The 72,089-nt window shown below is 37.7% G+C and overlaps 1 long non-coding RNA gene across 2 annotated transcripts; it reads right to left on the reverse strand.

Annotated features, from left to right (window-relative positions):
• Positions 1-46,493: 46,493 nt before the first annotated feature.
• Positions 46,494-60,137, reverse strand: LOC149137707 (uncharacterized). Of its 2 annotated transcripts, none has more exons than XR_016243009.1 (3): positions 60,081-60,137; positions 54,316-54,408; positions 46,494-50,092 (listed from the first exon to the last, which is right to left on the reverse strand). It is a non-coding gene; the product is annotated as an uncharacterized LOC149137707 (long non-coding RNA). The 2 variants fall into 2 exon arrangements; XR_016243010.1 differs by lacking the exon at positions 60,081-60,137 and adding an exon at positions 59,941-60,073.
• Between the last annotated feature and the right edge of the window lie 11,952 nt (positions 60,138-72,089).

Below are 72,089 nucleotides of genomic sequence, written 5' to 3' on the forward strand. Positions count from 1 at the left end.
GAATCTTTTGCTTGCGCTTGAGATTATGACGCTCCCTTATTTTAGAGTTTGCAACCTATATTGGCACAGATTATCTTGCTTTAGTTTGTCTCTGGAACTTGTCAGTAGAGTGAAGAGGATCTGCGAGGTGTTGTGCAAGCCTAGGGCCTAAAATTTTAGGTTGCGCAGTCAAATGCGAGGGAACTTTCTAGTGTCAGGTCGAGTAGGAGGACCCGAAGCAAACATGAAAGCCGTGGCATGATCCAGGAATGGAACTGAGCGCAGTTGCAATAATCTTATGCAAAGGCATTGATAACATTTTGCAAGGGAAATGGTCAGTGATGGTCTTCTTCAGTCACGACAGACAGATAGATATAAACATCACGTCTCATCCTTTTCGTCCATTTATGCTTGGTAGGGTCGAGGGGTCAGAGTCATCAAGCATGCCTTTCATCGGATCCTCTCAGAAGCAACCGTCTCCGATTATCTTGCTGACGTTCTAAGAATTTAGAAACTTCGAGAGAACAAGGTATAATTATTGTTTGAAACGGTGAAATTTGAAGCAGATAAAGCTATAAATAAGTGCGTGTCAGTATCAATTTTAAAAAGCCGTTTGGATACAAAAGCCCCAAGACTGTAACACACGCGCGCGTGCTCATTCACATACAAACATATACATACACATGTATACATAAACATACAGGTGTGTAAAAATATAAACATATACATATATATATATATATATATATATATGTATATATATATATGTGTGTATGTATGTATATATGTATGTATGTATGTATGTATGTATGTATGTATGTATGTATGTATAAGCATATATATAAATACATATTTATATAGAGATATTATTTCTAAATCTCTGAAAGAGAAACATTCAGTAACAGTACTTTAAAGAAAACGGCTATTTACCAACATAATATGGCTGTCCTGGAAGGGACAACGTGACTGTTGTTTTAGCCCCAAGAAACATCGCTTCTATCTGACTATAAGACACAATATCTGTGTCCTTATATTTTCGAACAGGGAGTTCAGCAACATTTATGGAATAGTTTCTGGCTTATTGCTCTTTATCAACACAGAGTAGCTGCTTCGCCAGATGAATATTTTATTACGATAATAAATATCACATAAAGATTGGACAATACAGGACGATACACACAAATGTTGTTATAATGAGTTCGAGTATGACTTATGGTTTAAAAATTTTGATGATATGTATATAATATATTTTACATTACTTTTTACTTTGGAGGATTATACCCAGTTGCCTGAAAGGCCCAGCAGCTATCCCTTTCCTTTTCCCAATGACGATTAAGTAGGGTTACTTACACCCACCTTTCTTATCACAGCCTTCCATCTTTTCTCAAACACGCTTCGCGACAGAATCCTCCTCTCCAGCCCTATCTTGCACTTCAGATGGTATCTGAAGTATAGTAACAGACCAGGGCCGGAGATGAAGGATCCCATCACAGGTCCTTGCATTCTAGTCCTCCATACACACTCTTTCATCACTGCAACTGTACAGAGAAAACATGCCTCATCTTCCTTTGTGAGTCTGGTTGGCGTTACAATCTCTATTATAGATTCAGCCGATAGCTGTGCTCCACCCAGAGGCGACAATACGTGTTCCACGTAAATTATCAAGCCTGACAGCTTCCGACAGTGTACAAGAGCGTGCAGGACGGTTTCCTCGTCCAACCCACATCTTGTACATGTTGATGGCACTGACATTCCGTGCCTGGGTTACTTCTCGCGAACAGGTAAAGCGTTCCTATAACACTACCAGGTCAGGGATTTTGGTAATTATCCAAATATCCTTGCCTGAAAGTTTTTGAAACAAGTTGTTAAGTTGGTTCTCATCGAACACCAGTGCCCCTCCTAGGACGTCATCACTCTAGCTGCAGAGCCAGATTCCATAGCCTCGTCTAAATTCTTAACTAGTTCCCTTTCTAATCTAGATCTATCTAAACTTAGCTGATTGATAAATCTAATAGACTCTAAACGAATGGCTCTCTTGAGGGCGTGCCACCATCTATTATTAATGATAGCGTCACATAGTGCCCTCTGTACTAAATCCTTAATCTGAGCACAGAAAGTTTCACAAGTCAAAATAGACTTGTTCATTTTCCAGTACCCGGGTCCCTGTCTATGACATTTACCTATATCTACCTCACACACCGCAAATTTGTGATCCATGTAAGGTACAATACAAAATTGTGGACAATTAAAAGTATCCCTATCTCTTTCTCTAACGAATACCCTGTCTATAATAGATGTGTGAGCCGTCGTTATTACTCCACGTCCACTGTGGAACACTCGGCTCATCCAGTCTGTAACAGTCTACTAGATTATAGCTCTCTAGTAGACCCTTGAGGCCAGGATTTCCCCTCCTATCAGTCGTGCATCGAGGATAGTGATAAAGTCTCCATACAGAACTACTGTTTTTCTCGTCACTAGAAAGTGCTCTAGGTCTCGATAAAAACCAGACTGCCTACACTCCTTAGGAGCATAGACAGCTACCAACCTGAAGGATTGTTTACTCTCGTAGGTCACATCTAGGACGACCAGCCTACCTTCTGGGTCCAGAAAGACTGTACTTACCTCTAAGTCCAAGGTCTTCCTGAGTAGGACCACCAAGCCCCCTCCTCCTCGTCGGCCAGAAGAAATATATTTCTCATAGCCATCCAGAAGAGGCGAGTTGCAATTGCTACATCTATATCTTGTGATCTGAGATCGTTCAGGAAACAATCTTGTTTCCATTTCGACCCCAGCCCACGCACATTTATGCACCCTTGCTTAATCGACATGTTGAAAATTTTATGAAAAGGGTTACTTACATTTTCAATTTGGGGAGGGGCTGCACAAATTCGCCTACCTCCCCATCCTTTTCTTTATTTGGTGTAGCCGCTGGGCTTTTCCTTGGAGTGCCCACCGGGCTTACAGTCAGTTTATCCTCCGCCACTTCAGCGCTGACATCTCTTATATCTTCCGGGTATCTTGCTTTCATATCTGAAAATAACTTTTCGTCTATTTTCGCGAATCTTATGTATGTCTATGCGTCTTTTATTAGTTTGTATACTCGTGCCTTATGGTGTGATCTGTTAATCCTCGTCATCACCTGACTTGGACAGTATGTACTTGATCATCATACATTAGTCTAATCCTCATACAGAAATTATCACCCACGGCTGAACGGAATGTCAATAAAATTAATCTACAACGTGTATGAATGTGTTAAAGCCTGCGTGAACACTCAATATGTCAATATTAGATCAAAATATATTGGGAAAATATTACATAATACCTTTAAGAAAAACGTTTTTAGATCAGTGAATAATTTACACTTACTTGATGAGCAGTCTATCAGCGTTATGAAGAAGTATATTGTTTGGCAAGTATATTGTTTGCCAATGTAGTCAACAAGGCCAGCAATTTTGGGAGTAGTAAGTCGATAATATCGACCCCAGCGCTCAGCTGGTACCCCTAATTTATACATTTCTCTATGTATGTACATGTGTGTGTGTATATATATATATATATATATATATACATATATATATATATACATAACATACATGCATGCATACATACATACATGCATACATACATACATACATACATACATTCTACCCCAAAAGAATGAATGACAAAGTCGACCTTGGCGGAATTTGAACTCAACGTAAAGTCAGACAAAATGCCACTAAGATTTCCAGATAACTTATACAGGACTGTATTATCCATTTTGTTCGTTTTTGAGATGGCAAGATATAATTGGGAGAGAATTTAATTGCTATTTCTAGCAAATGTACCGATTGCATAAAGAACTCTTGCTTGGCTCGCTGGGGCTTCTTCTGTGTTCCTTGTAATTAAGCTTGTTGAGAATCTCATCGATAAGATATGAAAGAACCAACCCAGAGACTGTAAATAATATTACTTTACCACAATTACCGGGTTATATCTGTCTCCGAAGCATTTTCTAAGTCAGAATATTTCTGAAAAGCTCAGCTTATCTAGAATTAAATAGACGCCTTAAGATGTTCATAGTTCATTAATTGAGGTGTTGACAGTATTTTAACATTAACGGGAGTTTCGTTAATTGAAATGTTGTGTTACTTTCCACAAGTGAAGCAGGAAGAAAGCAAATGAAAACTACCATATAGTTTCACATCAGCTATCACTGGCTGATTTTAGAGAAATAAGTCTGTAGGGTACCGTGTTTTAATAAATCTACGTAGGTAATTATCATGAAACATTGTTGATTCAGAAATGTTGTTTTCATGCTTATTTTCATCAATGATTTATTCAGAATAAACGAAGACAGTCTACTTCTCTTATAAAATGTTATTTAAAAACAATACATTCCGATTTTTTAAATCCAATTGAAGAAAATTTAGAAAGAAAGTATTCAGTATTGAATCAAAGGCAAGTTACATTTTTGTAATCTATGTCCTAAAACAAAAATGCACAACTTTTTTCATATTGCCTTATCGACAAGCAAAAGCAGATGAAACACATACAGTTACAACAGAGAATCTTAATAAAGATTTGGTGGAAAGTATGGTAGATAAAAAAAATTATAATAAAAATATTTATAACGTACAACTATCTAATGAGTTTTAGGATATTCATTAAGTGTCAAATTTTCGCAAATTTCATATAATAAAATGGATTAAAATAAACTCAACATTCTCTGTTCACCTTGACCAGTCAGCAAACTTTGCTTGTGTTTGTACGCCATTTTTATGAAATTTGCATGAGAAAATGCTGATTGATCTGCCAGCCTTTAGCAAATCATACTTCAAAGGAAGCAATATATATAAATTCAGTTAATTCATTTATGCAGAAAATAAATTTCCATGAATTTGACTCAAGCATTTTCACTGATGGAGCTTCGGCTATGGCAGGGAAATTTCCTGATTTTGATGCAAGAATGAAAAAGGAAACTCAGAATGTTGAAAGTGTGCCTCGTTGTCTTCAATGTCAAACACAAGAAGTGATACACAAACACGTATAGTTCGAGATCTGAATTTAGTAGAAAAAGGTATTCTAAAACTGGTCGATTTTATTAAATCAAGATCATTAAACTCAATAATATTCTGTTTTATTATGTGAAATTCTGGGTAGTCTATATACAACTTGAATACTACATACTGAAGTGCACTAGTTATTACGCGATAAAGGTGTATATGCACTTCTTTTTCATAATTGTGTAGATTATTTCTACCTGAATAACCTTTTTTAAATTCAGCCAAACTAACAGTTTACATTATTATCGAAAGAAAATGGCACTTCCTTCTGATATATTCATTTACTTGAATGGGTTTAATCATACAATGTAGGGTACCAATATAACATATTTCGAAGTCCAATATGAAATTATTTTGTAAACAAAAAGTCAGGGGTGACTATGTAGCTAAGGATGATGTCGAGTGCTTCAGAAAGCTTAATAGCATTTTTTTACTCTCAAACCATACTTCCCAAATCCAAAAAAATTCAATTTTCAAATATTTATTTCTTTATTGCCCACAGGGGCTAAACATAGAAGGGACAAACAAGGGGGTTAAGTCGATTACATCGACCCCAGTGCGTAACGCGATGAAAGGCAAAGTCGACCTCGGCGGAATTTGAACTCAGAACGTAAAGATAGACGAAATACTGCTAAGCGTTTTGCCCGGAATTCTAACGTTTCTGCCAGCTCGCCACCTTGCAATTTTCAAATATTGAATGATATTCAATAATGTGTGTGAATCAAGAAAAGCAATTTTTCGACGAAAATTCAAAGTCAACTTTCGGTTGAAAACCCATTTGTAGAGTTTATAAGCTTAAGCAATCTTACAATCTTTCACGGGATGAGAGAAACAGCAAATAGATACCAAATGAAAAAATCCCTGTTCGAAATCAGGAGTTAGAGAAAACCATGCTGTTAGTGATAAAAATAAAGATTACAAGTAATTAATCCAAGGGCGAATTAGTATCAGAATAAAAATAGTAAGCAAAACTAAAATGAATAAATTAATAACTGAGCTTACTTGCTATAAGGGAGGGGGAGTTGTAATCGTGGAAGAAAATGGAAGAAATTAAGAAGAAAGGATGGGAACAGAAAAAAAGACAGAAGAGGAAAAGAAAGACAAACAAGGAGAAGAAAATGGATAATGAAATGAGAGATGAGAACTAGGTCAAAAGAACTAATAGTAACAACTGACAAGTTGTATCTAATATGGATATCCATAAGTAAAAAGGAGTGGTGGAAGTGATTAGAAACCCTTTGGTACAGAAATTAGAGACAGAGAGTGAAATGTATTGTTAATACTGAATGGAACGGCAATAAAACATGGCAATCAATCAGATAACTGGGTAACAAAAATATAATACTTGTATTTACCATGATATTTAGTCTGTGTACAAGATTTATACGTTTCGTATGTGACTGATGTAAATCTGATTTCAGAGAAATATTACCGGTAGGTACACCATCTTTGACGGGAGTAATAATAATTAAATGTTACATTACAGCAGTTTATTGAATATACACTTACAGGCATGGTACCTGTAACAATTAAAACAAATATTGCTTGAAATTATTTTATTAATGATAGACACCTTGACACTAAAATAGCGTACTCTAATTTCAAAACATTAACACATACATGTTTTCTAAATCTATATTCCAAGACTAACAAAGCTTAGAAATTATTATTTTACTATAAATAAGAGCATTTATTACACTTTAAAATATTTTAAAATGTTTCTTCAAATAATGTTTATTATCTTATATAAAGAGGTTTGCATATGAAGTTGAATCATTGGAAGTTCTCATTTCATCTTTGAAATCTTCACTCTCCCTTACCTCGAGACTTCTTTGCTTCAAAAACATCTTCTTCTCCTTCAATTATACTGTAAATGCCACATTTAAAAAAAAGATTTTACCAGTTTTTACATAAGCATCTTTCCAAGATTTATCACAAAATCTCACGACACATCCGATGACGGGCCATTTATAGTACCATTCTTTGAAGATGTTTTTTCTCCATCCACTCCAAAAGAATAGTGTCTTTAAAGGGTTTATTTACGCTGGTATTGAGAGGGTGTAACACATACATTAATCCATTAATCCCTTCTTGAATTATTGGATTCACAGTTACATTATTCTTTAATCTTGGATGTTTCTTTACATTACTTGTTAAGTGAGATCTGAAAAAGCTCCACATTAACTAGCTCCGTTCTTTTGGGAAACCCTCTAGACACTTCTTCCAAGTATTATCAATCCACACATCCACAGTTTCATTCACCCAACTATTCTTGTGAACGTGAGCAAAACCACCTGGAGGGAAACTTATACTGGACATCGTTTTCCGTTTTAAATACAACCATTGATTTCAATTTAGTTCAGTTTGAAGGCAGCTTAATACAACAGTGAATTTAGGTTTTTCATAATCTGTACATTTTGTCAGAATATTTTTCTTACCTTTGGTTTCAACAGTTTTATTATGCACTTTATCGAAGATAAAAGGAATTTCATCCATATTACCAATTCGATTCTGTGGATAATTGTGTTGCTTCCTCAGTCCAATGACGCATGTGTGAGAATTTCTAATATTTTCTTCCAGGTCTGCATAGAATTTCTGTGTTATACAATTTTAGCCTTCTACCGCGACACCAAGTCTTTTTCTCTTCGTAAAGCGAGGAGACCAGCTATAAAATCTTTGCTTTTATCTGAACATGTTTTTTTTACCCAATTAAGTACTATATGCCAGTTCTGGTAACTATATAGTTATGTTGACAGTTTTCGTTGACCCAACTTCTAAGGAATTTTCCAATTCATTTCAATAACAGATGCTGTCTCTAACTGCACGAGTCAGTCTTCTTAAATGAAACCTTCAGGGAGGTTTCATTTTCCTTCCAGTCGCAGACCAGTTTTTCATTTACTTCATATTTTTTTACTGCAGCAATTCTATTTGAAGAGATCGCAAATGCTACAACTTTGAACATTATTTCATGTTTGTGCAGGCGGAGTCATGGGGATAAATATTTTCAGATACGAAATATTTTAGTTATTAAAAAACAAAATTAGAAATTCAATATCGTGGGTGTTATTCAATTACAACTGGAAAAGAAACTTAGTTCCACTTATAATGTTGCTAGGTTTGCTGTGGGTAACATGTGAATGATGAGTTGATGCCGATTCCAGTGGTAAACAGCCCCGTTGACCTGTTGAGGGTATAGGGTCTCATGAAGAAGACGACCGTCTAACATGAGATTCGACGGTGTAATGAACCGCTGTGTTACAGTTAGTCGCCTAGGCTTGGTGACGCCACTGGCTGTTTGTTTACATCATTGACGCAAATGTTACAGTTGTACTACAGTGTTTTACTATAATGTGCTATGGTGTGTATTCTATTAATAATATATTAGAGATATTGATATATTGATATAAGTAGCGCTTAGGAAAAATATTGTTGGCACGCGTATGCACTGCAGTTTTATTTTTATATTTTGTTTATATATTATCTCCTCACCCACTAGACAGATATAAAAAAAACAGAGAGAGTGAGAGAGAGAGACAGACAGACAGAGATAGATAGATAGATAGATAGATAGATAGATAGATAGATAGATAGATAGATAGATAGACTGACAGACAGACAGACAAACAGACAGACCGATAGATAGATAGATAGATAGATAGATAGATAGATAGATAGATAGATAGATAGATAGATAGATAGATAGATAGATAGATAGATAGATAAAATAGTATTCATTGCTATCTTGTATGGCTACAAATAAATTGTTTCAAGGTGGCGGGATAATTTAAGATAGCAATAAAAATAAAGAATATAATATATTCAAAATTCCCACTGGTACATGAAATAATCGTTCAGAAAATTATCAGCTATTTGGATTCGCGCTCTCATAAATGTCACTCCCCACTGTTCTAGGTTAACAGTATCCCATCGGTAAATGTTATAAGTTGCTAGACTTTATGCATTACCCAAATAGAGAAAAGTATTACAGTTAATGCCTCGAGGCAAGTGGTATGGCCTTATGATGTTTTTTCCACATGTTACTGTAGGCTGCCCTCAATTAAGGCTAAGTTTTGGCAGACCAGTAGCCTACTGTATATTTGGTGGCCAACCTATAAGGTAGATATTTTCTTAACTCAGAATTTTTAGTTAAAAATCTTGGTGTCGACTTATACGCCAGGTCCATTTATAAGTATGTCGCAACTTGCAGTAATCCTGCACAACCTGTTTTGTGGTCAGGTGGTCAGCGATTAAATCACTTAACCTAGTGTGTGGACTGCCGGAGAATTAAAATCAACGCATGACAAAGGGTTGGAAGTTACTCACAAAGTAACCAATGGCCTTATAATACATGGTAATCTACTTTTTGAAGTACATATTGCTGTGTATCACAGTTTTAAATGGATGGACCGGTGGAGGGATACATATATAATATACATACATGCATAGATACATGGTGGACTATCTTGTCGAAGATGACATATGAGCGTTCAGCTTTTGTCGAACGACCTGTATAAATGATTTGTTTATAGTGATCATATGTATGTGTTGTACATTAGCTCACTCTCTCCATCAAATCAGCGTTTCCTGAACAGGTGCATCGTGTTATATATGTCAGGTGTCGAAGTGATCGCAGAACAACGTGAGAAGTATTTTGCTCAAGAACACAACGCACCACCCGGTCTAGGAATTGAAACCACGACCCCAAGATCGTGAGTGCAACACACTAACCACTAGGCCATATGCATAGATACATACGTGTATAATATTCATAAATGCATACGATCGATTAGTGATTCAATATTCCAAAGATTCCAAAGATTTCGTTTAAGTTTCCTATTATGTGTGTATGCCAATATGGGTATTGGGCATACACACATAATAAGCAGTCACTTTCGTGAACTTAAGAGGCCAGATAATCCCAATACTTAAGTGAAAGTATACCCACACTTATACATACACATTAACATAAGGAATAACTCGTCCATAAATGCCTTGAAGTGACTTCACTCAAACGAAGATGCCTTGTCACTTTCTTAGTAACCGGGTTTGAATTCTAAAACGCACTTGAATATATCTTACGCTTAAACTCAAACACACAAGCATGCACACACGCATGCACACACGCATGCGCGCACACACACACACGCACACACACACACACACACACAATAACACACTCACATCCATATACATGTCCATTCATCCATCTATGCATATATACAAACATCCATCCATACATACATACATACATACATACATACATATATACATACACACATGCATACATACATTATAGACAACTGGCAAAGTCGTTGAGGTGTTGGAGAAAATGAGTAGTGTCATGTCTGAAGCTACTGCTATCTAGCATCTTCGGGTGATCTCTACTCAACCGCTACACAACTGCTACTTGACTGCTACTCAACTTCTACTCAACTCCCCTACCACGACCAGACTACCTCTATATGTCTTGGGAGATCCTACTTCTTTGCCTGGAGGCGTCCACACAACAAGTAGATATATTTCTTTCGGCTCCCTGAGCTTACGTTTTATTCTTTCCTGGTCAATGATAAAGTTCCACTCCAGTGCAAGGCTTGGTTCTCTTCTCTTTCTCTGTGAAAGGAATAAGCTGTGTACAAACCTTGAGAAAGAAATGTACCCAAGAAACACCTTGTGTCATAACAACGCCCCTAGTGACTCTACTGAATATCTTCCCGAGGAAAAAAGGAACCTATATACATACATATATACACTCATACATACACGCATACATAATACATACATACATACATACATACATACATACATGCATGCATACGTATCTAATATGCACACATACATTGCATTGATCGGAGAGACTGCGAAAGACATGGACGTGATCCTTTCTGCAGATAAAGCCATAAACTGAAAAATCTACCTTCATTACAATTCAAACTTTCGATACTTATATTCTTTATTGGGCGTTTTAGATCTGGCATAGTTCTTCCGACTATTGAACGAGAATTATAGCTTTCAATCTTAAACATCTGAAAAATATTTCTATCACTTTATGATATTGCTATACTCTTTACTCTTTTACTCTTTTACTTGTTTCAGTCATTTGACTGTGGCAATGCTGGAGTACCGCCTTTAGTGGAACAAATCGACCCCAGGACTTATTCTTTGGAAGCCTAGTACTTATTCTATCGGTTCTTTTGCCGAACCGCTAAGTTACGGAACGTAAACACACCAGTATCGGTTGTCAAGCGATGTTGGAGGGGGGGACAAACACAGACACACAAGCGTATACACACACACATACGATGGGCTTCTTTCAGTTTCCGTCTACCAAATCTGCTCATAAGGCTTTGGTCGGCCCTAGGCTATAGTAGAAGACACTTGCCCAAGGTACCATGCAGTGGGACTGAACCCGGAACCATGTGGTTCGTAAGCAAACTACTTACCACACAGCCACTCCTACGCCTATAATGACATTTTATATTAAACTTTACTTAAAACATCTCTACATCAAATGAGTTCAAGTTAATTATCTCGCTGTTGGTTGCCGATGGGTTTTTGCCCTAGTTTTCGCCTAATTTATTATGATCTATCTACATGTACAAGATCACTCCTCTGGCAATCATACAGCTTGAGATTTTTCACAGGAAGTGTACTACATTTGAAATTCGAGTAACCATATTTAAAATAACTTTTTTTTACCATACTAAATGAATTGCATAATGTTTTTATCAAAATGTTAACGGTGACCGATCGCGGGTGAAAGGAGAACTGAAATTAGAATATAAACCAACAAAGTCTTTTCTAAAAGTACATTATGCTCGAAAAACTTTTGAGCTTATGCAGTTTAATGAGACCTTTTTTTCAATTTACTGGTTATTTATATTCGAAGCTTTCGATGAATGTTATACGCTGAAATTTACCTTTGAAAAGATGTTATAGGACTGAGATGTTTTATTAGATATGGAGGGCGTGGCTGTGTGGTAAGAAGCTTGCTTCCCAACCACATGGTTCCGGGTTCAGTTCCAATACGTGGCACCTTGAGCAAGTGTCGTCTGCTATAGCCTTAGGTTGAATAAAGTTTTGTGGGTGGATTTAGTCAATGGAAACTGAAAGAAGCTCATCGTATATATACATATATATATATGTGTATGTATGTATGTGTGTGTGTGTGTGTGTGTTTGTTTGTTCTCCACCACTGTTTGACAACCAGTGCTGGTATGTTTACATTAGACATAACCGACCAACATATTCTGAATAGTTAAAATTATTCTATCATTAAATGGCTTGGTGCATAATGTGTACGTAGAGTCGTTATAACTGTGTATTTCAGACTTTCATTTTGTAACTTGCAAGTCATCCTATTGCCTGGCACCTTGAATGGGCATCTTGTGTAGTCTAGGATTGACCAATGCCTTGTGAGACTGAAATTGTGTGACGGAATTTCTGCAAAAGTACATCGTTCGTATATAAACATATATGTGGGGGTCGTGTGTGTGTTTTCATGTAAATACGTGTGTGTATGTAAATACGTATACACACATACACACACACACACACACACACATACAGATAGATAGATAGATAGATAGATAGATGTAACTTTTTAAAATCTAAAAACGCTTTACTGGACCTAATACTTCTGAATAAGCTAACACCTAAAATATAATAATAAATCCCTTTGCTGTTCTTCACTAAGGTTACAATAACGAAATTCAATGCCTCATTAACTAAAATAGCTATTAGTACATTTCTACCTCCTGCAATAAGCATACTCTCACAGCGAACCTTAAGCAACTTACGGTTTTATCAGCCTCTATTTCCTTATGTTAAGAAATAATGCAAGCATTGGATAAATGTTAATTGATAAATAAGAGCAAATCGAAATAAGTACTAGGGTCGACATTAACGACTAAAATCACTGAGGGTGATTCCCTAACATTAAAAGAGTGTAAGAGATTTGTGAGTTCTACCGACAGCAAACATTAAATAATAGTTCTGGACAAGAGTGTCTCTTCTTCATGTACATGTTTTACTCGACCTACTTATAAGAGCAGTGAAATTAGCCTCAAATCATACTTTCTTGAAATTTTTTTTTAAATGAGGTTATGTAGTTCATCAATAGTTTTAGATATACTACATACGAAAATCAGACGGGGTAGTTATGGTTAGAATAATTTTGTTCATAATTCTGCTCAGTCAGAGTCAAATTGAATTAAACAACATCAACATATTTTAGTTCATCTGACTGCACAAAATAAATACCGGCTTCTGTGAGTGTTATTTTTAATAAACTAACTAACTCTTAACAGAGGAGATTCACTATTCATCTCTCAAGCATCAAGGACACATCCTTTGAGAACTCATTCATTTTACTTATACACGGCAAACATAATAGATAGAGTGACTGACATCAATTTTCCTAATTAGATGCATCTGCAACTTGGCGGGTGGTAAGAATAACCATGCTCTTGCTGTCGCAATGTAATATACGATTCCAAAATATATGAATCACATAATGTTTTGTAAAACTATCTTCAAGGACAATAATTCTTACGACTGCATTGCTGTATTACTTAGTTATTATCTGTATTATTAAGTAAGCAAATGTAATCCAATATTTTACAGAAGATAACGCTAGCTTATCTCCTAACGTTTCTATCAAAATGTAAATGTCTTGAAAGTTGCTTATATAAGATAAGTGAGGTTAACATTAAGAAAGAGAGAGTTCTTATAGCAGATAGATTAAGCTATGTTGACAATATTACATAATGTAAGTTGTCAACAATGTATTTCATACTAGTTGAGAAAGTCTATATAATAGGAGAAAGTTCAAAAGTCGTTTTCAGATAGTAACATTCGAATAACATTGTAAGGCTGCGAATAAGAAAATTGGATTGTTTGGATTGTTTTCTTTCTTACGTAATGTAACATTTTGCGTATTTCATTTGGTTTCTTGCCACCGACACTTGGCTGCAGTGGTTTGGTCTAAGCCGGGCGGTGTGGTTTCTCAATTGTATCTGTTAGTGCATTTCTACTTCGTCCTTAAGATGTCAATTTATGATTGCCCCTTTTTTCCCGATATATTCGCTTTTAACGTACACCCTTGGCTTTGTCTACATCGTCACTTTGGTCACATTTAGGATGACATCATACAAGAGCACGTCTTCAACTTGATTTGGACTGTTGGTGAAGAAGCCGGTGTTACTTGCATTGTTGGTGAATAATCGTTCATTGGACGTCATTTTTACTGTGCATCCAAATGGATGATTATAACACCATACCTTCCTTGTATGCATGCAAACGTTGCAGTCACGTCTTGCTATATATCCATGTACGAGTAAGTAGAGCTCCTAACTGCTGAAACATTGAGTACGTTTTTCATTCTGAACAATGAGTTACAGGTTAGTATTGCAAGAAAACGAAACGCTCGGCAATTATAAATATACACCACATTTCCTCATAAATTCATGTTTTCCCATTGGTTACTTCGACCCAATAAGAGAGCACTTACGAATTGCCTAAAAATGCTAGTAACAGCAGCCAAATTCTTCCAACACACACTATACCGTCCAAAAAAATGAACACATTGTACAATATAATATACCTTCCCTTCGCCTTACGACCGAGTTCCGTTCCGACTGACAGGTCGTAAGTCGATCTGGTCGTATGTCGGATTTATATCTTTCAGCACTATTTTCATTCAAACTGGTTATAAAAATATAAAGCACAAAAATTTAATCCATAATTATAGTACATTATATAAAAGTTACGTACGTATTCTATTGTACTGTAAACAAAAATACAATCTAAAATTGAAGTAAAAATTAATACAAATAAAATTCCGCATACATACAATAAAAAAAATTGTTCCTGTGAAAGATGCGCAATTGAAAATAAATTTTTAATCTTCACAGTCTTGTTCTTGGGTTGAGGTAGATGGTTTTTCGAGGAACATAGTGAGCATTGTTTGAATAATTTGTTCTTTTTTTTTTTTTCTTTTTTCGGCATATATCTTACGGTTACAACGCACAGCATTTTGAATGGTATGTTCAAAGCTTCCATTTTACAGTCTAAATCAATAAGCTTTGACTACTTAGCTGGTGCATCTGAAGATGAAAGCATTTCCCTTTTACCAGTCATTTTAGGGTTATTTCAAATACAACTGTTACAAGTCCACACGCAACTGATGCCTGAAAGCGACTGAGTGAGAGAAAGTGGCAGGCCGTGGATGCCAAGATCTGAGGGAGGCCTGCGTTGCCAAATGCTGCCATAGTTATTGTAACGCGCAACTGCCCAACGTCCGAAAACCGTTTTTTTTTTGAGGTCATAAGTCCTATAGGTCGTAATTCGAGGAGACGGTGTACAAACTATTCCAAAAGACAGGATGATTAAAGCTGAAACGTTCTTAATTAAAGGTTTTCTCGATATGGGATGACCAGGAGCTTGACAATATCATTAAAAGAAAAGAAAATACACGAAGGACAGTGTAGAAATAAATATACAAAATATGAGATAGTCAAAGAGGAAACATTATTTTTCATAAATTTGCTCTATTAGACCTGGGTCTAAACGACATCTATACTTCTTTTTCAGCTTACTGCAGTTTTCACTAACTCTGCATTGTATAGTTAGCAGGTACAGTGAGGGCTGTTGTGCTTCGGTCGTAAAATAAACACAGGGTTATTAGCAGAATGAGGGCTGTCGACTTATTGTCTAGGCAAAGTACGTCATTTTGTTGAGATGGTACATATTGCTTCCTACCTCTTGGCTTTAGGCCACACATTCTTTGAGGGATGGGGCATAGTTTATTAATCCTACTCCAGAACTTAACTGCTATTATCATTTTGTTCATCTGGAGAGATGAAAGACGAAGAATTTGAAAAGCAAGATTTGAACACGCATCATAAAACGTAAAATAGTGCAAGTGATTTAAAATAATAGTATCCTCAGCAACATAGTTTTCCAAACGCCAAAGCAGTTTAGCTTCAAATCTTTGTTAAACTGATCCGTTAATTGCATGCACAAAAATATAAATTTCAGTAAACTGCATGTTAGTTTATTCACCTGATTTTCAATTTAAAATAAAAAGAAAAAATATACCATAAAATTGAAAAGCTATTTGATTTGGTAGAAACACGAGGAAACTATGGTGCTGTGAAAGCTTCCGTTTTCATGATGAGTTAAAATGACAGGAGTCAGTACGTCATGTTTACAAACAACTGATGTCAAAAGGGTTAAAGGTATTAAAGTTATTCTCACCATTTTATAATTATGCCTGATGGAAGAAATGTTATTGAAGAATTGTCATTTAATTATGATTTCTTGAAATTCTTAAAAGTATGAATGCTCTAATTTTTAAGAGACACACCTGGCTTTTTGTGAGAGACACCCGGCTATCATTTCTAACATCTATAATATATTTGGCTGGTTTGGGAGGGTATGCTTGTTTGGTGTACACCTGTTTCTGTTTGATGCTTATTATAGCACATGAGAGTATGTACCCGTCCGTCTTTATGCGAATGCCTTCATAACCATGTGTGTCGGCCTTCCTCCTTCTTCTTCTTTCTTGTATTATATTGGTTTCAAACTTTGGCACAAGACCAACAAGTTCAGGAGAGTGGATAAGTTGATTACATCGACCCCCAGCACTCAATTGGTACTTATTTTATCGACCCCGAAAGGATGAAAAGCAAAGTCGACCTCGGCATAATTTCAACTCAGAACGTAAAGACGGAAAACATGCTACTAAGCATTTTTCCCAGCGTCCTAATGATTTGCCAGCTCACCGCCTTATCTTTCACGTATTATTTTATCAATCAAAAAATTATTGTTCCTAACTCCGTTTGTTAGATCTCAAGTTAATTATAAAAGTAAAATAATAGCCTTTCTCAATTCATATGTCTTTGTACTACATTTCTGTGCATATATGCGGCATCTTCTTCGGGGCAGTCATGAGACTAACAAAGCTAAGAGTAAGATAGGAGTGACGATCGGTGTGTTTATAGAAGTCAGTGGTAGTGAGAATGTGGTGTAAGATAGCAAAGAAATTAAAGGAGGTTTCCATGAGGCTAGAGATGAATTCGAGAAAAGAGTGAAAGGAATTAGCAAATGGTATAAAAGCGTTCCTTCAATTATTCGTGAGAGACGGATGGTACACTGGTACAATCATCTACATCAGGTTTCGGTCTGATGAATTATAAGATTTGGCTTCCAACGCAGGCAAAGAACAGATTGGCATATTCGGGATCCCTTATACCTATATCTATCTATGTTGTGTGTGTGTGTACACCTATGAGTAGACAAACAAAAGAAAAGGGCACTCAACACATTCAGTAGGTGCAACATGTATCATTTGAAACAGTTTGTTTCAGTTCTATACGATTTAAAGTTTCGCAGGCGCCTCTAACAGAAACACGTCTCTTTCAGGCTTTAGATTCCCGATTCGGTCATTTAAAACCTGAAGGAGGCGGGTGTCTGCTAGAGGCCTGCGAAACTTTAAGTATATATATATATATATATATATATATATATATATATATATATATATATATATATATATATATATATATATATATATATATATATACTTAAAGTTTCATATATATATATATATATATATATTCAAACAGATACATGTATATATGTATGTGTGTATAAACATATGTTGATATACGCATGCATATATGAGAAAAGTGTTTGCAACCCATCTGTTATCTATCAGCCCTTATCTAGCAGCTCCATGATGAAATACAAGCCAGTCGTGGCTGTCTAGACTTTTTCTTATGTGCAATGAACTTATGAACCTAAGGCAACATTATTCAGTGTGATCTGAAATAGATTTGACTGCTATCCAATCTTATTGGCTCGTAACGTATTTGCTATGGTGTTTAAATATATATTACAGTTGTTGCTATTACTGCTGCTTCTACTTCTCAGATCTTTCTGTAATTTCAGTAATTGACTTTCAGAGAAACTCGCCTCCGTATTTATAACATACATTTAGTCTTAAGATGGAATCCATTAACGTTGTTATGTATCATGCAACAACACACGGGACTGCTCTATATTATTCGATGAATTTGGTCGCTTTCAAATTGAATTTTCTTATTCTCGCTTGTTTTCATTTGTTCCTCCTTCTCCTCAACGCCGCCACTTGCTTACAATCTATTTCGTTCCTTTCATTTTTTTAATATATATTTTCCTTGTGGTTTTTGTCGTTTACTCATTATTTCTATATTAAGTTTTCTCCATACATGCGTGTGCTCCGGTATTCATTTGTGTGCACATTCACTCTTTTGTTTGCTTGCTTGTTTGTTTAGTTTGTTGGAGCTATTTGCTTGTTTACCTGTTTGTTTGTTAATGTTGCCGTAATAATTGTTTCAGGCGTCTTATTGCTCACTTGGAATGGAATGTGGCGAACACTTTGGAAAAATCAGTACTAAGTTTTCAATGAACGTATTCTTACTTTCGATTACCTCTTTCACTTCCTGGTTTTAACTATTTCACTTTGCTTACGACATTAATGTTTTTGAGAGAGACATAAATCTTCACAATTTTTTCATTTCGTTTCACCTATAAACATAGGCTTTGTGCTTGTCTGAGAAATCATTGATTGTTTTTTCGATTTTTTTTCTAACAAGTTCTTTATGAAATTAATGGAACTTCACACTACTTTACTCTCATATGGAGGTGGTGGTGGTGGTGGCAGTATATTGGCGGTAAATTCTGTAAGTCTTAATGGGCACTATCGAAAACTTAGTCTTCATGCAGCGTTCCAAGAGTACGCCAACCCGGTGAATTCCATTCTCTCCAAGATCTACCCACGTGGAGTGTGAGTATTAAGCACAGCTCGCAAGATATCGACTTCACAGTGACTCCACACGATACAGCATGGGATGTTCCTGCTGCGTGCCTTGATTGATTGAGCAGTTAAGCTTCCTGACCAAATCAATACCGATAACAGGATCAGCTATCCAATACCCATAACAAGGATGATGCACATAAAGAGGCACAATTTGTTCGCTCTATTTTTACATAACATTATCCATGTTTACTGACATTGTCCAGTTTGTTTATTCTTTGATTCTGCTTAACCACCTTCCTTTCGGTATTCCAATGCTTCTTGATTCGGATGTTTTGTCCCTACATGAGCGTTAGAGACAACCAAGGATTCTCAACCAGGGGTTCCTCAACAATCTTTTTCTCTATGGACCCCTTTGATTACTATTTTATTCTGGTGGACCCTACAGCCATTCGATGGTTAAAAACTGGTTTTTTGAGAAATTTCTTTCAAAATTGTTTTCATTTTTTAACTTGTGTAGGTCGAACTATGCAAAATGTTGCAGAAAGAAACCTAGCGTAGACCTCAAAAATCTTATATGGACCCTCAAGGGCCATATAGACCCCTGTTGAGAACCACTGCTTTAAACGATGTCATTTTACATGATCAAACCTTTTCATTCCTCACTTTTAGCAGAAGGGTTTCTTGATTCACAATTTTCATAGCCTTAATGGCACAATGCTCATAGGACTGTATTACTAAGCAAGAATTCATTAGTGATAGACACCGTATTTTCCGGCATACAAGTCGGGTTTTTTGGTTCAAAATTTACACCTCAAAAATTGATAGGTAAACTTATACACTAAGATGTCTTTGGACGACCAAAGATTTCGTGTGAAATACAACAGGATTTGCTAAGACGATGTTTGAATGTTTACACATGTTTACAACATATACTACATCGAATTGTAACTGGATAATAAAGTATACAAATTTCATCAACTACTTGGGTGAGGACCCAAGTTGTTACCCTTCTAGCTTTTTGCATGCTATGTGGGTTTGCAGTGGATGATATGATAGAATTAGACATATACGAGCAAGCTCAATAAGAAACGAACGCTAGTATTCCTTTTTAATCTAGCAGAAGATGGTGAAAAGTTAAGGTAAGGAAACCAGCAATCAGTTCGTTGTTTTCTTTCATTTATCATCTCATTATTTATATGGTTTTTGTTTGATTAATCATTAATCTTTCTTTCTTTTTGGTCTTGTTTTACAAGCTTGGTGATCGTAAAGAATTATCTCAATAGTTTCTGCGTAAAATTCGCAGCTAGTTGAGCTGATTAAGTAGCGCTATTCATTCAATTAACGCTTAATTGCACACAAATACGATAAATTGTATTAAACCTGAAATGTATACACTTTCAATATACTGTTTTCATAAGCTGTTAGATATATATATCTAGAGGAAATCATTGTTAATGAAGTTAAGTGTTAGGAGGAAGGTCGGATTTGTGATATTCATCTAAAGGAATCGATATTTATGCTTTTCTCCAATACCTACCGACATGCGCAGCTGTTTCATCAATAAGGTGCTGTATTAACGGGGAAAAACATTCAGTTGTTTATATCTTAACATCGGGGTATGCTGTGTTCTTACCAAAACATTTAACTCTGACACGATTCACTTGGATGCAAATAGAAAGTAGACTGTGATTGTGATTGCTATATCCCTTGGTTTGCATACAGGTATATAATATATCTATATACATATATATATATATATATATATATATATATATATATATATATATATATATATATATATATATATATATATATATATATATATATATATATAAGCAATAATAAATCTCTGAAAGAGGTATAAACAGTAGCTGCACGACATCGTGAAGTATATTTACCACTTAAATGTGGCTGACCCCAAAGGGTGGATGTTACTGTTGCTTTTAGCCCCAGGAGGACACCTCCTCCAGCTGGCTATTGACACACTTTCTGTGCCCTATCAGTATTTGCAAAGGGAAGCCATCCTTCCCATCTTCAACCTGACGTGATACACACGGACCCGAGTTTCTGGATATTGGCCCGTCATCAGCGTGTGACAATCACCGGTTGTCGCCTAAACGAAATCATTAGACAGACAGACAGACAGATAGATAGATAGATAGATAGATAGATAGATAGATAGATAGATAGATAGATAGATAGATAGATAGATAGATATGTTTCTTTATTAACCACACAGGGCTCAACATAGAAGGGACAAAATACAAATGTAGAGTTTTTCTTTTCGAGGGGGAGGGCGAAAAACAAAGCAGAAAAAAAACAAACAAAAGTGGGGACAACGATGGAAAAAGAACATCGCAAAATGTTTGGGGTATTTACAAAAAATATGAAATAATACAGAAAATTCCCAATAAATGGGGAGGTTATCCGTGGAAAGAAAAACCTACGAAAAGACCACGGAAACCTCGGTCCTTAGTGTCACAGTTTGTTAAATAAAATTCCTTTTATTTATGCAAGAAACGTAAGTAACTCTCTGTTTACAAAATTTTTTAATGTTTTATAGAATCATGGTCAAGGTGGCTTCGTCATTTATACGTGCCATTCTTGCTACATGTATCCATCTTTTTTCGAAACATTTGCTAGACAACACTTGCCTCTCTACTCTCACCTTCCTTTTCAAATGATACTTGAAAAAGTTGATGAGAGATTGACCAGAGAGGAAAGTATTTGTCTCTAATCCTTTCAGACGCGTCCACCAGATGCATTCTTTGGCCATAGCCACAAGTACGATAAATACAGCTCTTCCTTCCCGTTTAAAGGAAGGAGGCGTGACGATATTGACGATAGACTCGGTTGATAAACCGACTCGTCCCACACGCGACAGCAGTCGTTCGACATAAGCCCACAGCTCCGAAATGGTTGGACACTGCACGAGTGCGTGCAGAACGGTTTCATCGCTCTGACCGCATCTCGGACAGGTCGGTCCCGCATTTCGCGAGACGTGTCTATAGAGCTTATCCCGAACGGGTAGCGCCTCTCCGTAACACTGCCAGGCTAGGGATCTCTGGAAGTTGTCCATAGATCCCGGCCCGAAAGTCGTCCTGAACAGGCGGGTCAGGTATTCCTCGTCGACGCCCAGGTTCGCCCCGAGATCATCGTCGTACCTGCCCTCCACTAATCCCCTATAGAATGACTTCGTTTTGATGAAGCCGCTCAAGGTCGACCCGGGACGGCAAAGTTGTTGCAGAGCAACGCGACACTCACGGTGCCATTCGCCATTCCTCGGTCTCTTTTTGATCCACGACTGCAGCTCGGTCATGGAGACGAGCTGCGGGAAAGCGCGTCGCACAAACGGCGACCACACCTGCTCACCGTCGTCTACGTAGAGCCGGAGATGTCGCAGTCTCAGCGCATGTCTGCGCATCATCAACCACGGCATGCCCAGCCCTCCTTTCAGCGGGTGTTGGCAACAAACGGATCGCCTCACCATCGGAACGCTTCCTTTCCACAAAAAGCGGAAGAGGATGCGCTCCATTTCGGTGAGGGCGCGATCGGGACAAGGCACGACGGTCAGGCGGTATTCGATGACGGACGCGATGTACGCGTTCGCCACCTCCGCCCGACTTTTTAGGGACAGCTTCCTCTCGGACCATTGCCGGCAGAGAGTGGCCACCCTACTCGTTATCGCGTCCCAGTTCTTCTCCGTTTGCAGGTCCGGACCGAACCAGACTCCGAGCAACTTGACCGGACCGTCCGTCCAGCGTCCCACTACTGAGGCGCTGCCGGACGGTATGGGCTTGCTTCTCCAGGTGCCGAGCAGCAAACCCACCAACTTATCCCGGTTGATTTTCTCTCCCGTCACCGCTTCGTAGTCTTTCAGCGTCTCGCCGACAAGCTCGATGTGCTCGTGGCTAGACGCTATGACGGTGACGTCGTCCGCGTATGCCGACACGCTCGTCCCGCACCCCAGTTCTCGCGGGATGCCCCTCAGCGTCGCCAGCTTCCGCAGTAGTGGCTCGAGAGTCAATACGTACAGGAGCGGCGACAGGGGGCATCCCTGACGAACCGAACGTGCAATGTCGAAGGGTCCCGATAGACGTCCATTGACGCGAACAACCGAACGGATGCCTGTGTACAAGGCAGCCATCCAGCCGCGGAAAACGGGACCGAAGCCGGCCGCTTCGAGGACGGCCTCCAAGTATCGATGGTCTACCCTATCGAAAGCTTTGGATTGATCCAAATTGATCAGGGCCCCACCCATGCCAGGTTCCTTAACTACCCTCTCTATGATGTAGCGCATCAGATGGAGGTTGTCATGGATGCTCCGGCCCGGCACGGTGCACGTCTGCTCCGTGCCGACCAGTTTCTCGATGACAAGCGCCAACCGCTTGGCTAACACCTTGGCCAAAATTTTCATGTCTGCATTGAGCAGAGTGATGGGCCTAAAGTTATCTATGGCGTCCCCCTTGTTTGGATCTTTCTTCAGCAGCGTTACCGCTCCTCGGCTCACAAAACCGGGAATGCTCCCGTTCTGCTGCCAGTTGCAGTACACGGCCGCCAAGACTTCTCCAAACAAGTCTGGCATACAGTTGTAAAGCTCGTGGGGCAGACCATCCACACCCGGAGATTTGTCCGTCGAGCAACCCGCCATCGCGTCCCTCACCTCCTCCGCCGTGATGACCCCTTCGCAGCACTCCGCCTCTCTTGCCGAGAGCCGTGGCAAGCTGTGCAGGTAGGCACTAAAGTCCACCCTGCCTTCTCGCTCGCCACTCCTCCCGAACAGTCGGGCAAAATGCCGCTGAAACGCCTCGCACATCTTGCTCGGCTCGAGCAATTCGCGCCCCTGTTCGTCTACCAGAGACCGGATGGTGGCTCTGTTACCCCGCTGCGCCTCCGCCACCCGGGCCTCTCGTGCGGCTCCAACACCTTCATTCCTCAGAGCACGCATCCTTGCCCTGACAGCACACCCTTCGTGTTTAGCATTGAAGTGTTGGTCGAGGGCCAACCTCGCCGCTAAAACGTCAGATGCGATGCCACTTCGCAATGCCTCTTCTAACTTTATCACTAGCTCCCCCTCTACTCTGTTCCTCTCTACAGCTAGTGCCCTGCTATACCTTATTGCTTCCGCCCTTACTGCTCTCTTGAGGGCAAACCACCATTTGTTGTTGACGATGGCTCCCGTCAAAGCCCTCTTTACTAACGTGCTAATCCGGTCTCTGAAAACCTGTCTCGACGGGAAAGACGCGTTTAGTTTCCAGTAACCGGGACCCTGCCTATGTGCCTTATCTAAGTCTAGCGTACACGTCACAAGTTTGTGATCCGTGTAGCTGACTATGTGGAACTGTGGACATCCTAAACTATCTCTATCTCTTGTCCTACACACTATCCTATCTAGATACGATCTCGACGACCCAATGCGGTTGCTCCAAGTCCACGTTGGCACATTTGGGTGGTCGAGTCGGTACCTGTCAGACAACTGGAAGCGTCTGAGCAGGTTTATGAGGCCTTTGCATCCCCTTCTAGTTTTGTCACTCCCCACGTAGTCTAGATGCGTGTCCAAGGTAGCATTCCAATCCCCCACTAAAAGTAAGGGACGAGACGTTCCCAGGAATACTTCTAGACGTCGAAAGAAGTCTGACCGACCTGTTAAAGGAGGCACATAAACTGCCAGCAACCGAAAAGCGCCTCCATCGCTGCCGTCCACATCTAGGACAACCAGTCTACCCTCCGGGTCCGTAAATATCGTCTTTACTTGGAGATCCAGACTCTTGCGAAAAAGAACCGCCGTGCCACTACCGCCCATCCTCGGCAGACAGGGAGAAAAATAAATGTTAAACTGTCCGCCAAACATGGACTTTAGGGCCCGCGGTTCATGGAGTCTGGTCTCACTAATGGCTATGATATCCAAATTGTGTGACTTGATGTCATTTAAGAGGTACCCTTGTTTCCAAGGGGACCCTAAGCCACGCACATTCACACAACCAATCTTCACCATGATTCTATTTATACGTTTGCTTTAAAGCACAAAACAAAAGAACAGAAAGTTACTTACCGTTAGAAAGTTTTGTTTCCTCCTTGGATTTTTCACCAAGGAGGCTATTGTACAATTTCTTGCACAAATATTTCTGGAATCCCCCTACCGAGTTGGGGTAGAGGGATTTTATTGTGTTGTGTAATGCTGGTGTTACATGAATAATTTTAATGTGTTTTGGCGGTGTTGTACGTGGGTGGTTGTTGGTTTTGATATCGTTATTTGTGATGTTTGTTTTAGAGTTGATGTAATTCATCAACTCTGTGTTTGTACTGTCTATTGCTGTTAGCATTGTTTTTTTTATATTACTATTGGTGTTAGTAGTATTTTCGGGAGATGTGAATCTCCCTGCTTTGTTTGTGTTTGCATTTTGTTTTGTTTTCTTCTTACTGCGCTTCCTCTTTCCTTTCGTAGCTATTTTCCACTCCTCCCCACTCTCTTCATCGGATGATGGGAGATCTGAGGAGTCAGAAAGAGGTAACGGCAAATTTTGTGCGTCTGTGTGTGTTTCTGTGAATGTTTGTGTTGCTGTTTTTATTGATGTTGGCTGCTTGTTATTTGTGTGTGGTGTATGTGATATGGGGGAGGGAGAGGCAGTCTTGGAATTTTCTTTTTTTTCTTCTGTTTTTGCAGTTTCTGTTGTCTTTTCTGTTGTGGTTATTGCTGATATTTCTGTTGTTGTTTTTTGTGTTGCTGGTGGTGTTGGTAGTAAGGTTTTTCTGTTGGGGGTATTTGGTAGTTGCTTCTGTTGTTGTTGTTGTTGTTGTTGTTGTTGTTGTTGTTGTTGTTTTTGTTTAGCGGCCAGAGGGCAGTCCTTTTTCAGATGTGCTTCGCTGTTGCATAGGTAACAGCGAGGTCGCCTGCCCTCTACCACCACATACAGCTTGTGGTCCTCTGCCAATCTAATGTTTGGAGGAATTTTCTGTGAAGCCTCCTCCGTGATGTGGAGAAGGATTTCCAGATTTTTCCCTCCCCAGTTCTTTTCCTCTCCGACCGTAATCTCCAAAATATTTGCCTCCTCCATTTCCAGGCACACGGCCGATATCAGCCATTGGGTGTCCACCTCCGATGGCACATTTTTTATCATAACTTTGGTCACTCTCTGTCCTAGATAACTCGGTATCATTACCAAGTCATCTGTGCGGAGAGAGAGTGTCGAAAATTGTTTAGCTAAATTTTCATCCAGAAATCTCACTTGCACCGTTCCAAATTTTCTTCCCCAGGTGACATGATTCTGATAAGGCCAAATTTTTCTAAGACAAACTTCAATTTTATCTGTGCTAACATTTTCTACACGTCTGGTTTTTGTGTTTACCAGTTTATAAATGATGCACTTTTTGTTTTTCATTTCTATAATATCTTTTGGTATGTTTATTCTGACATGATCTCCTTCTTTCGTAAGAAGGGATTTTGTGTCTTTTATTTGTTTTTGTGTGAATGTCACTATTGTTCTTTTTTCCTTTAGAGCATTTGCGAAATTTGTTTTTGTTGTGCTGGCGGACATGTTCTTCTGGATATTTTTGTTTATGTTGGTGTATGTACTGCCTGGTTCAAAGGTGGTGGTAGTGGCAGCAGAGTTTGTTGAACAGGTGATGGTGTCATTGCTGACGGCCGATAACTTTACTTCCTTGTTGTTGCTGTTGTTGTTGTTGTTGTCGTTGTTGCTGTTGTTGTTGTTGTTGTTGTTGTTGTCGTTGGTGGTGGTGATGATGGCGTCAGCAGCAGTGGTGCTTACGTCAGAGACATTTGTGACGGTTTTCACGCATGGTTTTGTAACCTTGGTTACAGTTTTGTTTTTGTTGTTGGTGTTGGTGGTGGTGGTGGTGGTGGTGAGAGGGCTGTTAGTAGCTGTACTCACAGTCTTTGTGACGTTTATAGCAACTGCGTTCGTGTCACTGCATGAGCACGCGCTATTCTGTTCTTTTTTCTCTTCTGGCATCTGAAGCCTCGGGAAATGCTTGTCAAAAGAACAAGACAAGCGTTCCAAAATTATGTTTCTCGACATTTTTCAAATGTCAAGAAGGAAATTTTTGTATTTTGCTAGGGCCGAAACTGCCCCTGGGGGTCAATTCCTGCCCTTGAAAATACACACAAATGAAGCCTAGGTGCTTCGCAACAAAATTATTTAAAAATTCCAACAAAATGTGGACAGTAAAAGGTCAAATAAACGTTTACCTTCGCAGCCGATGTGACAGCACGTCCGTGAGAAGAGATAGATAGATAGATAGATAGATAGATAGATAGATAGATAGATAGATAGACAGATAGATAGATAGATAGATAGATAGATAGATAGGTTTCTTTATTAGCCACACAGGGCTCAACACAGAGGGGACAAAATACAAATGTAGAGTTTTTCTTTTCGAGGGGGTCGAAAACAAAGCAGAAAAAAAACAAAAGTGGGGACAACGATGAAAAAAAAAAAAAAAAAAAAAACATCGCAAAACGTTTGGGGTATTTACAAAAAATACGAAAAATACAAAAAATTCCCAATAAATGGGGAGGTTATCCGTGGAAAGAAAAACCTACGAAAAGACCACGGTAACCTCGGTCTTTAGCGTCACAGTTTGTTAAATAAAATTTCTCTGTTTACAAAATTTTAAAACGTTTTATAGAATCATGGTCAAGGTGGCTTCGTCATTTATACGTGCCATTCTTGCTACATGTATCCATCTTTTTTCGAAACATTTGCTAGACAACACTTGCCTCTCTACTCTCACCTTCCTTTTCAAGTGATACTTGAAAAAGTTGATGAGAGATTGACCAGAGAGGAAAGTATTTGTCTCTAATCCTTTCAGACGCGTCCACCAGATGCATTCTTTGGCCATAGCCACAAGTACGATAAATACAGCTCTTCCTTCCCGTTTAAAGGAAGGAGGCGTGACGATATTGACGATAGACTCGGTTGATAAACCGACTCGTCCCACACGCGACAGCAGTCGTTCGACATAAGCCCACAGCCCCGAAATGGTTGGACACCGCACGAGTGCGTGCAGAACGGTTTCATCGCTCTGACCGCATCTCGGGCAGGTCGGCCCCACATTTCGCGAGCCGTGTCTATAGAGCTTATCCCGAACGGGTAGCGCCTCTCGGTAACACTGCCAGGCCAGGGATCTCTGGAAGTTGTCCATAGGTCCCGGCCCGAAAGTCGTCCTGAACAGGCGGGTCAGGTATTCCTCGTCGACGCCCAGGTTCGCCCCGAGATCGTCGTCGTACCTGCCCTCCACTAATCCCCTATAGAATGACTTCGTTGTGATGCAGCCGCTCAAGGTCGACCCGGGACGGCAAAGTTGTTGCAGAGCAACGCGACACTCACGGTGCCATTCGCCATTCCTCGGCCTCTTTTTGATCCACGACTGCAGCTCGGTCATGGAGACGAGCTGCGGGAAAGCGTGTCGCACAAACGGCGACCACACCTGCTCACCGTCGTCTACGTAGAGCCGGAGATGTCGCAGTCTCAGCGCATGTCTGCGCATCATCAACCACGGCATGCCCAGCCCTCCTTTCAGCGGGTGTTGGCAACAAACGGATCGCCTCACCATCGGAACGCTTCCTTTCCACAAAAAGCGGAAGAGGATGCGCTCCATTTCGGTGATGGCGCGATCGGGACAAGGCACGACGGTCAGGCGGTATTCGATGACGGACGCGATGTACGCGTTCGCCACCTCCGCCCGACCTTTTAGGGACAGCTTCCTCTCGGACCATTGCCGGCAGAGAGTGGCCACCCTACTCGTTATCTCGTCCCAGTTCTTCTCCGTTTGCAGGTCCGGACCGAACCAGACTCCGAGCAACTTGACCGGACCGTCCGTCCAGCGTCCCACTACTGAGGCGCTGCCGGACGGTATGGGCTTGCTTCTCCAGGTGCCGAGCAGCAAACCCACCGACTTATCCCGGTTGATTTTCGCTCCCGTCACCGCTTCGTAGTCTTTCAGCGTCTCGCCGACAAGCTCGATTTGCTCGTGGCTAGACGCTATGACGGTGACGTCGTCCGCGTATGCCGACACGCTCGTCCCGCACCCCAGTTCTCGCGGGATGCCCCTCAGCGTCGCCAGCTTCCGCAGTAGTGGCTCGAGAGTCAATACGTACAGGAGCGGCGACAGGGGGCATCCCTGACGAACCGAACGTGCAATGTCGAAGGGTCCCGATAGACGTCCATTGACGCGAACAACCGAACGGATGCCTGTGTACAAGGCAGCCATCCAGCCGCGGAAAACGGGACCGAAGCCGGCCGCTTCGAGGACGGCCTCCAAGTATCGATGGTCTACCCTATCGAAAGCTTTCGATTGATCCAAATTGATCAGGGCCCCACCCATGCCAGGTTCCTTAACTACCCTCTCTATGATGTAGCGCATCAGATGGAGGTTGTCATGGATGCTCCGGCCCGGCACGGCGCACGTCTGCTCCGTGCCGACCAGTTTCTCGATGACAAACGCCAACCGCTTGGCTAACACCTTGGCCAAAATTTTCATGTCTGCATTGAGCAGAGTGATGGGCCTAAAGTTATCTATGGCGTCCCCCTTGTTTGGATCTTTCTTCAGCAGCGTTACCGCTCCTCGGCTCACAAAACCGGGAATGCTCCCGTTCTGCTGCCAGTTGCAGTACACGACCGCCAAGACTTCTCCAAACAAGTCTGGCATACAGTTGTAAAGCTCGTAGGGCAGACCATCCAAACCCGGAGATTTGTCCGTCGAGCAACCCGCCATCGCGTCCCTCACCTCCTCCGCCGTGATGACCCCTTCGCAGCACTCCGCCTCTCTTGCCGAGAGTCGTGGCAAGCTGTGCAGGTAGGCACTAAAGTCCACCCTGCCTTCTCGCTCGCCACTCCTCCCGAACAGTCGGGCAAAATGCCGCTGAAACGCCTCGCACATCTTGCTCGGCTCGAGCAATTCGCGCCCCTGTTCGTCTACCAGAGACCGGATGGTGGCTCTGTTACCCCGCTGCGCCTCCGCCACCCGGGCCTCTCGTGCGGCTCCAACACCTTCATTCCTCAGAGCACGCATCCTTGCCCTGACAGCACACCCTTCGTGTTTAGCATTGAAGTGTTGGTCGAGGGCCAACCTCGCCGCTAAAACGTCGGATGCGATGCCACTTCGCAATGCCTCTTCTAACTTTATCACTAGCTCCCCCTCTTCTCTGTTCCTCTCTACAGCTAGTGCCCTGCTATACCTTATTGCTTCCGCCCTCACTGCTCTCTTGAGGGCAAACCACCATTTGTTGTTGACGATGGCTCCCGTCAAAGCCCTCTTTACTAACGTGCTAATCCGGTCTCTGAAAACCTGTCTCGACGGGAAAGACGCGTTTAGTTTCCAGTAACCGGGACCCTGCCTATGTGCCTTATCTAAGTCTAGCGTACACGTCACAAGTTTGTGATCCGTGTAGCTGACTATGTGGAACTGTGGACATCCTAAACTATCTCTATCTCTTGTCCTACACACTATCCTATCTAGATACGATCTCGACGACCCAATGCGGTTGCTCCAAGTCCACGTTGGCACATTTGGGTGGTCGAGTCGGTACCTGTCAGACAACTGGAAGCGTCTGAGCAGGTCTATGAGGCCTTTGCATCCCCTTCTACTTTTGTCACTCCCCACGTAGTCTAGATGCGTGTCCAAGGTAGCATTCCAATCCCCCACTAAAAGTAAGGGACGAGACGTTCCCAGGAATACTTCTAGACGTCGAAAGAAGTCTGACCGACCTGTTAAAGGAGGCACATAAACTGCCAGCAACCGAAAAGCGCCTCCATCGCTGCCGTCCACATCTAGGACAACCAGTCTACCCTCCGGGTCCGTAAATATCGTCTTTACTTGGAGATCCAGACTCTTGCGAAAAAGAACCGCCGTGCCACTACCGCCCATCCTCGTCAGACAGGGAGAAAAATAAATGTTAAACTGTCCGCCAAACATGGACTTTAGGGCCCGCGGTTCATGGAGTCTGGTCTCACTAATGGCTATGATATCCAAATTGTGTGACTTGATGTCATTTAAGAGGTACCCTTGTTTCCAAGGGGACCCTAAGCCACGCACATTCACACAACCAATCTTCACCATGATTCTATTTATACGTGTGCTTTAAAGCACAAAACAAAAGAACAGAGTGTTACTTGCCGTTAGAAAGTTTTGTTTCCTCCTTGGATTTTTCACCAAGGAGGCTATTGTACAATTTCTTGCACAAATATTTCTGGAATCCCCCTACCGAGTTGGGGTAGAGGGATTTTATTGTGTTGTGTAATGCTGGTGTTACATGAATAATTTTAATGTGTTTTGGCGGTGTTGTACGTGGGTGGTTGTTGGTTTTGATATAGTTATTTGTGATGTTTGTTTTAGAGTTGATGTAATTCATCAACTCTGTGTTTGTACTGTCTATTGCTGTTAGCATTGTTTTTTTTATATTACTATTGGTGTTAGTAGTATTTTCGGGAGATGTGAATCTCCCTGCTTTGTTTGTGTTTGCATTTTGTTTTGTTTTCTTCTTACTGCGCTTCCTCTTTCCTTTCGTAGCTATTTTCCACTCCTCCCCACTCTCTTCATCGGATGATGGGAGATCTGAGGAGTCAGAAAGAGGTAACGGCAAATTTTGTGCGTCTGTGTGTGTTTCTGTGAATGTTTGTGTTGCTGTTTTTATTGATGTTGGCTCCTTGTTATTTATGTGTGGTGTATGTGATATGGGGGAGGGAGAGGCAGTCTTGGAATTTTCTTTTTTTTCTTCTGTTTTTGCAGTTTCTGTTGTCTTTTCTGTTGTGGTTATTGCTGATATTTCTGTTGTTGTTTTTTGCGTTGCTGGTGGTGTTGGTAGTAAGGTTTTTCTGTTGGGGGTATTTGGTAGTTGCTTCTGTTGTTGTTGTTGTTGTTGTTGTTGTTGTTGTTTTTGTTTAGCGGCCAGAGGGCAGTCCTTTTTCAGATGTGCTTCGCTGTTGCATAGGTAACAGCGAGGTCGCCTGCCCTCTACCACCACATACAGCTTGTGGTCCTCTGCCAATCTAATGTTTGGAGGAATTTTCTGTGAAGCCTCCTCCGTGATGTGGAGAAGGATTTCCAGATTTTTCCCTCCCCAGTTCTTTTCCTCTCCGACCGTAATCTCCAAAATATTTGCCTCCTCCATTTCCAGGCACACGGCCGATATCAGCCATTGGGTGTCCACCTCCGATGGCACATTTTTTATCATAACTTTGGTCACTCTCTGTCCTAGATAACTCGGTATCATTACCAAGTCATCTGTGCGGAGAGAGAGTGTCGAAAATTGTTTAGCTAAATTTTCATCCAGAAACCTTACTTGCACCGTTCCGAATTTCCTTCCCCAGGTGACATGATTCTGATAAGGCCAAATTTTTCTAAGACAAACTTCAATTTTATCTGTGCTAACATTTTCTACACGTCTGGTTTTTGTGTTTACCAGTTTATAAATGATGCACTTTTTGTTTTTCATTTCTATAATATCTTTTGGGATGTTAATTCTGACATCATCTCCTTCTTTCGTAAGAAGGGATTTTGTGTCTTTTATTTGTTTTTGTGTGAATGTCACTGTTGTTCTTTTTTCCTTTAGAGCATTTGCGAAATTTGTTTTTGTTGTGCTGGCGGACATGTTCTTCTGGATATTTTTGTTTATGTTGGTGTATGTACTGCCTGGTTCAAAGGTGGTGGTAGTGGCAGCAGAGTTTGTTGAACAGGTGATGGTGTCATTGCTGACGGTCGATAACTTTACGTCCTTGTTGTTGCTGTTGTTGTTGTTGTTGTCGTTGTTGTTGTTGTTGTTGTTGTTGTCGTTGTTGTTGGTGGTGGTGATGATGGCGTCAGCAGCAATGGTGCTTACGTCAGACACATTTGTGACGGTTTTTACGCATGGTTTTGTAACCTTGGTTACAGTTTTGTTTTTGTTGTTGGTGTTGGTGGTGGTGATGGTGGTGGTGGTGGTGAGAGGGCTGTTAGTAGCTGTACTCACAGTCTTTGTGACGTTTACAGCAACTGCGTTCCTGTCACTGTATGAGCACGCGCTATTCTGTTCTTTTTTCTCTTCTGGCATCTGAAGCCTCGGGAAATGCTTGTCAAAAGAACAAGACAAGCGTTCCAAAATTATGTTTCTCGACATTTTTCAAATGTCAAGAAGGACATTTTTGTATTTTGCTAGGGCCGAAACTGCCCCTGGGGGTCAATTCCTGCCCTTGAAAATACACACAAATGAAGCCTAGGTGCTTCGCAACAAAATTATTTAAAAATTCCAACAAAATGTGGACAGTAAAAGGTCAAATAAACGTTTACCTTCGCAGCCGATGTGACAGCACGTCCGTGAGAAGAGATAGATAGATAGATAGATAGATAGATAGATAGATAGACAGATAGATAGATAGATAGATAGATAGATAGATAGATAGATAGATAGATAGATAGATAGATAGATAGATATGCACTTTTTTTACGTGATGGGTATGGAGAATGGTGTTAGGCTCATGGTGTCTTCAGACACTCTGGGAATGGTGAGATAAGTACAGTCAGTGTTTTGTTAACGTTTATGTTTTGTTGAAAACTATTGTAGGTCAACGCCTGCAGGAAAGGCAAGTATATACATACGTGCATGCGTGTGTATGTGTTTGTTTGGTTGGTTGGTTTTTGTGAATTTGCGTATGCGTGTGTGCGAGCGATAGCTAGAGAGCTAAATAGATAGATAGATAGATAGATAGATAGATAGATAGATAGATAGATAGATAGATAACATACGTGTGGGTGGGGATAGTTGCGTGTGTATGTGTAGTTGTGAATGTGTCAGTTGTTTTAAAATTTACTTTGAATTACATTTATATGCTTGTATTTTGTTTTCTCACTGTTACTGTTGACGCCTTCATTACCGTAGTCATCAACGTCGTCGTTGGTGGTGGTGGTATTGTTGTTGATGTGATTGCTTTTGGTGTTGTTTGCTTTTTTTTTTTAATAGTGTACTGTTGATATAATTCAAGTTGACATTATAACTCAATATTACCTCAATACACAATAAAACTGAGTGCCTCTTTCGTTTGTCAAATTTCTGGAACGTTCTCTCAACGTACTACTTTAAATTACAGAACTGAAATCTTGATATTAAACTCGACTGAAGAAAAATCCATTAATGTCACAAAGAACTAAAAGAAAAAGTAGTCATAGAAGAAGAATATGAAAAAGAAGTAAATAAAAATGAATTGTGGAAAGCAGAAAAGAGAGACGATGAGAAGTAAAGAAGTGAATAAGCTGTCAGCTTTGGAAATTGCTGGATGGAAACAAAATATTAAGATTGCGTTGAATTTAACACTTTTCATTCCAAAAATTTGTAAATTCTCACGCAATGATAGCACACAGTAGTTTACTTATATTTTTGGTTTCGTTTGACTTTTAAAAATTGTATTTTTTTATTTTTTACATATATTTTAAAGTTCGATACGGTGAGTGCTTGTGACGTTCATGGCTTTCTTACAGAGAAGTCATCGTATCGAACAGTAACTGAAATCGGAATATAGTCACGTCTGACTTGTTTCGTAAGACTCGCTGTCTACCTTACACGTTTCAATCATCGCCAAAAAACCACACGCTTATATAGTGGGGATAGGTATAAGTAAATAAGCACCAATGTTTGGTTAGTACTTTATTTATGGTTCCTGGAAGATGAAGCACTGAGTGACCTTGATTAAAAGATTGCGTTCAAATTTTGGCACAAGGCCAGTAGTTTCTCAGGGGATCGACCCTAGTACTTGACAAGTATTTAATTTATCGATCCCGAAATGATTCGCAAAGTCGACCTCGGGGGAATTTGAACTCAAAACGTTAAGGCGGACGAAATGCCGCTAAGCCTTTTATCCAGTGTGCTAACGATTCTGCCAGCCCGCCGCCTTGATCTTAATTAAGATATTGATTTCAAATTTTGGCACAAGGCCAGTAATTTCGGGAGATAGAATAAGTCAATTATATCGACCTCAGTGTTCCACAGGTACCTATTTTATCCACCCCGAAAGGATGGAAGACAAAGTTGGTCTGGCGGTATTCGAACACAGAACGTAAAGACAAACGAAATGCCGCTAAGCATTTCGCTCGGCACGCTAACGATTTCACCTACTCGCTGCCTTGATCTTAATTAAAATATTAACTTAATTATACAAACTTTTGTAAATCGCAATTGATATAAATATTATTAATGTTTCTCCACTCACGTCTGTCTTTATGTTCTGAGTTCAAATTCTGCCGAGGTCGACTTTGCCTTTCATCCTTTCGGAGTGGATAAATTAAGTACCAGTTGCGTCCTGAGGTCGATCTTATTGACTGGCCCTCTCCCCAAAAATTTCAGGCCTTGCGCCTAGAGAAGAAAAGAATATTTCTCCATTCAATATTGGCAAAATAACAAAGTTAAATAAATACACTAAATTGCTTTATGAACCGCTTATTTCTATTTGTAAGAACAGAAATTCATTATCCATAAATGAATTCCTTTATTCATAATATCAGGTATAAAAACTGTAATGCTTATAGCTGTGAAGCGTTACTGAAGCCGGGAAGTGTTCTGTGAAGCCTAAGTGTATCTACATACATCGATCTGCACAAGCTCCAGCCTATGAAGTATTGTTATATACCCCAAAGTAGCTCTGAGTAAACCTATGCTGTACAAAAATATTTCCTCCTATTTTTTATTTCGTGCATTGTACACTCTAGATTGCTTTATTCAATTTGTCAATTTTAAAAAAAACGGTGGAATGTGATCTGAGAGAGATTTAGCTGCTATTTCTAACATGATGGACACCACGTAGACACATCATTATAATCTCCAGTGTTGGATGATCTTGTATGGTCATATTGCAGTAATAATTGATTTTTAACCACAGAGAACGTTAGGTTATTTAGTCATACTAGCCTAATATCCGTCCTGCCGTTAGAGGAAATTAAATATGCGCAGAAATTCTCATTTCAAGCCTTTACAGAAAATTCAGATAGCTTACGTTGCATTAATACATCACAGTATCCAATGATCAAGATGTATGAGAGATTTTTAGTATGATCGTTATTTGTATTTTATAAAAGAAAGTTATATTGTATAACAAAAAAAACTATAAAAGATATCATTCAAATCTAATCTACTTCTCTACAGAATTTCTGCATACACGATATTCTTGACAAGATATACATTTCCATTCTTCGCTTTTGCCATAACGCGAAGTCAACTTGAATTTCCTACCCTGGAGATAACTCAAAATAATGACTTGGTAATTCCCGTATTTGTTAGAGTTTTAATTCAAAATGAAAGCTATGCAAATATTGGTGTGTATTTCAGAACATTCCAGTCTCCTTTACACATAGAGGAAAATAATTGAGCTTTGTTTGAACTGAGTTGACATATGTACATAGCAGTTATATGGTCATAAACAAACAGATTTATTATATACGTATATACATTAACGTTAGGATATTTACGAAATTTTGTTCCTGTGCTTTTTTAACAATGTTTTAATGAAATATAAGCCATAACGCTAGACCTGAGGGAAAAGGTGTTCCAAACGTATATATATATATACGTTCCAAATGTGTATGTATGTATGTATATATATATATATATATATATATATATATATATATATATATATATATATATATATATATATATATATATATATATATATATATATATATATATATATATATATATATATATACATACATATATATATATACATACATATATATATATATATATATATATATATATATATATATATATATATACATACATATATATATATATATATATATATATATATATATATATATATATATATATATATATATATATATATATATATATATATATATATATATATATATATATATGTATACAGTGCCAGATCTAACGTTTTCTTTTTTAAGATAGTAGAATTTGATTTGGGAATTTGCTGGGTATCTCGCCGGTCGTTGCGACCACCTAGAGGTTTCCTTGTTGATACGTACTAGTTTGGGTGTATTCTTCTTAATTACTAGCGGTTAAATGCAACTAGAGGAGTAAATTGTTATAGTTGAAGTTGTTTCTGAATGCCTAACAATATAATATTTATACACGTACAGGTATCCATAAAGTAATGAAAGCAATCAACACCCATACAGATAAACCCTTATATAGCTTACTATTAAAGCACTAAATAAACACAGATAAAATATATAAATACATGCACATAAGGGACATGCTCTTTCCACTCTACAACCTTTTCCCACTTAATCCTGCTACTGCCAGTACTTATAAGACACTCGTAAGGATAATTCTTCAAAAGCTGAAATAAAGGAAATGAAGGATGTATCTTGAATTGGACAAAATATTATAGTCTGGATCAGGCATGGGAATATCAGACTCTCCTTCTTCTCAAATTCATCGACTTCGATAAAGCTTTTGCTAGTGCTAATAGGAAATTGATCTGAGATATATTCTCCCTAAGTGGAATCCCCAATATACTCATTGATATCATTCAACAGTTGTACAAAAATACTCAATGCCAAGTAATACACGATAGATTGTTAAAAAGTTTTTAAATGAAAACTGGGAATATTTTTGGTTGCTGTCACAGATTTCATTGCATTTTCTTTTTTCTATTTTGTTTCAAACGCTTTCAAATGTCGTTATCTTGATTTAGTTGTGTATGCTAATGATGGAAATGAAATTCATTTTTGCCATAGATTAATAGTTAATAGCTTTTCAAGTTTGCAAATTATGGGTAATTTTAGCCTATCGAAAGCCACCGTTATACCGTAAACTTCAAATTGGTGTTTGTTTCCATAGTAACAGACAATCTGTGACAGTAACCGAAAAGATCCAAAACTGGAGTAAAGTTGGGATGTCTCTTATCGTCGGGGATCTTCTTGATAGCGACTGACAGGGTGATGTGTCAAGATATTCAGGTCAAAAAGGAAAGATACAGTAGACACAAAAACAGGTGCTACAGGACCTAGGCCAGTCATAGGAAACTGCGGCCCATAGGATTTTCTGAATAGCACGCCTAGCGAAAAATGACCATGAATTTCTTTAGTAGTATGGCCACCTGATGATAAACTATGTCTCATACAGCCTGCTTCTGGAAAAAAAAAAAAGGTTGCTCATGCCTGATCTAGGCTTTGCGGTTGACATTTGTCTAATATCCAAGAATATTCATCACAGACAGAGAAAGACAGACAAGCTAAGAGAGGTAGCTATGAAAAACCAGACTGAGGGTTAATGTTGAAAAGACAGAAATCAGAAAAATTCAAGTCGATGACTCTGTCAAGGTTGAAAAATTACACGTCAAATGAAGTGTAACATTTAACTTGACTAGGAGGCATGATATCTACAACTAGAAGCACGTAAGATAACATCGAAGTAAGATGACAAAGAAATCGAGCATTCAACATTTTAAAGCCTGCCTGGAAAGCAAAGTCTCTGTGCAAACATTAAACTAAAAATATTAAGAGTAACATGAAGTTCGTCAGGCTATGTGGTGTTGGTTCAATGCAATTGAATGCAAATATCCTCAAAAATATGTAAATAATTATAACTACCTCAGAAGAATCCTAAACATTAGCTATCCAGAACCTTTGAGCAATAACGCTTCTAGAACAAAGACAAGGAGGAATCCATCGACCAACAAATAGCGAGAGGTGGGTGGAAAGGGGTTCGTCACACGTTAAATAGACCATGGGTTTGTTTGACAAGGCAACCCTTATATTTGGACCCAAGACAGAAAATAAAGGAAGGACGCCCATGGAACGCTGGTAGAGAAGAGAAAGTGAAGAGGACAGAGATGATACAGAACCAGATGAAAAGTAAAGCTCATGGCAGAATGTGTTAGAAGACTGCTGTGGAGAAGTTACGTTCCACCATCAACATTTGAAAATATTAATTTAATATAGGTATAAAGTTTCCATTGTAATTTGTCATGATATATTGGTAGGATATATTGATATCATAGCAATATGATATCATATTGTGGTATGTTTTGGATGTATGGTATTAAGAACATGTATCTTCAGTATAAAGTTCTGTATAAATGGCATACATTAGCTGTTAATGGTTCATGTATATCGCTAGTAGTGGAAACATTGATAAATCTTTTTTTTTTACAAGACCACCGGTAATTTTTTTTTTTTTTAGTTTGGTAAAGAGAGCTGTGAATATGGCTTTCGCAAGCCCACCGACCCAGTAAGATGGACGTAGGTAACGCTCCTCATGAAAAGTTGAATGTCTACATCTGCAATGAGAAAAAACGTGTCAGTATAGAATTCTAGGCGGCTGGTTTTAAGGAAAAGTAGATGTATTGGGTCGTACGAGGCCTGGCTTGGCATGAGGCAATATGAATGACGAGATGAAAAATGATATGAATAGAAGTGATACGAGACTAGTTAGCTCCGAAGAGCAGAGGCCATTAGACTAGCGGTGGAAAAGGAGAGAAAACAACATGTCTTTGAACCAGAAATTGGAGAGAAATGGTGAGGAAACAACCACTAAAGCTGCCTAGTTCATCAGCAGTCAAAAGACTATGTACTGAACTAAATACTTTGGACGTCAACTAAATATTAGTATATTGCTTCCCAGTGTGCAGCTGAAGTGTGCGAACCACGTTCACACCTAGATTTCGGAGATATTCCCGCTACTCCTGTCTGCTTTAAACTCTTTTCGTTCATTCATTTCTTTTACGAAGAGGTACTGTCTTTCACTATGCTTTTGGCTTTGTCAACCTGTTCCACGAAGGTGGCGAGCTAGTATAATCGTTAACACGCCGGACAAAATGCTTACTGGCATTTATTTTGTCCATCTTTAAGTTCTGAGTTCAAATTCTGCAGAGGTCGTGGAATATGTAGATCATATTCTCCGAACCAATTTAATCATTCAAGTCAGCGAGAAATATCAAGAAGTTATGAAATCAAGAAAGATTACCTTTCATGATACGTAAGGAGCCTGTATGTTGTCGTTCTATTTGCTAGAAATAGTACCCCGGGTTTCTCTCAAATCACACGCTAATTTAAGACAAATTAGACTGGAAAAATGACAGTATAAATTCAGGGTTGATCTGGGGTTAAACGACAACGTTAAATATTTAAATTCCATTAGAAAAATTTGTCAACTCTCATTAACAATCAGATATTTGAAAACGTGCCAGCTGTTCAATGTATTTTCATGAAAAATAAACCTCAATCAGGTTGATGTCATAAAATATTTTACAGTTAGATATCATAATGTTGCCATGGCAACAAACACGTAATTAAAAAAAGCCGTTACAGTGAAAATTTTACTCTCTTTCCCACTTATGTTATTTATTCAGTTTCAGTGTGAATCTTACTCGTTCTTTCTCAAACTATTTCCCTGTACGTAAATCTTGTTCAGATTTTAGTGTACCATATGTTACGCACGCATACATACGTACACAAAAGTCAATGTGTAACCGTGCTCTTTACAGCAGCGAGTTTGCTTGTTCAAGTTGTCAGGGTTTCACTCATCTCGTGGCAATCTAAATATGCGGCCAGCTGGGTCATATGATCCAGTATTTTAGTCAAGTACATTGGACTATGCAACTTTTTAATCAATCAGCATCCTTCATATCAGTGCAAGAATTTCACCCAGAAGATTGTAAAAACAGGGGATTTTAGATTATTAACTTAAATCTACCATTTACCATAGTATTCCACATCAGTTGTAAGTTCAGTTCTTACATATAACATACGGACTTTTTAATCATCTCAGTGAAATGTATTTCTGATACTGAGAAAACTTACTCAACAGTTATTCCCTTGCATGGTGTACTTCTCTATATATCAAAGACACTTCTTTCGCAGTCTCTAATAGATTTTAAACTGAAACACAATTTATTGCTTTGAGTTATCAGACATTTTGTCTATTGCAGTAAGTACTGACAATGTGTATTGATTAGTTTTAACTTTATTAGACCCATATAATTTCAGTTCTTTGTGATACCTTTTTTCTTTTGCTGTTCGTGTTCATGGAAACGCATCTGTGGATGTGTTGTGACCTAGAGTACTCTTTTAACGTAATTAAATCATTTCTATATTGGAGTTAGTCTTATCTTCTGTCTCCTTATCATTTTTTATCGCCACTCACTACTACACTAAAGATGTACGAGAGAATGTATACATATTGTAATAATTAGGTAGATTCTTTAATGTTCTGAGCTCCATGCCCGTAATAATCGATTTTTTTTAATCATCTTTCTAGGTTCCATAAAAGAACAATATATATTCTAGTGTATATTCAGATTTATGTTCTTACGGTCATATTAAAAGTATTAGAAATATTTCGAAGTAATGACAAACAAGAACGTCAGCATTACATATAACTCCTAACAGTATCTGAAAGACATTCAATATGAGAGGAACATGTGGAGTGAACATAAAAACGTTATTAAATTATTAATCTTTTGCTGTGAAATATCTGTTAGATATCATGCGATAGGTTGTAAAAGAAACTGATGTATATGGTATTTGAGAATTATCGACATGTGTAAAGATGGTACAAAGTTGCCAGGAAAGTGAATACATGACAGTTCCAGTTTTCAATAGTAATCAGTCAATTTATGCCATCAATACCTATAAAAATTACTTCAATTGTTTCTTTTTTTAACCAGACGTCAGGCTCTTTCTTAATAAAGTGTAACAGAGAGAGTCAACTGACGAAATTTATTTAGAATCACAAGACTAACTTTTGTAGTCGCAATTTTATCAACAAGAGGTGCTAAATTAAATAAAATGAACATCAAATACCAAATGTCATCCATGCCATATATTTTCTTGATTATATTTTTCTTTTCCCCCCTCACCCCAAAAGAAAGTTTTTCATTTATTGATAACTGTGTTTAATTGTAATGGCATTAAGCTGCCAGGTCACACTTTTCAACGAAAGTCTTCCTTATAAATGTTTACCGTATGTACATTTAGCAATGTTAGAGATTTCTAGCAGAAGTACACAGTGACGTATTCTCGATATTGATACCTGATTGGTACTTTATTTTACGAAGATGTGCAGAGAAGTTCCTGGCTTTGGGTAAAAGAAAATATAGGGGGATCAGTTAATTATGACTTTATTCAACATATTCCCTTCTCAGACTCACATCACACTCTTATTGCAGCGGTCCTTCGGTTTTTTTAATCCCTGTAAAAGAACTCGGAAGGTTGGACTTCCAACCAGGCCTTTCGCGACACCCTTAAAACCAGGAACTTTTCAGTACCTCCTCGTATTGATCCAGGAAGGATGAAAGCTAAAGAACTCGGAGAAACAACATATTCATTTATTGCGTGGGCACAAGGCCATAAATTAGGGGTGAGGATTTTTTGTGATTAGATAAACCCCTGTACTTGATTGGTATTTTAATTTATCAAACTCGGAAATATGACAAACAAAATTCTGCTATCCAGTTCCCTTATAATAATGGTGATTTCTAAAGTTGGCACATAGTCACAGACTTTGGGAAGGTGGCAGTCGAATCTGAGAACTTAACTGACAATTATTTTGTGGAACTTAAATTAATCAAAAACGAGTGTAACTTCTGTCAAACCCTGGATGTATGACATATTCTGCAGGTCGTACATGTGCCATGTAGAATATCATCATCTTTTCAATTCTGAAGTAAATTTTAAAGATAAAATCTTCTTGGGAGTTGCAGTCTTTACGGTATCGTTATTGTGTGGTCATAATGAAAACGTCAAGATCTGGAAGGTATAGCATTTGTGAAAATTTCAGTAGTTGGTCGATTAAGTAATCTCTGGTGGTGTGGGTACAGTTCCCGTGGTTGTGATATGTGTGGTGACTATATTCAGTTGGACCGAAGAAATGAATGTCAACAGTCTATATAAACATGGCTTGTAGTAAATATATTGTATATTTTTATGCATAAAATTTAGAGATTTTGTAAATTTTGGCTGCATTAAATATTGACTTCAGTGTAACAAGGATAACTTGAAAGTAAGAGAATACTCTGGAATGTAGAAACGAAACTAAATAACCTGATTTTCTGTCTTTGAAACAAAATACAAATAACATATGTTATATATGTGAGATTAAAGATAATTACTTACCAAGATGTGCAGCAGTGATATCAAGAAAACAGTTAAGAAAAAAACGTCAACTTTTCTCTTTAATAAAATATTGGGAAAACGCATTGAGCGTCCTTTGTTTTCCAATTTAAAACATATTAAGTAAGGCAGACATCAGTTGACGTCATTACACAAAGCATTGCAGTTAATGTTCTTTACTTTCTGACTTTTTATTCAATCCTACCCGATTAAATAAGAACCAGTCAAGTACTGAACAATCTGATTAATTGTATGGTCAGTGAGCAACGACATAATTCGTAGAGTACCGGCCAAATTCGGTGGGATGTGCTGTCATGGTATGTGATCAGAAACAGTGTTACATTATAAGAGACGTATTGAGAGAAACGATATTGCAAATTGAGGTCTAAGACGTGTGGAAAGAAAAGATATACAAATTGAAGCTTAACTGTCTACACGACCTTATCTCGATTTCATAGTAGAAATTGGCCAACTTATTTATGTCACTAATACCTACAGCCAGAATCAAAGGAAATTTACATAAAATTCTTTATGATACAATCATTCCTAACTGATATTTATTCGAAAACATTCATTTTAACTAAGTACCAGAGATTTTGTAAAGAGTGGAGCAGATCAAGAACAATTCAGTCAAATCCTTCACTACCATATACCAAATGTGATACTTCATTTGTAAAACGACAGAGACAGGAGACAGGAGACAGAACTAAACTAAATAATAAATCTCATTATTCATGGAAAATGTCTTTGACCATGTAAATGCTAGATTAACCTTCCTTAATAAATCAACTTCGGTAATCACACATCTTTCATGAGGATGGTGTTAAAATGTTTAATTAAAACACGTTAAAACTGAACATCTGCTCGTCTGCTTCAGTGAATTCTTTTATATTTACTCTAGTGCCAACAAGCTAGCATAATGATATCGTTTTAGCAGTAGCAAGTGTTAGTAGGAAATAATGAGCCACAGAATTCTCATTATAACCGTTCAACCAGCCAGAAATAGGCAACACATTTCCTCAAATCAAAACCATGAAATAGGAATGACATTGTATAGTGCGTCAATGCAGTGGGATTTCAAACTGAACACATTGTGCAACTTCTTTAATTTGTAACTCTTTCCAGAAATTTTATCAGATTTCTAGGTTTTCTCTTGATTCGGAGATTGAGAATTAGTAGAAAAGTCATTGGAAATTTCAACTTTTGTTTCATTTTCTCCCTTCTCATTCTGGCGGTAAATTTTAACATTTTGACTTTCTTTACAAAAGCTCGCCTTTACGAAAAGCATAAACACACACACACACACACATACACGTGTGTGTGCATGTGTATGTGTGTTTGTGTCTCCTTATTTACAAATTGTGTGATAGTTGTAAATGGGCGTTTCCGATCTCCCATGAAAATATGTCTGGCCATGAAGAAACATCGTTTAACTTAGAAACAGGTAACAGTTGGCTACAGGAAGGGCTTTCGGCTGCAGAACACCTGCCTCAACGAATTCCGTTCGACTCATGCAAATATAGAAAAGTGAAAGTTTAATGAATGATGATATGCACAGAAAAACACACATATATGAAACCACACTTACATATAAACAACACGATTGCAGACGAAATAGTGTAAGTAAATGAAAATTTGGTTGCTCTTCCTAGCTTGCCCAGCGACCATCTAAATAACCCTAATGCGTAATCATTATGTTTGCAGCCACCACCAACGTTGTTATGTAAAACTCACCACCTACATACATTCAAATTTTGGCTCAAGGCCAGCAATTTCAGAGCAGAGATTAGTCGATTACATCCACCCCAAGCTGATACTTATTTTATTGACTCCGAAAGGATGAAAGACAAAGATAACTTCGGCAGTATCTGAAATGAGTAAAAAAAAGCCGGAAGAAATGCCGCTAAACATTTTGGCCGATGCGGTAACAATTCTGCCAGCTTATCGCCTTCCAACATACATACTTAGATAATAAACATACACAATACTCAATTATAATGCATATTCTTTATAAGTGAAATATTGAAATGTAAATTAATTTCTAAGATTTCACTACCCTACACTTTTTGTAATTCTAGTGAATGGTTATAAATCAATTTTGGCGTAGTTTTACACAATTTCTGTCATACACATTACTTGATGTACAGTTTGAAAAATAGTAAACTATAAAAGTTTAATAGCTGAGATAATGACAATCTGTAAAAGTCAATATTGATATATAAAAAAAATAATTGACCATCAATTATCATTTCTTGACATATCAGAATCCTTATCATGCCCGTCACTTAGAGGGTGCACTGGATGGCACTGCCCACCCTCGATTCCATGGTGCACCTTCAGATTTAGAAAATACAGTTCACAAAAATCTTTCTGGAATACAAAGAACATTCTGACGCACTCATTGGCACCAAAATCTGGTGACGGGTCTGATCCTTATCATCCGCATACAGTTGTTATTTCAGGCTCCTTATCAGCACCATTTAGTTAGGAATTTGGAATCTGTTAAATGAATCTATGCGTGAGGAGTTGTATTAGTTTATTGTTCGTTGTAGTAGGCTACGAAATTCTCACATTCTCTTGAATTCCTGTAATTCAGGCTGCCTCATGGTCCCAGCAAACAGAATGGAAAAGGCGTTGCCCCGAAGGATAGCGAGGGTGACAGCTGGAACTGTGACTTTGACAGTTCCACCTGCGGATAGCCATCGCTGCCCCAAAAGCGTTGAGCATGAATATGGTCCAAGGGACGAGAACGCAGAATACACACTTTTTTGTGTTTTTTTTTTCTTTTTTCATTATTTTATACATTAGATATTTGATTGACCTCTCTAATTACTCGTGGAGTGTATCAAACAAGAAAATATAAAATCTTTTTAACTAATCAGCAGTTGTTTTGTCTTTGAGATGAAGTCTTAGATATATTATTAATAGTGTGCGGCCGACATGAACAGTGATGGGAGATTGCAAAATTTCTGAAGAGTTTGTCTGTATGGTGTTAATAAGTATCTTTTTCTACTCTAGGCACAAGGCCCGAAATTTTGGGGGAGGGGCCAGTCGACTAGATCGACTTCAGTATGCAACTGTTACTTAATTTACCGACTCCGAAAGGAGTAAAGGGAAAGTCGACCTCGGCGGAACTTGAACTCAGAACGTAAAAACAGACGAAATATCGCTAAGTATTTCGCTAAGTATTTCGTGCTAACGTTTCTGCCAGCTCACCGCCTCGGTGTTAATAAATATTATTGACCTAATTATCAAAGGTGTGATTTCTTGATGTCTTTGGTGAGTATCAATTATCTATAAAACGATTTTTGGTAAAAATATTTCGACCAAACATATGTTTTGATTTAATCAAATGTTTCTATTTTGATTCATTGTAAACTTTAGTTGGATTAAATGTTTCTTTCAATAGCAAAAAGAGTAACCATCATTAAAAGTTTTCTAATGTAATATTTAGTGCAATATCGATAAAACAAAATAGAAGACAAAATATATTAAAAGTTATGTGAGTTAAAGGAAGATTTCTTACCAAGATGTATAAGAGATATTAGGAAATCTTATCTATTCCATGAACAATCAGATATTAAAAACGTATTAACTCTTTATACTTTAATATCTTTTTTCTTTAATAAAATATAGAAGACTTTGCTAAGGAAAATATTACATATCATAGATATTTTACAGTTAACTGTAAGCAACAACTGTTTGTTGTCATGACGACAGACACCTGATCAGACCGTTGTATTTTGCTGAAGAGAACAAGATATCGCATTGTAGTGTTAACACGTCATTATCGTCAATTCATACCAGAACTGATTGTCATTTACTTCTCCTTGATGTTCATTTAAATAAGTTCCAGTATTTATTTTCAATGCAGATTCCCTAAACCAGTAAATATACAGCGTTTTAACAATCATCGTTCTACGATCGACTCCTATCTCTACAAGTTCATGTGGTGGTGGTGGCACGAAAATTGCGACGCTTGCAAAAACAGTTTGGATGCATAACACAATTTCATTGTTATTGACATGTCTTTTCTTTCTTTCATTTCAGAACATTTCATTCTATTTTCATATTCATATTTAAAGTTCTATAGCATTTTCATTTTATTTCACTATTTTTCTTTTTTTTATATGGGCTTTGTTATGTTTTTTCATAAAATTCATTTTATCTAAAATAATTCCTAAATTTTCCAAATATTTTCAGTTTCTGTCAAAAAATGGAAATTGTGACTTCATGTGTGTTGTATAACAGAGGCTTCCGAATGGCCTAAAACTTGAAACTTTAAGTGTTTATGAGTGTAGGTGCATTGCTTAGTGGTTAGAGTGTTGGCTTCATGATCGTAAGATTTTGGTTTTGATTCCTGGACCTGGTGACGCGTTGTGTTCTTGAGCAAAACACTTCATTTCGTGTTGCTCCAGTCCACTCAGCTGGTAAAAATGAGGAACACTGCAGCGGACCAGCGTCCCGTCCAGGTGTGGAATTTATACGCCACACAAACCTGGAAACCAGCCTTACGAGTCTATACAGGGTCCTATCAGAAATAATTGTCACTACACTTTCTGGTTAGACTCCCAAGCATAACCAACTGAGACTATGGATACTATTCGATCATCTCGTTCTTGATCTACCCCTAAGTCTCTTGCTGGCTAACTTGGCTTGAAGAAGTCGTCTAGCGATTCTTTATTGTGACCTCTCAATGCGAAGAATTAGCAGCTCGACCTGGAGAGATCCCTCCTGATCTCCAAACTCTGCACCCTGTCGAGTAACGTTACCCCCAAAATCCTTCGTAGGAACTCCATTTCGGTCGCTTTTATTCGCAATGTACTATTTCCGTCATTACCGAATATTGATGACCGTAGGTAAGAATAAGCGCGAAAACTGAATTGAACAAAGCGTGTTTGGCTATTTTACCAACCTCTCATCTTCTGAAGATCGAATGCTAGAGCTGTCACATTACTGCACTGGTACCTGTAATTCTAACATCATATTTTGCTTCCTACTTTCCATCATTCGTGAATAAAGCTCCGAGATACTTAAACTTATTTATTTGTCTCAGTGAAATTCCACTAACATACACAATGCACTGGGTAGAATCAAAATGTAAGACTTAAATGTGATATCGATAAAACGAAGTAGATGGCAATACATATTAAAAGCTATCTGAGTTCAAAGAAGATTCTTATTATGATATGTACAATATATACCATTCAGAAAATCTTAACTACTCCAAGAACAATTAGATATTGAAAAACGCAAATATTCTTTTCTACTCTAGGCACAAGGCCCAAACTTTTTAGGGAGGGGGCCAGTCGATTAGATCGACCCCAGTACGCAACTGGTACTTAATTTATCGATCCCGAAAGGATGAAAGACAAAGTCGACCTCGGCGGAATTTGAACTCAGAACGTAAAGACAGCCAAAAAAAAACGCAAATATTATATGTACTCAGATATTTTGAAGTTTAGCATCAGATGTTGTCATGACAACAGACACATGAACAAAAACGTTGTTATATTTTGCTAAAAAAAAAACGAGCTTATACGTTGTGGTATTAAGACGTCATTATCATCAAATCGTGCCAGAATGGATTGTGTCAGGTAAATCACCCTGATGTTCATTGACATGAGTTCCAGAATTTGTTATTGATCCAGATTCCCTCAGTTAGTAATTAATCAGCACTGCGACGCTTATCGCTTTACGATAGACTGGTATCTTTTCAAGTTCATTATGATAGCGCAGGTACGAAAATTGCGACCTCTTCCGAAAACATATAGCGTAGCTATATGTTACGTTTTAGTGGAGGCGCAATGGCCCAGTGGTTAGGGTAGCGGACTCGCGGTCATAGGATCACGGTTTCGATTCCCAGACCGGGCGTTGTGAGTGTTTATTGAGCGAAAACACCTAAAGCTCCACGAGGCTCCGGCAGATGGTGGCGAACCCTGCTGTACTCTATAACCTCAACTTTCTCTCACTCTTACTTCCTGCTTCTGTTGTGCCTGTAATTCGAAAAGGTCAGTTGTGTCACACTGAATATCCCCGAGAACTACGTTAAAGGTACGCGTGTCTGTGGAGTGCTCAGCCACTTGCACGTTAACTTCACGAGCAGGCTGTTCCGTTGATCGGATCAACTGGAACCCTTCACGTCGTAAGCGACTGAGTGCCAACAACAACATGTTACGCTATGTTTTTTTGTTTCCTTTTGGTAAATATTACATATTTCATATTTAAAGATTCATTTTATTTCATTAATTTTTTTTCATTAAATTCGTTTTTATTATTTTCATTCAAACATTTTCTTTAGGTTATTTTTTTTTTGTATTCGTCAGAAAAAAAAATTTAGCTCTCAAGGTTTTGTAATGCATTTTTTTTTTTTTCTTATTACATAGAAATTATGATTTCCTGTATGCCGATAATAGTGACTTCCGAGTGGCTAAAATTCCAAACTTTGACAGTTTGTAAATTTTTATTAATAATTTGTGACATTTTCGTAATTAATATATCCGACTAAGTCAGTCAAGAAAATTTGAACAAAATCTGACATTGTAACCGATAAGAGTAAGAGCCAATATTTGTTTCTGTGTGTGATTGTGGACATAGGACTGTGAAAATTTTATTGAAATATATTTTAACTGAAATTTCTTTGTAAGTGTACGTATTATAATACCAGCGACTTTATTTATTTACTAGCAGTATAACCCGACCTTGTCCGGGTGTGACTTATTACGCCATCTACGATAAGTCTTGCTAGGTGAAAATCAACTAAAAAAGAAAGCCTTACAACGAAAAAACCCTTATGATGTAAATATGTTCATAATTCAAAAGACGATGAAGTTAATAGGGAAAGTCTGAAGGCTGTTTTGCATAACATTATTAAGCGTACGTAAATTTCATGTCTAATTGGCTATAGAAATGCTTGTGCAAAACAACTTTTTGCGCTGCCCTGATTATACATAGCAGGGTAATCCCTTTTCGCAGGAGCTAGGACGGCAATTTGTGATGAAGCAATTGCTGGTGATCTGTTGCTACACAGTTCTGCCAGAATTCTATCAGATTGGGCAGTAGATGTTGATGCACCATTTTGCATTACGTTCGAAGTAGCTTCTGGAATGTGGTGAATTGCTGCAGTCTGTTGCTGTCATTTTAAACCAGTTGCTTTCTTTCCCCAGCAAACTCTCTTCTTTGGAGGCATAATCTATGTATATATTAAACAGAACAACAAAAGTTATAGTAGATGGCAGAGTTGGTACTTTTCACATATCTGTAATTTTTCAGATTAACACCCGCACGATTACCCAACCCTAATCCTAACACTAACCCTAAAATTAACCCTAAACCCTAACCCTAACCCTAAAACCCTAACCCTAAAACCCTAACCCTAAAACCCTAACCCTAAAACCCTAACCCTGACCCTAAAACCCTAACCGTAACACTAATCCTAACCCTAACCCTAAACCCTAACCCCTAACCCTGACCCTAAAACACTAACCCTAACACCCTAGTGAAAATCGTGGTATATTTACAAAACAATGACGAACATGAGTTATATTTTACTGAATGATTGTGTACTTACACGTGTATGCGTTTGAGAGAGCGAGAGAAGAAGAGGTAGAGAGAGGGGGAGAAAGGAATAGAGGTAGTTAAAAGTTTTCTTATGACGGCTTCTCTTCACAGCCTATTACTTCATTAGAAATCTATGGATGCACTTACGCACATTATAGAGAAAAATGAAACAAATATGGACGATTTGCTCCGAAACACCACCGAGTGGGGAACACTTCTCAAAAATAACCAGTAGTTGTTTCCTTCAAGATTCCTACATGCTCGAAATGTACATACATCAAGGTATTTTTGTAGAAAATTTCACGAAAAAATATTCATTTTCCTGGAAGTTAAGAGGAATTTAAGTGGAATTTCCGAAAATTGTCCCCCACCCTCCTCTCAAAACACTTTCACCGCAAATTTTTCTATATTCGGAATCTACATAATAAATAATATATGCATAGAAAATTTCATTAAAAAATATTCATTATTCTGAAAGTTATGACCTTCCAAAGTCGGTGGGTACAACTCTGTAGTTATGCAACATTGACGAACGTGAATGATTGTGTTTACTTGCACGTGTATGCATTTGAGAGAGCGAGAGAGCGAGAGAGGAAGAGGGGGAGATAGAGAACGGGAGCAATGTGTATGTTGTTGTCACAGATTACGTATGTGTGGTTGTGTGTGTTTTTACGTATCAATGATATGAAAAATTAGTAATGACGTTGTATGTATCACTTTCTCTCTCTGTTGAGCGCGTGTGTAAGAACGCTGTTCCAGGTAGAAGGGAAGAAATATAAAAGTTGCTAGAAACAACAGCCAAATCTCCCTTAAATCACACAAAGTAAACGGAATTTTAAAAATCTAATTACTGCACTGGAAAGTTCAGATCGAGAAAATTCCATTGATGTAAAAAGTTTTACGAAAAAGTGGAAAATGTGGATTTCTATAAACTTTTAAAAAGGCTTCACACAGACACACAACTTCAGCTTAATATATTAAGATAACATTTAAAACAAAGAAACAGAGGTAAAGAGAGATAAGAAAGGAAAAGAAAGAAAAAATGGGGGTATGGCAGCAGAAGATGGAGGGGAGGGGATGATGGGCCACATACCGCAGAACAAATGGGTGTGCTCAGTCGCGTCCCCTGGTAATGACTTCGATGGCATTGCCACGGAGAATGGCCAGCAACATACGCATTTGTTTAACCAACAGCTGCAGATGTGTTAGACATCTTGGGTACACCCTTGATTACTCAGTTATATTTCCATGTCTGTAGATCACTGGATTGTTAAAATAGTTAGAGCATCGGACATAGTACGTTGCGATGTTTCTACGGTCTTTACATTCTGATTTCAAACGCCAAAGTCAATTTTACCTTCTCTTCTTCAAGGAACAAATATGGCTTTCATTACATTTCTATATCTGTAGGTTACTGTATTGTCAGAAATGTTAGAGAGTCAGACAAATGACAATTTCCTTGCAATATTTTTTTTTCACTTATTTACATTCTGAGTTCAAATCCCGCCGATGTGCGTCAACTTTGCCTATAATCCATCCAGGTTCGATAGAATTAGCTACTAGTCAGGTACTGAAATCGATTTAATCGACTAACTTCTTCTTCAAAATGTTTGAAGCATTGTGCCTATGTTAGAAATAATTGACAGGCTGGCAGAACCGTTAGAGCATCCGACAAAATTCCTAGCGCTAATATTTTCCAGTTCTTTACATTCTTGAGGTCAAACCCTACCTAAACTAATTTACTCTTTAATCCTTTTGAAGTCGATTGAACACAGTATCACTCTAGTCCGTTGTTCATTCAACAAGAGCACCATTCATTTAAAAACAAATCTCTAATGTTGACCACAAAATAAAACTGTAAGAACACCATATCGATGAAATGAAATATATGGCAAAATACATTAAAAATTGAATGAGAGCAGAGAAGACTTTTTACCAAGGTCTATACCAGTGAGATATTCGGGAAACCTCCAGAGAATCTCATCAATTCCTGTGATCAATGAGATATTAAAAAGCGTTTCAATTTTTTTTTTTTTTTGTGTCATAAAGAATTCTTCACTGAAGCAAATTATAAGAGGTCAGATATTTTTCAGTTAATTGGAAGCGTCAAATGTTGCCATGACGACAGACACGTGATTAGAAAGACCACTGCATTGTGCTAAAGACAACACGATATGGCATTGTAGTATTAAGACTACATTGTAATCATTGTAGTCATTATCGTCAAATCGTGCCAGAGTTGATCGTGTCGTTTACATACGTCTGGAGTTCACAGATGATATAAGTTCCAGTGTTTGTTATCGATTCAGATTTCTTAAACCAGTAAATAAACGGTGTCTGTGGCACTCACTCTTCGGCGATCGACTCGCATCTCTGCAGGTTCATTGTAATAGCACAGAACAACTACGACTATATCAGCTGATATCAATGTAAACTTTAATTTTCTTTCCTTGCCGACCTTTGAAGACAGTAAATGTAAATCAACATCATGATGTCATCAACGGCTGTGTATTCTGTGAATTTATATATGTATGTTTGAGAGAGAGAGAGGGGTAGTGTAAATATGTGTGTGTGTACGCGCGCGTATGTGTGTACGTGAGTACGTGTGCTTCGGAGTGAATCGGAACGAGTAATTACTTTCGAAGAAAAAACGACAAATTTTGTAGTGTCAAAGGAGAGTCAAAGAATCTTGCAAACCAAATATATAAAAAAGATGTAGAAAAAAATATTGAAATATGAAACTGGTTTTGTTTCCCTGTTCTCTCCAGTACAAGCAAAAAGAAAATGTACACAGAATCATGTTTTCCGTTAATATATGTGAAAATATAAGACTAATAATAATCATTTCTACTCTCGGTACCAGAACTGAAATTTGTGGTGGTTTGGGGATCTACTCGACTACATCAACCCCAGTGTTTCACTAGTACTTAATTTACCGGCCCCGAAAGAATGAAAGGCAAAGTCGATCTCGACAGCATTTGAGCTCAGAACGTAGCGACGGGCGAAATACCCCTAAGCATTTCGTCCAGCGTGCTAACGATTCTGTCAGCTCACCGCCTTCAGTAGCAATAATAATCCTTTCTCCTGTAGACACAAGGCCTGAAATTTGGTGGTGGGAAGGGATAAGTTGATTACATCGACCCCAGTGTTTCACTAGTGCTTAATTCATCGACGCCGAAAGGATGAAAAGCAAAGTCAACCTCGGCGGAATTTGAACACAGAATATAAAGACGGATGAAATGCCGCTTAGCATATCGTCCAGCGTGCGAATGGATAGTCAGGGTAGTAAAGGCTTTGATCATAGATTTGCTCGATTATAACTGACCATCTAAGCAACAGCTACAGATTTATTAAACATATAGGGTTGAATGTTAGTTATTTAAATATAACTTCCATTAAATTTCCAAGTCAGATTCATTAGAGCGTCGGACAAAATAATTTGCAGTATTTTCACATTCTGAGTTCAAATGACTCCGAGGTCAATTTTGCTTTCAATCCACCCAAGGTTGATAGAATAAAGCACCAGTCAAGAACGAAGCAAATTTAGTCGACTAACAACTTACCCCGCAAACTTTCAGGCCATGTGCCTATGTTAGAAGCGATTAGGGAGGAAGAATCATTAGAGCGTTCGACAAGAGCCTTGCAGTAATATTCCGGCACCTCACGTCTTGAGTTCAAATACAGCCGAAATCAACCATGCCTTGCATACTCTCCGGTTTGGTGATATAAAAGTACCACTCATGTAATATGGGCTCAATGGTATCGACTAATCCATCTCCTATACAAATAAGACATTGAGCCTATACTAGAAACAATTATTTTTTCCAAATCTATTATTGAAATTTCTATATCTACCTTTCCAATAGCCACTAGAATTTACAGCAACATTAACAGGAACCTCGTGCAGCTCTCCGGCTTACCAGCTCCAATAAATCCGTCTAACCCATGCTAGAATGAGAAACGGTAATGGTGATGATGGTAACGTTGATGATGATGATGATGATGACGATAATGGAGAATTCTTTTCTAGCATGCATATTCACTATGAATGAAATACTGAGATTATGACAGTTACTTTCGATAGGATCCTATGAAGGAGATGCTTGAATACCTTATACCCCCAACGATTCTCCGAAGAATAACGGGTAGAGAAGATGGATGGTTCGATCGACTGACCGAAAAGAATAAGGTCCGATAGATTTTTATGTATGGCTATGGACGTAAAATACTGAGCGGATGTTACTGAAGGACTTTTTTGTCTGTGGACCCACGTGTATGAAAGTATATCATAGTGTGTATATATCTCTGTATACATGTGCGTGTGTTTATACTGTGTATGTCTCTCTGTGTCTTCGTTTCCTTCTTTTATACAACATATTCTCGATGGAAAAATGATGGTTTGTTACTGTTCCCTAGATACAGACTCGATTAATTACAACGGAGAAATAATAATATTCTTTATGAGTTTGTGTTTTTGTTACGTCTCTCTTTGTTACGTCATCCTGCTTCAGACTGGAATAGGACATAACAATAAGCAACAACAACGATGACTGGTTCAGGTTATTTCAATTTAATATAACCAACTCAATTCTACTTCCATGAAACCGTTTGAGTAAATTATGACATCATCAATGACTCTGTGTGTGTGTGTGTGTGTGTGTGTGTGTGTGTGTGTGTGTGTGTGTGTGTGCTTCATCTAAATATTTAGTAGTAAAAATAATGATTCCTAAGTTAGTCATAAGGTCATATTTAGGAAAACGTTACTGATATTTATTTTAGTGAGATTGAAAGGATTAAATGTAAAGTTGGCCCTAACAGAATTTGAAATTAGAACATAAATGGTGTTGATTTATATCACAAGCTAGTTTGTCTGTTGATTTATCTACTCTGTCATTCAGTTGTGAATAATTATAGACCATCCCTGAAGGATGGGAGAGAAACGTTGGCTGTGCAGAGCATGAATATTATTAATGTAACTAATGATAGCAAGTAGTGTAGTGTTTTATATGCATCCTCGCATAGGACGAGTAAAGGAGCCTCCACGCAGTCGTTCGATCTGCAAGAAACACTATCAAATCTCTCACTTCTAGCTTAGAAAAGAAACACACACAAGATAACGTGACCTGAGATATGTTATGAACAGGAAAAAATACTAGATGATCATGGCTGGTAATCTTTTGATCATATATCTGCTCACTACAACTGACCTTGATCTAAACAACAGCTGCAGATCTGTTAGACATAATGAATTCAATCTTGATTATTAAAGATAACATTCGTTACATTTCCGTATCCGAATCGTTAGAGCATCGGACAAAATTTCTTTTTCGGTTCTTTACATTCTGAGTTCTACCTACGCCGAAATCAACATTGCCTTTAGTAGATCCGAGGTCAATAGAAGAAAGAACCAGTCAAGTCAATACGAAGTAGATTTCATCGATTAACACCCTCCCCAAAACATTTCAGGCCTTGTGTTTCTGGTATAAATTATTGATGGTTTTGACAGAATCATTAAAGCATAAGATTAATTGCCTTGCTGTGTTTATTCCAACTCATCACGTTCTGAACCTTAAATACCACCGTGGGCACTCTGCCTTTTACACTTTCGGAGATTCGTAAATTAAAGTACAACCCAAGTATATATACACATAAACACACACACCTCTATATCTACCTTTCCAGTTGTAACTCCAAGCAAAATACAAATTAATTTGAGATGCCACTACCTTAAATTTTTATAATATTGGTTTAAAACTTTGGCACAAGTCCAGCAACTTCTATAGAAGGTAAGTCAATTACATCGTCCCCAGTACGCAAATGATACTTATCTTATTGACCTCGGTGGAATTTGAACTCAGAACGTAAAGGCGAACGAAATGTCGCTGAGCATCTTTGCCCTTCGTGCTAACGATTATACCAGCTTGCCGCCTTAAACGTTTTCGCAATATTAGTGATTGGCTATAAATCTAATTTGACACAGTTTTACATTATTTCTAACATCGGTTGATGTAGACTATGAGAAATATTGAAATATAATATATTTCTGAGGAGATTTCAGACTGAAAATACAAAAATATGAAAATATATTCGGATACGTAGTAAACGAAATTGATAATTAATTAATATTCCTTACAACATATCTGAATATTCAAGGATTTTAATATTTCATTCATTAAATATTTAACTAACTTCAATGTCTATTATCCCGTAGATTATATCTAAGAAGAAAATACACCTCAGATTTTAGACCAGAATCTGGGTGTATTCATGTCGCTGAATAAGAAATAAGGCCTTCATTTTCTAGCGGCTCTAGTTTTTGAGATAATGCACTATCATTAAATGTACTTATCGCAAAGAAAAATGGATTTACTACCCTTCACAGTAGAAAATTCTTTCTTTTTTTTTTTGCAACGATATTCATGGCTTGCTAACGAAAGTGGTTACAGTAATCCCACGACTATCGCGGGTTTTACGTTCCAAAACCCACCGCGATAAGTGAAAATCCGCGAAGCAGAAACAGCACTGTGCTGTAAATTTTTGGTTTATTATTTTTCTAATTTGTATATATTTATTTTATTATAAATGCAAAACCACACCGCAGAGGAATCGACGTAAGCTTAAATAATAAACATCGATAGGTGAACTGCGATATGGCAAGGGATTACTGTATATGAAAATATGAACTAAGTGAATTTCTAAATGAAGCTTAAAATTCGTGTTTCTTTTCAATAGCAACAAATGTGGATCAATCCCAAATGGTTACTTTAACTATGACGATTGAATAGCAGCAAACAATTGCCCTAGTTTTAAAGAAGATATCATACTACGATCACCAATGACTAATCTGTGTGGGTCTTAAGATGGTGAATTTTTTTCCTGGGTCAGCAGAGTAGACACAACAATTACCGCTGCTTTTTTTGTCTTTGTGATAGTAGATCTAAGTATGCGAAAGCAACGTTCCCTGAGAGAATTTATGGTTGTTGGATAAAAGAATGTAATCTCAGAACCTTGGTCGACAGAGATAAAACCATTTTACCACCACTGAACATCAAACTAGGTTTAACGAAAACTTTTGTGGAAAGCTTTGATAATGGAAGCAGAAAATTTACAGTGCTGAGTATGGAGACGATAAAAGGCAGATATTTTCGACGGGCCACAAATCAGGGAATTCATGAAAGACCCACTTTTCTAAGAGACAGTGTACAAAGCTGAGGCAGATACATGATCTTCGTTTACGCTGGTTATAAGAATTTTTCTTAGGAGTCATACAGCAGATGACTACTCTGAACTAGTGAAGAACATTCTTCTTTCCATCAACTTAACTGTAATATGGACTTCAAAGTGCATTACCTTCCAAGCCATTTGGATAGTTTCCCAGGCAAACGTGGAGAGCTAAGTAATTAACAGGGCGAAATAGGGAAGAAAGGTGAGCACTGGGATACCCATATGATGGCGGATTGCTGCCGAACCATTCGACGTGATTGTCTTGGTGAAACTCATCATAAGAAATCTCTAAAATGCAGCTTTCGTGAGAAGTCTGAATAAATGAATATTGTATCATAGACAACTTTCTACGCTCGTTTCACCATTATCTGATTCCATGTGTATAATTTAATCATAAATAAGTGTTTCCTTTTTGTATGAAGCCATTTTTTACCCAGAGGGCAACAATTATGATTTTTTTTCTCTTCAATCATTGTACCTGATCCAGCCTTGTGCCCGGTTGTATACATAGCAATTAGGAGTATAACATATCTCAGTAACCAGAGCTGACAGAGAAAAACTGATGGAATATTTAGAACCAGCGACCAAACTTTACTTAAAAACAGGTCTGATGTTCCAGGTTCCAAATTCTGTGTTCCTCCGTGTTACCGATGTGTGATCGGCTTAAAAACAAATCAGAGATTACGAGATCTACTATGAAGTTTCTGAAGAGTTTAGTTGTATGATGTTCATACATAATAAAGATGTAATTATCATAATTGTGATTTCTTGATGTTTTTGGTGAATAGTAATTATTTATAACAGGTTTTTGGTAAACATATTTATACAGAACATATACCATGGTTATATTAAATGTTTCTGGTTGCATTAAATGTTGACTACAGAATAGAAATGTAAAATTTTATACGATATCGATAAAATGAAATAGATGACATCAAGTTTTTAAAGTCGTATAAGCTCAAGGATGAATTCTTACCAAGATGTATACTAGAGAGATATTAGGAGAACCTGCAGGAAATTTTATCTACTCCATGAAGAATCAGAAGTTTTCACTAAGGCAAATATTACATATTGATATTTTACAATTAAGCATCAACTGCTGTCATGGCGACAAACACGAGATCAGAAAGCGCGTTACATTTTGCATTGTAGTATGAAGATATGAAGACGTCATTATCGTCAAATCATACCAAAAGTGGTTGTCATTTACATCTCCCTGGAATTCAAAGAAATAAGTTCCAATTTTTGTTATCTATTCAGATGCCCTAAACTAGTAAGTATACGTCGCTATGGTACTCTTGGTTCTTGGATCGACTCGTATCTCAACAAGATCAAATAGTGGCAAAAGTACGGAATTTACATCTCCCAAAAACAGAAAAAAATAGGGCAATTTTATTGTCGTTGACATATTTTCTTTTCTTTCATTTCGCTACTTTTCATTGCATATTTTATCATATTTAAAGGTTCATTAAATTTGTTTCATTTTTAAATGTGTTTAACGTTTTCTTTAATGAAGTTAATACTGCGTAAAATTCATTCGTACACATTTATTCATTAAATTCTTTAATTTATCAGAAGAAAAAGGAAACTTTCAAGTTTTCGTAGTCTTTTCCTTTTCTTGCCGTTTAAAACAGGAAAATTGTGACATCCGGTGTGTCTGTAATACAGACTTCCCCTTGGATAAAATTTCAAACTTTGACGAGTTGTACATTTCTAAATATATGTCAAATGAAGATTATTATAATTAAACTACAAAATTACACCGGTGTAGAAAATTTGAACAAAATCGAGCCCTGCATCCGACTGTCGATACAGAAAGGAGGAAATGTTACTGAGTTATATTTTTTATTGAAATTTCTTCGTGAGTGTACATCTCTATTTCTAAGTGTGTGTGTTAACAGATGCGTGTGACTCTCTCTCTCCTTCTCTCACTCTCTCTCTCTCTATCTCTCTCTCTCTCTCTCTCTCTCTCTCTCTCTCTCTCTCTCTCTCTCTCCCTCTCTCTCTCTCTTTGTTTCCTAAACTTCTTTCAAACACTGTATTGTCAATAACAAAATAATAGTGAGTAACAGTTTGCTAGCTATGGGCTTGGTTATGTCAAGCGTAAAATAATATCCTTCGTTCGTTTGCATGTTTGTGCATATCTCACTGTGTGTACTCAAGACTGATATGGGGCGAACAAAATAGCAACAATGAATACGACTTAAGATTTTGCCGCGGTCTAATAACTGAAACATGTAAAAAGTAAAGACAAACTTTTGATTTTTTTTTTGTTGTTTTTGGCTTCCGTTAAATGTTCCTTTCGGTTGCAACATTCGTTATAAGTCTTCTACCGTTAACCACAAAATAAAATATCTAAAACTGAATACGATATTATGGCAAAACGAAATACATACCAAAATGGTGTGAATTCAAGGAAAGTATTTGAAGTGAGTAAATGTAAATCATATTATGACGTCATCAATGACTATATTATATTTGTAGGTATATATGCATGTATTTAAGTATGTCAGAGAGGGAGTGCATCTGTGTGTGTGTGTGTGTTTCCACGTGTAGGTGTGTGTGCGTGCGTGTGTGTGTGTGTGTATGTGTGTATAGGAGAGAATCGTAAGGAAGAATGTGATTCGCTGAAAAACTTTGTCGTAAAACTGCTGTATGCCCTCCGGTTTTATCCAGTATAAGCTCTTTAATTCAGAATTACATATGCAGACGGAATCTTCTATTCTATCAAGACATGTACAGATTTATCAAAAGTAATAACGAGTTCCAAGTTAGCCTTAGGGCCACATTTGGAAGATACCACTGCTTAAATAATATAGAAAGGCTCTATGCTAACTTTGGCCCAAACCGGATTTGAAATTAGAATATAAATGATGTAGATTTATACTACAAACCGATTCGTCTTCTGATTTATCCACAAAGCATTTTGTCCACTGATTTACTTATTCTGTCATTCAGTTTCTTACATAAAACCGTGTTCTATGTAAGGAAGATAAAGTAGATTATGAAGGAAATAACATCCTTCAGGAGTCGATTGAATCGGCTCCTGAAGGATGAAAGAGAAAAATCTTATCAATTCCCATGAACAATCAGATATTAAAAATCGTGTCAACTTTTTTTGATTTAATAAAGAAGTCTTCGCTTAGGGAAATATTAGACGATGTGTCATAGATAATTTAAAGTTAAACATCAGCTGTTGTCATAACGACGGAAACTGGAACAGAACGGCCGTTACATCGTGCGTGTTTTATTTAAGAGAACAACATATTGCATTCAAATTTTAAGTCATCATCATCAAATCATACCAACGATGACTGTAACATTTACGCCTTTCTGAGTTTCAATGAAATACGTTCTAGTATCCTGCTATTATCTATTCAGATTCATATTACAAATCAATATGCTTCCAAAATTAGGACATACGCAAACAGCAATGCCCTATATAATTTTTAGCAATGTTTTGAAAACATGCTACTGGTGGACCAAATATAACGATATTAAATTATTATTTGGTAATACGAATTTAATATCTGCTCAGTCATCAATGTGGTTGACACAGTTCTTCAGTCACTCATCAAAATCTTTAGAACCGGAATTGCTCGTAAACTTCCTTGATACAGGACACAGTTTAGACCTCTCACCCATCATATCCTCTAGTAAATTGCACAGTAGCAGTTCATAGTGATTTGTGGTTCTCACAAGAAGATATAAATTTGGACGTTTTATAAAGGCGGACTCCATCTCATTCTCAACACATTGCTACACCCAAAAGGTCATTTAGTTGTTCTAGCAGTTTGTTTTGCGAAAAACTATGAATTTCAGTGGGGAGATGAACTTCGGATTCTTTTATTTTATTTTCTTCTCTTACCCTTTTTGCTGTTTCCATCAGTCTGCCACACCTGCTGATTTCCATCTCTTCTTCGTTGTCAAGAGACAATGAAGTGGTGCCGCGAATTATCGCTGTAATTGGGAGCCCCTCGATCTCCAGGCCGGCTCTTAGAACCTAAGACTTTACAATTGTATTTGACGCTTCCGGAGCTGCATCCAGTGTTACCCAAGGAAGAGCAACCTACGTGAACTACTGTTGCTGTTAGATAAAATCTCACACCCTCAAGTAAAACCCCTGGTACCTAGTAATACGCTACACTAGCTGAGGGTTTATAATTTGTTACTGTCATTCTTGTGTTGTATTTTTAGCTGGAGTTTTCACCCAAAGGCACTATACGGGTAAAGATATAGAGACCTTTAGTTGGCATAGCATCAGCATCCCCTTTACTTTCTTAGTGGTAATAGGGAAAGAAAAGGCAGAACCAATATGTTTGGGAAAAGATTAATTACTCTAGCTGCTAAGATAGTGTTGGCAACAGTATTACACGGACTATACGTCTACATTCCAGATTTTCTTCCAGGATTTACTCCATTAACATTATTCAAACTAAATGCAACTACAAAGCAATGACACTATTTAATCCATGACTGAAGATTTTCGCACGCCAGTAGGCTTACATACTATATCTCGAGAGGCAAATCACCTCTGATCCCTACTAAATTTAACTGGGAATTGCAGACACTTACCGTGTCAGTACAAATAGATATTATCTAGAGCAAGTGACTGGAGAGGGTATGTATAGTAGAAAAGGATTTATGCACTCAGCTGTCCCTTTTTCATTACTGTTAGGCAACTACAGTAAGAGGCTGAAAGCTGGAAGGTCACAAGGACATAGATTACTTTGCTGACATACAAGACACAACACGCCAATCATTTTCTAATATAGACACTCACGCACACACGCATACACACACACACACACACACGCACACACGCACACACACACACACATACACACACACACACACACACACACACGCAACATTTATACACAAGTGTGTTCGTGTGTTGTTATGTCTAAGACAATTGAAATTCGGTGAATAATGTTTATTTTATGGCACAATCATTGAGTTTTTCGGTTAAATAAATACCAATAATGTATCGGATTTCTTTCAAGAAATATTTTCTTTATTTCTTGCAAAAGGAATTATTTTATTGGATTTAAACCCAGTGTTTGTACTTTTGTGTTATACTCTAGTGACTCGACTAATATAATGCTGGTACTTATTTTATCAACTCTTGTCAAGTAAATATTACAAGTGATCCAAGCAGAGATTTGGTTGCTCTTTCTAACAGGTCAGAGGTCACATACTACCAGTAAATTCTGCTATTGTTGTTCAGCTTCTGATCGATCCTGATCTAGCCATATGGTCTACGGTGTTACAGTCAAAGCCATTCTGTCTTATTTTCCAGCGTAGTTCCTCTTACACTACACTTTCCAATGTATCATTCCATTTAAAATCGACAAGTGTGATCCGAAGTAGATTTTGCTACAATTTTAAGCGATTCATATGACAGCGTATAGACTCCCACGTTGATTCATTGAAAAGATAGTTTTATAATTCGAAGTGCCAGTTTTTACTTTACTGGCGCCGTGTGAAGAGCACGATCGCCACAATACTTCTCCTGAAGTCAATGGAATTAATTACTGATTAACAGAGGCGATCGATTGCAAATAGGAGAGCAGGATGGAACACTTTTACTGCTTATATATCTTCACACGCGCGCGCACGCACATACACTGAACTTTAAAGGTTCAAACTAAATGTAATTAACTCCCACACATTTAGTTTGAACCTTCAGCAATCTCCAATGTCTTAACTACCAGTTTACAATGTCGTGTTTTAGCTGTTGTTTCCTAAAAAACCGAGACCACACCCCAGTTTTTATTCCCAAATGATCAAAGCCTTTGCTTTTGCTTGAAGGGAAAACGATCATATTTTCTCATATTTTCTCCTCTAATAAGTTTTGTATCTCTGTCTATACATTAAAAAATTCGGTTGCTCTTCTCTATTTCCGCTTTCTATTTCTGTGAAATAATTTTTAAAATATTTACAGTATTTTTTGCAATATATGGTTTCTATTTTTAAAGGATATATTTTATACATTACCCATATTTATTAAGGATAAGATGCTAACGATTCTACCAGCTCGCCGCCTTCTCTATAATAACAATGGTGTCTAAATCAGGCAAAGACCAGCAATTTTGAGGGAAGAGGAATAGTCGATTCCATTGATTCCAGTACTTGACTGGTGCTTTGGTTTATTGATCCTGGAAGGATGAAAGGTGAGGTTGATCTTAGCGGGGCTTGAACTCAGTATGCAAAGAATCTAAAGAAATACTGTAAATTATATTTTTCCGACTCTCCAACGATTCTGCCAATTTGCCACCTTCTCTATAATAATTATAATAATTCTTTCTAACCTTAGCACAAGGCCTGGACTTTTCAGAGGAAAGTGAAGTCGATTTCATCAATTTTGGTATTTGACTCATACTTTGTTTTTATCAAACCCGAAAGGACAAAAGGCAAAGCTGAACTCATAGGAATTTGAACTCAGAACGTAAAGACGGGCGAAATGCCGCTAAGCATTTTATCTGGTGTGCTAAGGATTTTGCCAGCTCACCACCTCAATAATAATAATAATAATAATAATAATAATAATAATAATAATATCATAATAATATTAATTCTTTTTACTAAAGGTACAAGGCCTGAAATTTTGGGGGAGGGATCTAGTCGATTACATTGACCCCTGTGTTTTACTGGTACTTAATTTATCGACCTCGAAAGGATGATAGGCAAAGTCGACCTAGGCGGAGTTTGAACTCAAAACGTAAAGATAACAAAAGGCCGCTAAGCATTTCATCTGGTGTTCTAGGGATTCTGCCAGCTCACCACAAGAAGAAGAAGAAGAAGAAGAAGAAGAAGAAGAAGAAGAAGAAGAAGAAGAAGAAGAAGAAGAAGAAGAAGAAGAAGAAGAAGAAGAAGAAGAAGAAGAAGAAGAAGAAGAAGAAGAAGAAGAAGAAGAAGAAATGGATATCTCACGAAAGTAAAAAGGGTGATAAACTCAAAACTGAAGGGAGAGAAATACATACGATATTCTGCTGCTTCTCTGAACTGGACTGAGGAAGAACTAAGAGACAGATTGTAAAACCAGGAAGACAATGGCCATGTACGAGGCGCTACATCCCAGAGACAATGCCGATAGATTATATCTACCTCTGAAGGAATGAGAGAGGAATGATATCAATAGAAAACTGTGTAGAAAGGGCAAGACGTGATATAGAAGAGTATGTGGAAGCAACTCAGAAAGACTGACTTCAGCTACCAGAGGAGAGGAGAAAGAAGCTGTGGAGACGGCAACGAAATACAAGAAAAGAAGAAAACAACGAGAAACAGACATCTGGGGAAAAGAACTACACGATCAGCATCTCAGGCAAACGCAGAATGTTACAGCAGAGGAGTCTTGGTTAAGGCTGAAGAATGGAGAGCTTAAGAAAGAAACATGATGCTTCATAATGGTTGCTAAAAGCCAGTCATTGTGGATGAATATCATTAATACCAAAATAGACAAATCCACGAAAAGTGCAAACTGCAGAGTATGTAATGAGAAAGAGGAATCTGTTATGCATAATAAGTTCCTTTGGCACAGAAGGAATATAGACGCAAACACGACTGTGTAGCAAGGCTCTACACTGGGACATATTACGGCAAAAAGGATTTTAGGTAGGAAGAAAGTAGTACGAACATCAACCAGAAAGTTTAATAGAGAACGGTCAGTATAAGGTTTTATGAGATTTTAATGTACAGACTGATGGCGAAATTCATGCTGGACAAGATTTTATGATCCTGGACAAAGGGTTAAAAGAGTGCATAATCATAGATGTGACTATATCTGCGGACATGAATGTAGCGGTCAAAGGACAGGAGAAAATAGGAAAATACTAGGATTTGACTAGGGAAATACGACGACTGTGGAGGGTTTCTACAAAAGTAATCCCTATTGTTATAGGTGCTCTAGGTATCTTCACTAAGGAATTTAACAGCTCCCTTACTGAAATTGGCGTTACTACAAGAGATGCATTAATTAAGATATCTGCTCTATTGTGAACACCAAGGATTGCAAGAAATGTCCTCGATATCTAAGGGAACTGGTTATGACCCGGTATGAAAGACATTGATTCCAAATGTTAAACATTCATGCACACCATAAATAATATCAATCAGATATATTAGCTTCTAATTGGGATGGCTAATTACTAGTGAGTAAATAGTATTTCGTTTCAGTAGTATACTGTGATATAGATATATCTGAGTGTTTTACCCAACACTCTACATGTAGAAATGTATAAAACTTATATATAGATAGATTCTTTATTATAGAATAACATATCTCGGGTACGCATGACTTTGTCTCTTGATTCAGATGCTAGTTCACCACTATAGAACAGATCTTTTGAAACTGTCATTCATGCAGTGGACATGTCCAAGCAATCGATGCTATCATTGGCGCAGGAAAATGAAAATATAGAGAATGTCTACCCTCGTAAATACGTAAATGCTGAAGATCCTATTTTGCCCTTCAATCTCAAGGATGTTTCATATGAAAGCCCTAAAATCTGTGATCTTTTGGAGCGTATGTTGCTCAGTCAGGCAGAAATGTGCTGAAAGTACAATCAGTGCACGCCTCGACCATACAAGATTTTCTCAGTTCTTTATTCTATATTTTCTGAGTAACTTGAGAGATGAAGTACTCCAATGAGATAAAAGGCTAGAAAATAGAAGTTCTATTTGACACCAACAACTATTAACTTCCATCTCTCCTATACTTCTAAATAAATCTCTCAGTTTTGCGTAAAAAATATCGCTAAGCTAAGAAAAGAATACGGCAAGGAAAAACATTTATCAAGTTCAATCAGTTTCTCTGGTTCCGTAAAACAAACTTCCTTATCTTTGGTACTAATGCATCTTTTAGGCTCCTAAAATTTGACAAATGGGTATCGTGTGGCGCTACAATGTCTGCTTGAGAGAGAGAGAGCTGTTTATATTGACTATTTTACTCATGCCGTTGATGTGGTCTGGAGAGGTTGTCTTTGTTTATATTGTTTGTGTTATTATTTTCCTTGCTGGCTTTTACTTGTCTGTGACTGTTTACTTGTCTGGATGTACTGAAAGTATCATAAACCACGTGCACTCAACGACAGGACAGTACCTTACTAATCAAAGATTGTTTAGTTTGATACAGGTGGTAGTGTCCCAAGGAGTTAAATAACCTCTCCCACCATCAGGAACCACCTTTGACACTGAGCAATGCGTCACTCTAGCTGAAAGCTTATAACTGCTGTTTCTCATATTGTTTTGTAACTGAAGTTTCCTCACAAGGGCACTATATTGGAAAAAATTATAGAGAAACTTTTTGTGGATGTCAACACCTCCCTTCCAATCTTGCAGGTAATATCGTTCCAAATTTTGATTAAGACCAGCAATTTTAAAAGGGACTAGTTACGTCCATCCCAAAATAGTGAAAGGCAAAGTTGAGCTCGGTGGACTTTGCAGGCAGGAAGTATAACTGGAAGAAGTGCCGCAAAGCATCTTGTCAGGCGTGCTAACTGATTATGCCTGTTCACCAGGTAGCTGCATTCCGTCTTTGCTGGTAATACCGAAAGGAAATGCAGAACCTATACGTTTGATTCAGGTTAATTGCAGTAGCTGCCAGGAAAGTGTTGGCAATAACATTTTCTTTCAGCGATTACCCTTTTAACTCTATCCAAATAAAAGGCAAACGCAAGACAGCATCACCAGCTACGTGAATTTTGATAGACTCTAAAACATTTTCTCACGCCGGTGGGCTGACATCTTATATCTCTAGCGGCAGTCCTAGATGTAAAATTAGCATGAAACCGAGATTAAGAATAGCAACATACACATTCCCATTCGACCGTTCTTCTTATGCTGTGTTAATCAGCAACGCCTTACTGACACACTAAACATTCACACACACATGTACGTATATGTGACTGTTGGTGAGCTTATATATGTAGTATATATATATATATATATATATATATATATATATATATATATATATATATATATATTATAATTAAGGGTATCTAAAAAATACCACTATGCTAGAGATAGCAGTCAAAACTTGACTCTAAAACCACATCAAGTAATTTATACAGCACCAGGAGAAAATACAAAGGGACAATTACACTAGCAAGAAATTATTGGATATTCCCAGATATAGATTTCTGGCTTTGCAAACAATATACCCTGCCTCTTCAGTGGGATATTCACAGAAAGTACATAGTCGCAAATATATACAACATACGAGTATGCGCACATATACACACATATATGTGCACGTATGCACACGACCGGCTTAATTGTCCGTCTAAACTCCAGGTGCTATATGGTCAAAATACCAGAGCAGTGAATATAAGGACGAAGTAAATATATAAATTGATATAAATAAGGATAAGATCGTTATTTAAAATACCCATCATATCAAGTGGCCAGCATAGGAATAAAAACCTTATAGGTAATAATTATTTTTAAAATTATAATTAAATGTATCTATAACATGTATACGTGCGTATATGTAAGTATTCGTATGTTGTATGTATATATATTTGTAATTATGTACTTTCTGTGAATGTCCCACTGAAGAGGAAAAGTATATTGTTTGCAAGGCCAGAAATCTAGATCTGGGATTATCCAATAATTTTTTGCTAGTCTATTTGTCCTTAAGAGGGCCCTGTATATTACATATATACTCTACATATATGCATATGCATATGTATGTGTTTATCTATGTATATGTCTGTATGTATGTATACATGCATACATATATGTACATACATACGTGTACAATTATACGTGTATGTATATATGAGTATGATTATTATATATAGGTATGTATATATATATGTATATATATGTGAATGTATATATATATGTATATATATGTGAATGTATATATATATATATATGTATATATGTATGTATATATATGTATATATATATGTATATATTTATATATATATATATATATATATATATATATATATATATATATATATATATATATATATATATATATATATATACAAGAATAAGGGCAGGGAATCGTCAATTAATAATAGAATTAATAATTAACAATTTTGCCAAGTAGTTCAGTATGAAAAAACCTTTATCGGTAAAACCATTTATCATCATAAATATACAGGGATTAGCAATTGAGTTGCTTCTCCAACATACTGAAAATTTAGAAATAGCAGTCAAAGAACTACTGATTCTAAACTACAAATTTTTCTCTAAAACGGATGGCGATATTTATGGCACACATAGAACAAAAGACTAAAGACTTGGTTTGTTTACGCTTTTCCCTCCGGTTTTTTGTTCTATGTGTGCCATAAATATCGCCATCCGTTTTAGAGAAAAATTTGTAGTTTAGAATCAGTAGTTCTTTGACTGCTATTTCTAAATTTTCAGTATGTTGGAGAAGCAACTCAATTGCTAATCCCTGTATATTTATATATATATATATATATATATATATATATATATATATATATATATATATATGTGTGTGTGTGTGTGTGTGTGTGTGTGTGTGTGTGTGTATGTATGTATGTATATATATATGTATTATATATATATATATGTATATATATATATATATATGTATATATATATATATATATTATCGCATGTAATTTTCCAGCCTATATCTAGGTGTGTGTGTGTGTATACACACACACATATATATACACATATACATATATACATGTATGTACGTACGTTCGTATGTATGCATATAATGTATGTATGTCATTCAGTTTTATTTCAACAAGATTTCTTGCCAATAGAGAAAGAGCCAGTTTCTAAAATAGATCCAAGGCGCTTTGATTCGAATATCAGTTACATCAACATGGTATTTTCGCATGCTTGCATGTGTATACGTGCAGTATTTCGAGTCAGTGCAGTATATGGTGTCAATATTTGGAGTCAGTGCCTGTGCAGATTTGTATGTATGTATGTATGTATGTATGTATGTATGTATGTATGCATGCATGCATCTATGTATGTATTCATGTGTGTATGCATGCATGTATATATGTTTGTATGTATGCATGCGTGCATGTTTGCATGTCTCTTCTGTATTTAATCATTTAAATTCATCTGGAGAAGGAGCTGGTTTCTAACAAGGATAAAAGCTCCATCATATGAATGTAGATAAAAAAAAACAATGTCACATTTTAATCCGGAGAAAAGTCTTGCATAATATTACTGTTCCATTTATGGATTGTATTTATAATCTGCGAATTAGATGGTTGATCTCTTTTCCTGAAAATCCAAGCTTATCCAGACTGACAGTTTGGCATTCATTTACAAAACCAAGTGCTCCAATTAGTATTGGTATAAACGTAAATTTGTAATCCAGATATAGAAGCTGAAAGTTTCGAAGCAGTTGTCGATAGTTATCTTTACACCAGCAGAGATATTTACATCAGCAGAACAGTTGACCTCATCCAGCCTGTTATGTTTACACTTGACAGATATTTTGATGGGAATGTTCCACCAGTATTCCTTGTACTGATATTTGTGTACGTATTCAATAACAGGAGGATTTTCTATGTTTATTCCAGTCCGAATGGCATTGTATATTATTTTTGCGACAATGTCTTATCGTTTAGGGAGGTAGTACCTTGATCTTGATGACATTTTTGGGCAGCTGCTAATCACATGCGTGATGTCTTCCACCCTAACCCTAACCCTAATCTACATTTTCGATTGTATCTTGGAACTCCAAGGACTTGACTTCACTGTCTTTTTTGTTGATTAGGTATTCAGTAGCAATCTCCTGTTCTTAGGTTGCAAATGCTTGGCTTCGAAGTGTGATGTAGCGGTCACGAAAACAAGAGAGGCTTCGTTTCATGCCAATGATGCCAATGTTATCTTCTTCGAGTCTACGAGAAACATACCCATACATGGTCTTCTTTTTTTTTTTTCTTTTTGGTATGCTGAGCGTTTCACTTCCAGGTCTTCTCTGAGGTATGCTTGCCCTGCTGATTTGGGTTTGTTTAGAAAGTCATCACGTAGGATATTGTTTTTCAGCACAAAGTTAATGTATTTATTTTGAGTGTTTTTGTTTAACAAGTGCTGTCTGAGAGACTATGCAATATTCCAAGGCTATGTGCACTGATCTCAATCTCCTACCTCCTTTATCTCTTCTTAGGTAGAGCTTGTCGATATCACTATTTTTGTTGAGATTTCCAGCTGACGTTAGAATCTTGCGGGTTTTAATGTCTATGAGTGGATTTCTTCTGAAAACCAGTCAAATACCCCAAATGTTGGAATCAGCACTGGTATTACAAATGCATTGTAGGATATTGTCTTGTAAGAGGAGAGTTCGAACTGCCATATTTTTCTTAGTCTGGTGTAATATTCATGGATCACTCTATCTTTATTCACAATAGCTTGGTATGATATGCTTTCATCAATGCCAAGATACGTGTAGCCTTCTTTGTGTGGGACAGGAGAGATAGTGAGACCATCGGTGCACAGGTTTTGTATCTGGTGGACTGATGTTCCTCGTTCAACAATCAAATGAGAACATTTCTTCTGGCCAAATTGCATTCTTCTGTCAGCTGAAAATGTTATTAATTCCAGTTGGCTTTTGCTGTTTATTACATAAACTTTTTTAGCCTAAATCTAAAAGAAATTATGGGTTACATTAATATTTCTTGCAGTTGCAGACCCTAGCATGTAGTCATTTGTTTTTTGTAGCGGGAATGATAATGAGCTTAACGCCAAAATGAACAGAAGTGCAGAGAGACTATCTCCCTGGATTATTCTCTTTGATATATTTAAGGCATATGTATGTATGTATGTATGTATGTCCTCTTTCTCTTTTTAATTTAGAGCAAATTTTGACTGACCACCGACTTGGTAGTAAGGTTGTGAAGGAAAGTATTTTGTTTTAGCCGTCAACCTTTAAATTTTAAGAAGGTCTTGCAGATTTTTATAGTCTCATACATCGTGATCGTTTGTAGCATATGAATTGAGGATTTGCATTCTCTCCTCAAGATTCCAAGTTCAGCCATACTTTGCTCCAGACAGGTTGACATGTATCATGTTATTCTAGTTATAATGCGTTTGAAGCTGAAAGTGTATCTTGGGTACTGGATTTGAAAGCTCCTTATCAATGGTCTATAGATATCCTCTTTCTCTTTGCGGTTTTCTAACGGTATTCGTGCCCAGGGAGAAGCTGATTTCTACGACAGAACATATCTTTTCTTTGTGGTTGTACACAGTGATATCTGGCCGGTTGTGTTTTAACTTGGTGGCTGTTTTAATTTTCAAGCTCCACCAGTACATTTTTTTTATCCATCGGTAACTTTGTCTGAAGGTATTCTCTTTTTTTTATTCTATCCCAGCCTATTCTGGCCACCGTATCATGCCTTATGGGAAGATAGTATCTGGAAAACATTCTTTTACAGTTGGCA

This window comes from Octopus bimaculoides, chromosome 1 (genome assembly GCF_046866305.1).
Source record: "Octopus bimaculoides isolate indiv1 chromosome 1, ASM4686630v1, whole genome shotgun sequence".
Lineage (NCBI taxonomy): Eukaryota > Metazoa > Mollusca > Cephalopoda > Octopoda > Octopodidae > Octopus > Octopus bimaculoides.